The 64,906-nt window shown below is 37.1% G+C and overlaps 1 long non-coding RNA gene across 1 annotated transcript; it reads right to left on the bottom strand.

Annotated features, from left to right (window-relative positions):
- Positions 1-6,929: 6,929 nt before the first annotated feature.
- Positions 6,930-18,544, bottom strand: LOC106037303 (uncharacterized). Its single transcript, XR_001207934.3, has 3 exons — positions 17,649-18,544; positions 16,272-16,383; positions 6,930-8,413 (listed from the first exon to the last, which is right to left on the bottom strand). It is a non-coding gene; the product is annotated as an uncharacterized lncRNA (long non-coding RNA).
- Between the last annotated feature and the right edge of the window lie 46,362 nt (positions 18,545-64,906).

Raw genomic sequence — 64,906 nt, 5'->3', positions numbered from 1 at the left:
ATATATAGCAAATAATAATAATAATAATAATAAAATAATCAGATGAGCTGTGAGTTTTGTAAAAGCTTAGATTTCCTCTGCATACCATGTTCTGTACTAGGAGCCTCCACAACACCAAATGTACAGATATGCAAAGAGGATGGGAGGCTTCCTCAGCATGTTTAACATGTCCTAACTTTTGGGAAGTTCTAATTCTTATCTGTTGGTCTAGCAGACTACAAAAAAAGCTTCTTTTGTGACTCTGTATGAGTCATTTGTTTGCACTTTGACTCAGTTTCCCAGCTTTAAAATGCCTGGGATTATCTCAAGTAGAGTTGGGCATTTAACTGCATTGCAAATTTTAGAAATTCAGTCATTTGATTTTCTTTATACTGAAAGGAGAGAGGGAGTCATCTTCTACGGAAAATTCAGTTCTTTGGCCACCCTACTTGCCAAATGTTCTTCAGTAACCTATTGAAGTTTTGTGAACTGTGTCTATTTGCACTGTCTTTAGCTAAGCCCAGCAAATTCAGGCACAATGTCCCTAATTTCTACAATATTAAAGATCCCCTTCTCCACTCTCCCTTCTCTTCCTTTACACAAATGAAACAGAACACTTGTACCTTCCCATCCTTCTCAGTAGCCAAAATGTTTCAAGTTTAACTCTTCACTTCTCTCAGCAAACCTGTCCTGCCAATTCTTATCATGGCTGTGTCTCTCTATTATATTCCTTGGCATGAGAAAAATTAGAAATTAGAAAAAAACTAGAAGACAAAACGTTGCATAGTGCCTTAGTTGCTCTAAGCCTTGCAATGCTGAGGACACTCCACCTGTAACCTGCCTTTCACCTGCAACCCAATAACCGTGGGTTGCAACTCATATGCAACTCATTGACCCACCCTGAAACTGCTGCAGCAGTGTCCTCATCATGGCATCCCAAGTGCTATTATCCTCACCAGCTTGCATTGGTAGATCTGGCCTTTACTCTGGTTTCTTCTGCAAAGTCATCACCTTTGAGGTTTAAATGATCAAGTTCTTCATCTGCCTCCTCACCCTCTTGCCTTGTAGCTATTAGTCTATACTTACATGTGTAAATCCATTCACCCTTCACCCAGTAGGTTTTAGTTTAAAGCTTCATATTAAAACAAACATAGCTTAGTAGGAAATGGATAATACTAATTTTAAATAAATATTAACAATAAGATGCATTCCAAAACTTAATGGTCAATTACTGTGCAACACCTGCACTCAGTAAGGCATGTTCCAACCAGCACCAATATTGTCACAAACAGCAGCTGCCAATGGAGAGAAAAAAGAATAACTGTCCTAAGGAGAAAGCAAGAAAAAAAGACTTTTTCATCATTGTCAGCTTGCTCATTTTCACCACCTGCTGCCTTTGAGAGGGTGCCCAGAGGAGGAGGCTAATTTGAGTAGCCCATCACTTTTCTTCCAACCTGGAGGAGTGGGGTTTCCTTTTTCTCTCTTCTCCTCCTTTTTTCATCTACAAGGTAGTTGCCTCCCCTAAGGCAAGTTTGAAATTTATGTATGTCATCAGCTATGGACTATAGAAATGAACCATATTGTCCATGCAAATCTGTCTGAACTTCCACTATGCAACAGAAGATGGGGTATTACAAGTAGGGGCTGGGTAGAGAGCAGCTAGGAGAGCTCGAGTGAAGATGGATCTCTCTGCAGACCATTTCATGTTCTCGGTTTGACTTGGATCATTACACTTGTGCCACAGTCAAATATCTGCTGGGGAAATATGAGTCATAAAATAAATACTTTATTCAAAAATGAGAAACTTCCCTTCTGCCTTCTAACCCACAATCTGAATCAATAATGTGAACATCAGGGGTCATCATATCTCCAGTCTGACTGTTTTGCTGATGATACCTACTCAGCCTGTTGTGTTCTTAAACTCTTAGTCGCCTCTTGGAGGAAAATACTAGGCAATTGAGGAGCATATATGCGGAAGTCCATGTGTAAGTGTATCTCTGGAAGGTATAAGAAGTGCTGCTACAAGTAATTTAAAATTACACCACAAAATTAAACTTGTGAAGGAATCTTTACTGTGGGGTTTATTTGAGGAAAGGAGTAGGGTAGGTATTATCCTATAGGACTCACTACAACAAGAAGATCTATTTTTTTTTTTTTTCCCCCTACTACAAATGCTGATTTCTGGAAATCATTTTAATGAGTATTTGTCAATTATGATAAAATTTCACTTTGATTAAAAAAAAAAAGAAAAAACAGCAAACAAGTAAAATCAAATGGAGACTTTACATCTTGGAGGATTTTTAAATAAATAAATTTGCTGTATTTAATCAGAGTGTTAAAAACTGAATATAGATAGAAACTAAGTGAATTGTTTCACTGGTTGCTGCAAACAATACTCCCCAGTCTGCAATAAATAAGTAAGTAAGTAAATAAATAATAATATTTAATAACAATAATAATAATAATAATAACTAAAAAATTCAGGCTATATTTCAGAACAAAATCTGATTTCAGTATATTTCTTATTGCAACATCTGTTCTTGTGAGGACTTACTCCAGCTATTGTTCAAGTACCACAGAATAACTGCACCAGAGGTAAACACATTTGTGGCTCTTTAATCCAAGGAAAATAAAAGAATGTGATTTGCACAAGGATAACCCACCTTGTTTTCACCTTGGATCACCGTTTACAGTTACAAACTGAAGCCTTCTTCATGTTCACTGCACGATGCTATGGATGTAAATACTAGCTATTTCAGGAGTTTACAAGCTTACCGCATCTTTGCCAGCTGTTGCCTTCGCTTCCTATGTAATATGGTAACTAGTAACAGGAGCTCTTTTGTCTGATACAGAACAAAATTAACAGCTAATGTAAAACACCGTCATTCTTGGTAGTCTTAAACCACTCAGCAAAGCAGCACTTGGATAACACTTCTTCAGTCATATCTCATAGTGACATTGGAAAACAGTGCCTAAAACAAGGACAGTCCCTATGATGGCAAGACCACAGTTTATATTTTCTGCTTTTCTCTTAGGGACATTGTGAAGAATGAGAAATTGATGGATGCAAACAATATTCAGTTAATCATATTTTATATTTAGAGTTCAAGAAAAGCTTTTGAAAGGGAAAGGAAAATATAGTTTACAGGAACTCAATGTTATTCAGTGCAGTTTACTCAGAGGAATATGCTGAGCTGAAAAAAAAATAGTAATTCTGAAGTTGTACAGCAAGGTACATACCTGTGTTTTAAAACCCTTTACAAATATGTATGAGACCTTTTTTTACTTTCAAAGGAGACTGAAGCCTGATGTCATTTTAGGATCAAAAATTATTTCAGCTCCATGGTTAGAAAGGTAGAAGACGAATACCAGAGAAGAAAACACTGATCCCTGGGTTTTCCATGGATCAGATGAATGCTCAGACTGTTAGGTTACTGGGAAAAAAAAAAAAAAAAAAAAAAAGACATTCAGGAAAAAGGTTTCATCTTCTCTTGGGGCTTTTCTGTGAGAAAGAACAAACCTATCTCTGTTTCTTCTCTGAAGGAGCTGAGTACTGTTCCACAAGTGTGCCTCCATGGTAGACAGAAATACTCCAAGTACCCCATTCCTCTCTAGGAATGTGTGTCTATGTTCCACTCTTTCCCTATCAAATCTATTATATTACACAGCATGCATAACTAACTCCCTCTTGTATCAGAGGGCTTTGCTTATGGATTGTCACCTCAAATCTATGTCTAGCTTATGATCTTGCTGATGTGCTGAGCATTACACATGCTTGTCTACTTCTACACAGATATCAGGAAGTAAAAATTCTTGAGGGGAGAAGGGGGCTGTGCAAGCAGTGGTAGAGCCAGCATTGGTTGCTGCTCAGCTCATCCACAGAACAAATTAACTGAAGAATCAGAATTCTTGAACGCTCATCTGTAGTACTTAATGTACTGCTGATACCAAACAGCATTTCAGGAAGGTTATTCTGTTCTTTTATTTTGTTCTCATGTGTTTTTGTCAAATCCATGCACTCTGAAGCCTGCCAATGAAAGGTATAATTCACAATGAATATATATAATTATATGATGCTTAAGGGTTGGGCTGGTTTAGATGCAGCTCATGAGGAGTTAAAATGCTGTTTGTATGACAGGGCTATATAACACCAGAAGTCATGGGGCAAGTAAGTTGTGCTGGTCAGTCTGAACCCATAGCTAGAAGTGAGTCCAAATTGCTCGGTTTCAGATGCTGGAATCTCACTGGATTCCCAGCAGTTGATGGGGAAAGAAACTTCGGATTGAAGAAGACAAAACTATTACTTTCTGGGACACCACAAGATAAACTTTCTGTGAATTAGCTTTAGTAATGAATTCTCTTAAGAACAGGCTGTCTCAGGAGATTTCTGGTAAGTTTTGTTCCTAGCTGTGACTAAAATACTGCAAGGAAAAAAATACCATCTTTCCACACAGCTGTTTTTACACTTTCTCTTCAAACCCCAGCCAATGCCAGGGATTGCAGATGAGAGTAAAATGGGGAATGTGTGTCAGAATTACATTACAGAACTGTAATGAGGTTTTATCAGCATGAATTTGGAGGAGTTGTAGTGCTTAGATGCAGCAGAGCTATGGGGATAGGACAACATGTTGCTGTTCCAGTGACATTAAAACAAGGATCTCTGAGCAGAGCCCATGCGGTGGATTGAACTCTGTATACAAATAATTTTCATTACACCAAAGAATGCTGAAGTCACTAGTTTGGCTTTCAGAAAAATTGGGTTTCAATACTTCCTTGTGACTTCAGGCTAGATGACAAGACCAGAAAAAAAAATAAAAATAAAAAATAAAAAAAATCTGGACAGTGGAACTTACTTAATCACGTACGGCACTAAACAGTTAGAAAAGTCTCTGGCCTGCTTTAGATGCAAGAGGTCAATTTCACCCCATGTACATCCAGCAGCCAGCAGCCAACAAAGTGATTCCAGTGCCAGACTTCTGAGGCTGTATTAAATTATCTTGTGCCTTTTTTCATGTTGTAGTCATCGTCATTTTTTTTCCTGTCATTTATGACTTTGCCCCTGAAAGCTCCAGTTTCGCTCTTTCCCATGATGTATTTATATGACCCTATTTTAGTCTTGCTCCTGGATTATTGTGGACCCCATCTGCTTCCATGATTTCTTTGGCTTCTTGATTTTTGCCCTGAACTCTGTCTTGGTCCTGAAGAGGTTACATGTGGGCATTTTAGGACCTTTATCCATAACTTTGTAGAGATGCTGGGAACTAAATTTCTCTTTTTATTCAATAGTCTTCATCTTTACTCTTCCCCATTTTCAGGAAAAAGAAAAAAAAAAAAAAGTGACCCTGGGCTTAACAATTCAAGATTTATTTGTAATTTTAACCCACTTACTGCTAATTAAACTTCACTAGTTACTGAACATAACAAATCCTATTCTTTTTTCATTTCTTACTCTACAGTTCCTGCAGCATCCCTCCATTTTTCTTACAGGTACCTAGGTCTAAATTCCCTTGGCATTTAATGCTTATCAATGCCTAATCAGGATCTGTGGCACTGCTCTATGTGACTTAAAGAACCTCATCTGGCTAGTCATCACATGTAACAAAGTGAGTGGTTGGTGTTTTTCTGAAGAAATGGATCACTGCACAAAAACATTGGTATGGTGACTTCCCTTTCACAATCACTGCTGCTAGGACAGAGATGGATGTTCACGACCGACTGTCCCTCAAAAACTGGTCTAGTGATGAGAAGATTCATCTTGGATGTAGAAGACATTCAGGGTCTATGTCAAGCAAAGGCTTCCGCCCTCCAGCTCCCACCATCCAGGATCATGCCATGCCCGCCATATTCATGAGGGGTGAGGGGGAGATGTCCTCTCTGCTGCTGGAGATGGGTATGGAATATTAATGAGGCAAGAAAACGAGAGTGCCAAAGGTAGCTCAGTGATTAAAAGTAGCCTGTGGATGAGAGAAGCACTTCACTGAGGGCCTCTTATCTCCTCTTCCTCAGCTAACCTTGGTTGAAGAGGAGGAAGTTAGCCCTATGGGAGAATTTTGGGACAATGATCTCCAGAAGACAAAGAGTGACCCCTCCTATAGGATCTTGAAGTCCCCATCTCCCAGGCCCAGATCTTCAATAGACAGAAAAGACTGAAATGGCTCCCGTGCCTGGAAGAGCTCATATACGATGTACGCACACAATGCAAGGGAGCAGAAGGAGACTGAAAACTGATGGGGGGGAGGGACACACACTACAATTGCCAGACAATTATGATTAGTGTAGACAATTATGATTATGATTTAGCCGTAGGATCCCCAACAGCCATTAACATGATACTGCATTTTCCTGACAAAAAAAAAAAAAAAATTAAAAGGGAAAATTCAGTAGCTAAGCAGCAGTGCTGAAACCCAGGGGTAAATGTTTGCCTTGAACACGTCTGTAAGCCACACAAGAGAGACTAATTAAATGAGTCTCTGGCCCTTAGTTATGTCAGAAATGAGAGAGAAGTTTTTTTTTTTTTTTTTTTTTTTAACTCCCCTGCTGATGAAGAGCAGTGTGGGAGAGGCATGGGGGAGGGAATAAAGACATTCCTGGGTGAAATAAGATTTCTGAGGTTTCTTTTGTTTGAAAAGCCAGCTAGAGGAAAGCACATTTCCCCTTCTCTCTCCCAAAGATGGAGCTGTTGCAAAGGAAGAGAGGCAGTTTGAACGCACACTCACGGACACACACACACAAAGTTCTGCATTCTGCAGCAGGACTTTGAGGCTTCTCTGAAAACAGGAGTGCTTTCTTTCTGTAAGGAGAAATAAAAATCTGTATTATTATAGCAGCTGCGTTATTGCAAAATTCTACCAAAACACAACGACTGATATTAAGTATCTAACCCCTCTTAATTGTCTATTTCATGGGCTTTAGATTTCTACATTGCTAAAATAACCATCTGAAGACAAGACTTCGATTCATTTTGTTTTATTAGTATTATTATTTCCTTACAATGATAATAACACTTTACACTTATACAGCACCGTTCATCCACAGATCCAGACAATAAGGACTGGATTGCTGCTATTATCCTATCACACCCCACAAATGAGAAGGGATAGAAAATTCACAAGTGAGCTGAGATTTGGGGAGAAATTTGCTGAAACCTTGAAGACCAGGAATGATGCAAAAAGAAGGGTAACTAAATTCATGACAGCAAAGTCAGCTGTTTCAGTGAATTTCTTTGTTGATAAAACTTTCCAAAAAAATATTGGCATTCCAGTTTTCAACAGAACATTAATTAATGATAGGAACTCCTTAACAATGTTTTCTGAACAGTTTTGAATCTAAGAAGTTGGGGGTCTATTTTGATTTCTTCTGAAATATGTATTCTAGTTGAAGGACAGCTAAACAAATGTACAAGGGAAATGTGTTATACAGAACAACAAACTTGATGGTCAAAAGGTTCCCCCTTTGCTTTTAAAATCTGTGAATAAATGAAAGATCTGGTGTTCCTCAAACCACTCACTCATGGGTCTGGCAGGGGCTTTCTAGAAGGTAATGCCTTTTGAAACAAAGTTAGTCTTCAATTGCATTTCAGTTGAGAAATACACGTGTGACTGGGAGCAATGTCAAGGAGTGCAGGTAGGTCTGCTCCATTTGCTCCTTGCCTTGCAGCCTAGATGGAGATAAGAAATGCACTGACTTCAGTAAAGAAATCCTGCAGGAAAGTGGCAGCATACAACAGAGATGACATTTTCCCTTTGCTGTGTGTGGGGTTTATTCTGCCCAAGCAGGCTACAACACACTCACATAAAGAAGAGGGTGTTGACACACTGATTAGATGTGGTATTATTTATTGTTCCATTATCATTGTTTAAACATGGGGAAATTGAGATACAGTTTAACAGTATCTAACTCCAAATTGCTATAAAATGAATTATCTGATCTCATCATCTCTGACTTTTTTAATATAAGGAGGAAAAATCAGACATTTTTAGGTTACAACTTATTTGCAGTCTTAGCCAAGAAGTTCCTATTCCTCTTCACTGGCATATAAAGAAAACTAGATGACTCAGATGAACCTCACACAAGGTATTTTTGGGCTCTGAGAGGCAGAGGGACCATGCTTGTAAACTCTGCCACCCGTGGGACAGTCAACCTCAAGTTCAGCCACTGTCCTTCAGAAGTCAAATAACATGAAAGCTAAGTCAGTCTGTGTGTGCAAGTACAGTCAACAAGAAATTACTCTTCAGAGGACATGAGCATCAGTGTGGAAGGTGCAAGACCTCCATCTTCTCAGCTCCAAGAAAGCTGAGCAGTGTCACACAGCCCATCCATGGAGAAGTCAGAAAGGGAAGCCAGGACTTGACTCCCAGTCTCCTCATCTAATCTTCAGTCACGTTTTCTTTCTTCATTGGCTTGGCTCAGTAGCTTCACATGCTGTCTCCTGCCCCTGACACAAAGGGAAAAAAAACTGATCACAGGGATGGAAGCAGATAATAAAAACCACACTGCTTATTTTTAAAAACAAAAACAAAGGAAAACGTTCATTTGACCTAGCACATGGCTCTACCCTTCTGTGCTGCTATTATTCCTATCTTAGAGTCTTTCCACTTTTTCTCTCACCAGCAGGAAAGAAGTAACACAGTGATGTTTTATGCCACAGAGACAAAGAGGTATTGATCCCTTTTGCCTCTGGAAAAGGTTTCTAATAATTTCCAGATATATCGTAGATTGCAGTCGTGCTATCTTTAATTAAAACATGACACAGGATGAAAAGCAACTATTTTGGTGTATCTGTGGTTTTTTTTGTTGTTTTTTTGTTTGTTTTAATATGCTGTGGTACCAGATCAGATCAGATGGCTTGCAAGTTGAATACACAGAAAGTAGAAAAAGAGAGGAGGAATATTTGCTTTTGTGTTTGTTATTCATGATAGTTAAATGTGATGTTTTGCACTTCATATTCAAAAGACTTTGTCATCTGAAGCTTCTTAACCCCTTTACTCAGGGACAGCTGCAGAGAAAAAAAAAAAAAAAAAGTAAAATCCTCTGTCCAAAGGATATGTATGCTTGCATCAACAAAACACATTTCTCCGTCAGCAGTACCCCTTTGTAATGACTGTAGTGACACCCAGGCCTTGGCCCTGTGAATTTGGGAAATAGCTGTTGGCACAATACAAGGGATGATATGAACTCAGAGTGACCCTCTTTCTACACAAAGTTATTTAGGCAGAAAGAGAAATGAAGAATTGACTTCCCTGTTGCTGCAGTGTGATCAGAGCTTCATTCCAGTCAAAGCGGTGTGTCATATCCCCAGCCTAGCCACTCAACTGGAAACAGTTACATACTGGTTAATTTTTGGAAAGAGACATTGACTTCTTCATTTTCATTCTTTCTTATGATGGTGGAAATACTATCACTTTTGATTTACCAATGAATTGTTAAGGATTTGCCAAGTTCTCCATGGAGGGATAGCTATATCTCAGAGTAAAATAACTTTCCTACAAACTCACCCAGCTACAATTTTGCTGTTCTATATGCTGGATTCAGTTGGTTTTAGGTCTTCAGTATGAGAAAAAAACAGGGTGGGTGGCATGAGTTCACGGTACTTTTGCCACATGTAGAATTTTATGTTCTCTCTACTTTATAGATAAATACCCACTGTTTAATGCATCAACCCTGAGTTTTGCTTTGTCCAACACATTAATTATACTCCTTTCTAGAACTCTAGCCTCACAGGCATTTAAATGTATGATTGTGGGTTTTTTTCTTTCCTTTTTTTTCTTTTTTTTTTTTTTTCCAGGAACACGCAGAAATTGAATCAAAGAAGCACTTTGCAGAACAAGTCTATACAAAACGAGTGGTTTTCTCATTAGCAGTACAAAAGAATTGTGATGTATGGTTAGAAAGGAGCACATCTCCATGCAGCCTGTGAGCCTGTGCATGTCCATACAGTAGTTATAACCCACTGCAGATTCAACCAGACCCATAGTGACCCCTGCCTCCTCACCCCCACTTGCACAAATACAGTGGTAACCTACCTGGGGCAAAAAAGACCCTTCTAGCTTTTCACATGAACCGTTGTCTAAGTTCTTGCAGTCCGGAGACCTTCACTCCCTACTACATGATCTTTGAGATGACCGTAAGCCTAGGTAACAGATTCATTTTTTTTTGGTTGAAGCTCTCCTATTTGTGCAGAAAATAGAGGAATTTATTGTCACAGTCCCTCCCATCACAGTGGCTACAGAAATGCTGCGCAGAAGTAAAAATAAAGGTAAATAATTCTTTTTATTTTTTTTTTCTTAAATTGTCCCAAAGCATAAAAACAAAACGGTTAGATTTTTTTTTTTTTTTTTCCTAAGATCAGTGGGGACCTGCTTACCTTAAAAACTGAGATAAGAAGGTAGGAGTTATTCTTTTTTAGCTTGAGATTAGTTTGTTATAACATGTTTGTTGACATGCTATTAAACTAACAGTTCTTGTGGTATCTGAATAAGATTTTTATTTTATTATGGTCATAATAGGAAAAAAGGCAGTGATTGTTGCTTGTATTTACTTATACAAATAACATTAGCTTGGATATTCTCCTAGAAATCTCTCTGTATATACTTCCCTCTTACATGGACATGTCCTTTCTTTCTTGCAATATAACCTTGTATATTTTATTCAATAGTAAAATTAAATACAGCAAAGGTTTCAAGTTATATCTTTCTCCAGTCTTTGAAAAGGATACTGATTTCATATGCCACAATGATAAGTCAAGTGATAAGAGAACTTTCATATACTTTTGGTTCAGATAAATGTTGACAAACACTGAAAGGATGTTTATTTAGAATTTACCTGAGCTAATAGTATCTCTTCAATTTGAAAATTTGGTCTGAAAATACCTTAGGAACAGACCTGTCTCTTGAGAACCCCAGTACTACATCCTGCTTCCCAAACCTACAGGAATTCAAAAATGTGGGTAGCAAAGAGTGCAAGTTTTGTGAACTTCCATGAATGATCATTTTGTGTTGAGGTCACAAACTTGGAAACACATTAGAGAGGAATAGGCTCTTATTTTACCTGAATCCATTCTGCTTAAACTTGTCTCAAGCAAAACAGTAAGAGACACACAAAGATATCCTACCAATATCCCAAACAATCTGAAAAAATACACAAGCAAATAAATAAAACATTTACCTAACACAAATGGGAAATTCTGAGCAAAAGGAAACACACAAACTACCCTTGTTGTTCTGAGATTTACAGATCCGTATTTCACAGATGCCCTACTGCTTTATTCATACTGTTAAGGGAGAGAGAAGCAGCCTCTAACCATCAACACCCATCATTAAATCATTACAAAATCTCTCTTCTTAAAGAGACACAGTATATACATAAATATAAATATATACATACACATGCAGCTGTGTTCATATTTATATTTATCAAATGTTGTGTATAGGTGTGTGGAAATATGAAAAGTTTCTTGAGACTGCTTAACTTTAGAGTGTATCCTGTGCTGCCACTTGAAAGAAAGGTTTTTTGTTTGCGACATGAAAAGCAACCACAGCATAGTAGAAAAGACTAAACAGAAAAGGAAAGAAATCTGAAGCATTTTCCTGAGCAGGGGTAAAAAAGAAAGGAAAGCAAAGTGACAAACATTGGCTGCTAAACTAAAATGCCATGGAATGAACTACAGGAACCAGTGTGAACTACACCATGGAATTTCTGTGAAAAAGAAACATATTTTACTTGATTAGCAAATAATTATTTATTTTTGAGTTTTAGAAGAGATCTCAGGAATGCCCCATATACCTGGTATGTATACAGAGGAGCAGATCTCATGCAGAAGAAAGAATAAGCAGAAACAAATGACAACAACAACAACAAAAAAATGCTGAAAAGTGGAAATAAGCACAGTGATAAAGATGGATAGTGTAGATATAAAAGCTTGCCTAAGGATCTTAATCCTGAAAGCTCCACTGTGACAAACCCCATTAGCTTGTGTGTGCCTATGGATCTGGCCCAGATGACCTTTGGGGGACATTTAACTCTCTCCCCTGCTAGTAAAAAAAACAAACCCTTCTTCTCCTTCATACCAGTGAAGAGCTTGCTTGCAGTCTTGAGAAATTAGGGAAGGAAAGTATTGCCACACTTCCTTCAAAAGCATTATTAGCTGCACCAAAATTCCTGTTTTTAGCCATAACATTTAGAAAAAGAACAAAGACTCTCAGAGATGAGTAGACATAAAATACAATCTACTTCCCATGTAAGTTTTCTTTTGGTCTGTATTCTTAAAAGTAAGCTAAATTCCTAAAACTCTAAAACTCTTGCCTGCCTTTACCTGCTACTCTTTCAAAACACACCTGGACTTATTAGGGGAAAAAAAAAAAAAAAAAAAGTCTTCAAACTTTCATGATATTATTTGTGAACCCTCAAAAGCAATAAATCTTCTGTGCATTTGCACAGTATAGGGAGGCTGGTTGGGATACTCGGCACCAGCCTGTAAGGGTAAATTTAGCCTGAGTGATAGCGGTGCGTCAGAGCTGTTGATGTGCCCGATGTGACTCTAGGCATACATTCAGGGAATAAAGGGAGGTTCAAACATTCAGGGATGAAACAGCAACTGTCATGAAAGAAAAGTGAAAGGGAAAGAAGAAGAAAATAATAATAATAATAATTCAATCGTTATACACTCTGAAACTTCTGATTTTAAAGGGATTCTTAAGAAACTTCTCAAGTGGGTAGCCAGAAGTCTAATGACTCCTAAAAAAAAGATTCATACAAAGGCACTGAAAAGAAAGGAATGAATTACCCGTAAAAGAATTCATAACATATCTTACCGATGCAGCTTCAGATGGGAGTGTAATTTATGGGTAGTAGATAAAATGTAGGAGTTTGGTAAGATTAGGGACTATTTTTCAAGTTTTATAAAGAAACATCCTTAAGAATATTAGGAAATTTTTGTGAATCACTGACTTGAATTGAATATATATTTCTCGGAAAGCAAACCAAATACTGATAATGCACATCAGGCAGTAATGTAGGGAAGAAAGTTAAATTTATCACTTACTACAAAGGAAAATTATTATATGTATATATACATATATTACATTATTGTTTTACAGCCCATCTGAGATTTATCTCGTTATGATGTTATGATGAGGAGGATGTAAGTCTATAGCATCTTACAATGTATGTGTTTACACACTCACACAATACAAAGGATAGCTTCTATCTGGTATTTGCCATCCTATGTTGTTGGTAGTCAGAATATTTGCCACAATACAATCTGTTAAAAAAATCATCTAAAGGAGATACTCCCTGTCCCTAACATTTCTGTGAATAAGTAAAGTACACTCTAAATCCTGTAAGAGGATGAAGATGCACCTCTGAGCGTCTGCTCTAATCTCACCTTTTAACTATTTTGGTTGTCCAATATTCCAGACTCTGAAAAAACAGATCTGAGGTTGAGATAACATTTGCTTATTGAAAATAAGATGTTCTTCACTGAATCTGATGATCTTTTTTACACCAAATAACGAGTCATTCCAAGAATTCTGGCCCCAGACTATCTGACTTCTGTACATATCACTTGAAATTTTCTTCATACATTTTTTTGAAAAGTATTTGTATACTTTTCTATACTGTTTGTATAGCACCTTTGTGCTAAAATATTTGTATTCATCTGAAGTAAGTTTAGGATATTAGTCAGTATCATTGTCATAATATTGATCATGGCATAAAATCAATAGACAGTGTTGAAGGGTGGGGAAGGGGAGGGGAAAAAAGGAAAATTAACAAGTCTGTGCCAGATAGGAGAAGGCTTTTCTCAGTAAAATACATTGTACTGAAGAAAGCATAACAATTCCCAAATGCTAAAATGGGAGGTACCATGCACTGGGAAGTGCCCTCATTGTGTCTCAGGAGCTGCTGCATTTTGTTGAAGGGCAAGATGATGTATGAGTTTTCAACTTCTTTATGTTTGTCTTGCTGGAGGTGAAATAGTTAAGCCGGTGGATCCAAAAAGAAAGAAGAAGTGCTCAAGAGAGGAAATAAAGCACTCCCTATTGCTGATGATAAGCTGTACAGAAAATTCTTTCATCAACTATTTATCTTGCACCTAAAGCCTTGAAAAAATTCTTATAGCTATAAAGAGTTTTAAGTCGATGGACAAGGCTTAGCTTGGTTTATGAATCCAGTGCGTAATTCACCACCTCTCCATTGATCATGAAGTACAAATGTCACCACCTGGCTTAATAGTGACCTGTGCTCTTTTTCCATCAAAATCTGCTGAGTGCAGACAGCAGAATCAAGGTTGATCCTCCCACAACAGATGAAATCAGAAGCTGATATCATTATCCTTTATATAAGTTCAGTTTTCTATAGCTGGTAATACAGTTGTCCTCTAGCACTCACCCAAATTTATCAAAAAGACTGGCATGACGATATTTTCATGGAAGTTATTTGGCTTTGGAGATCTGTCTGAACCCTATCTGGTTCTAATTAATCTATGAGTGCTCAAAATCACTGATAGACTGTAAATAAAACAGCAGCTCATTGACTGACATAATTATAGGAAAGTTTCCATCACACTAATTGAACGACATACCTTATTGACAAAACTGAGAATTCTGCTGATTTGGACACCATGGACTTTGGCTCTTGGGAACACAGTAGGGTCTTTGCATTGTGCAGAAGAGTAGTAGTTTTGTAGCTTTTTTTTTTTTTGGGGGGGGGGGGAGGGAAGGGAAGGAGTGGGGGAAGTGGTCAAAAAATGGATCACAGGAAGTTCCACACCAACATGCAAAATAACTTCTTCATGATGAGGGTAACGAACACTGGAACAGGCTGCCCAGGGAGACTGTTGAGCCTCTCTGGAGATATTCAAGGCTCGATTGGATGCCTACCTAGGCAACCTGCCCTAGGGAACCTGCTTTGGCAAGGGGTTAGACCCGATGATCTCTTGAGGTCCCTTCCAACCTCTACAATTCTGTGATTCTGTAGTGATCACACAGAAGCAAGTGAAAAAGATGTGACAGACCAAAAAAGTCACACCAAGGAGGAAAATGCCATGAGTGCTTGGACCAACCACACTGAAAAAGGAAAATATTTTCTGCTATTTTAATATCTCTGGAACAAAGCAAGTGAAACACCTACAGTGTATAACAGATGCACAAATTTACCTTGGGTGATTAATGTATTTTGAACACAGAACTGTCATCTCAGGTCCTATATGTTTTTATCTGCTTTGGTGCTGCATGCCTGTGGTTTGTTGATAAAGTATTTGCTCTGCAGTGAAGACAGCTGCTGGGTTTGGTGCTTTTGGTTTTTAATTATCATCTTACTTTACACACGTGCACACATCTACACACCCTAAATATGCACAGATGCACACACCTCACTGGGATATACTTTAAACTTCAGAGCAAACCGAATAGTAACAAATCATCAAAGTACATTAGCAGTTTAGATATGCACAGGAACACTTGTCTTAGGCCAGCTAGAGTGTCAGCTTTTTTTTTTTTTTTTTTTTTAATCACCTGAGTGGTGATATACATTTGGACCCTAGAAATTGTCCCATCTAACTTAAGAAATCAATTTTTACTTTAAGTATGAAACTCTCATTGATTTTCACTTCAGAAGACTACATATTTCTGCTTTAACTAATGTCACTGAATAATAATTAAAAAAAAAAAAGAAAGAAAAGAAAAGAAAAATGCATCTTTTTGTGAATGTATTAAACCCGAAGAATTGGGCATTTAAGCTCGGTATGTAGTTTGCATCAGCCTAGAAAACAACATTTCTCACTGACAAATGACTATGCAGTTCTTGTGTGTTTATCTCAGTGAAAACAAAATTCTGCTATAGATCACAGTCATAAGGTTGAAAATACTGGCCACTGCATTTATATGACATGACATTTCATGACCTATGAAGCCAAATCACTGTCACGATCATATATACGTATATATGCCTGCAGTCTCTGGAAATTTTTTTAGTAGATTTATCAATCTAAATGCTTGCTATTAAGATACTGACATCATAGTTGATATTTATTAAAAACATATACAAATGTGTATTTCATATGTACTTGCATGCATATTATCATCACAGCAGGGGAGGTATACAAGCTTAATTTGATCATATTTGACTATACTATATCTTCTTTGGCTAGAGGTAATTCACATTACAGTCTGAAATCAGTCGCTGAGGTTTTAGTCGCCCCAGCTGCACACGAAGCTACACAGCAACAGAAAGAAGAAAATTAAGAAAAAAAAGTCCTCTCAGAACAGGGCATTATATACCAGGGAAAATTCACTCACCTCTGTCTTGGAAAACTTAGGTCTTTTATGAGTATGTTCATTCTCCAATTTTCATGAAACTAGCTTCCTGCCCAGGTTTTTGAAGAGGCAAGAGATGGCAGTATTGACACATCTATGAAAGGGAGCAGTTCATTGACCAAACTAGAATATTAGGATTTTTCTTCTTCACATTTCATTTTTACAGATCCTTTTTTTTTTTTTCTTTTTCTTTTTTTATTTCTCACCCTCCACATATAATGTATTAAAAACAAAAACAAAACAAAAAAACACTGCTCTCCCTATAACCCCCCTTTAAAAATAAATAAATAAATAAATAAAATCTCTCAATCTCCCCCTCTGCCCCTGTGAAACCAAGGAAAATAAATAGATAAGATTATCTGTAAAAATTCTGTGCTATGTTGAAATCAAAAACAAACAAAAGCACAGGGAAAAATGAAGAGGGGTGGGGGGAGGAAGCAAGCATGATAAATTACTGATTACTAAATGGAATTGTTTCAATCAGGAGCTTTAAGAAAATGAAGGGGAAAAAAATGAACTTGCTTCTTTCCTTGATTCTAGCTTTTTGCAAAGATCAAAGAGATTTATGACCTGTGTCTCTTCAAGTCTGATGCCAGAAAAGAACATGTTCTCATTAATAGTCATTTTCTCATCAAAATAGGGCTTTTATTCAGACAATGTGCAAAGCTTTTATAAAGCTGATTGTTGACAAAATTTTCAATAAGTTTCAGCGCAATGAATGGCACACAGAGAACAAAACTAAAAGGGTGGTTGATACCTTTTATACATTCTGCAGGTAAAATCAAGCCTGTTTTCAGACCATGACCCACCACTGAAATCTTGTGAGAATGACAACTGCATGAGTTTTTAAAGTGAGAACTTCAGTTTATCAGATGGTGTTTGAAGTAAAAGTCAATCAACTAAACAAAAACATCAACAACAGTCAAAATTTATCTTTCTCTGAACTTTAGTAAAACTTCTTAGAACTGAAAATCTTGAGAAAATCAAGTTTTCTCTTGAGATTTACTGTGCATTCAGGTTTCAGATGAATTAGTAATACAGGCAGCTGGGGACAATCTCCCAGGGTATATTACTGCATAATTAGTTACAATATGGGGATTTTATGCCTCCCACCGCAGACTCGGGAGACCAGATATTGGGTGAAATGGGCCATTTATTTGTTCTGGTATGCTGGTCCTTGTTACCAGAATAGCCATTCTCATTCTGGTTAGATAGCATCTTATAATCTTAAATAATAAGGTTTTCTGTAAATACAAAATCAGTACATATAACAATATTTTCAGTCACAGAATGATATTAAAGAGGGGGACAATGTATTCTGGGTTTGAGGTTAGGGTGAGGACCTGGTCAGAGTCTTACCTTCACTGTGATCCATGTCACAACAGCAAGTCTGGATGAGAAGATTCCTGCTCCTGCCTTCCCTTAGAAACTTGTTCCATGGTTGTATTTATTGACCTGTTCTTCTTTTACACACTAATCTTTCTCTGATGAGGTCTGATTTAAAAAAGGTGTCAATCTCCTGTAGAGTAAGTTTTTGCTCTTCCTGTTTAGAAAATTTTCACTAAGAAATGTTCAGTGAGGTAGTTTGGAGGTCTGTAACAAGGAGGTGGTAACTTCCTCGCTTCCCCTCCTCAGGAAGTTGCAGAGAGCAACGAGGTCACCTCTGACCCTTGTTTTCTCCAGACTGGACAACCCAAGTGGCCTCAGCCTCTCCTCATAGAACATGCCTTCCAGCCCTTTTACCAGCTTTGTTTCTCTCCTCTGAACACTTTCAAGTACCTTAACATCCTTTTATATTGTGGAGCCCAGAACTGCACAGACTATTCAAGGTGAGGCTGCCCCAACACTAAATAAATACAGTGGGGGAAACAACTCTTTTGACTAGCTGGCTATGCTGTGTGCAATGCATTAAAGGACTACAGTGTTACAAATGTATCTGTACTGGGTCTGGCTGGGATGTTAACTTTCCCTGCAGCAGCCCAAACAGTGCTGTGCTCTGCAGTTGTAGCTAGAACAGCAGTGGTATCACACCAGTGTTGTCTGCTCCTGAGCACTGCTGGCACAGCATCACGACTCTCTCTAACCCTCCTAGGGGGTGGGCAAAAAAGTGAGAAAGAAACATCACCAGGGCAGCTGACCTAAACCAACCAAAGGGATATTCCATACCATATGATGTCACACTCAGCAATAAAAGGTGGAAAAGGGAAGAAGAGGGGAGGGGTGGGCTCCCATTGCGAAAACATCTGTCCTCCCGAACACCAGCTATGTGCGTTGAGGCCCTGCTTCAAGGACATGGTCAAGCATCACTCTTTTGTGGGAAGCAGAGAGCAATTTCTTTCCCCTGCACTTCCACACAGCCTTTACTTGTGTGGTTTTTTGTTTGTTTGTTTGTTTCCTTTTTTTTTTTTTTCCCTTTCTCCCTCCCTTTTCCCTTTTCCCTTTTTTCCCTTTAGTTAAATTGTTTAATTAATAATAATCATTCTTTAATAATTATTTTTTCCCTTTAATTAAATTATCCTTATCTCAATCTGTGAGTCCTTAGATGAGGAGGGGAACTGAGAGAGCGGTTGTGGTGTTCAGCTTGTGGTGTTCAGCTGCCTAGCATGGTAAACCACCACAGTAGCCCATTTAGGTAAAAGGTAGTTTTACGGTATTGCTCTATAGTGCAGGTGCTCTTGGAAGGGTAGAAACAGATTCCTGGTTTGTGGTTACAGAAGCAATAGAAGCCTCTGGGTTTCTGAGTTCTTTGCCTGGCAGAAAAGTAGTTTTAATATACTCCCGCTCTCTGCAGAGCACATGCAGGGTTTGCTATGTAAACACACCTATCTGCATGCAAGTATGTATATAAATATATATAGAGAGACATGTTTTTAGGGCTTAGCTGTAGACCAGACCAGTACAAAAGAAGGAAAATCATTTTTGAAGGCCCTGTTTTCTCTAATTCTGTCTCTCCCTTGTTTGCCTCACAGTTCTTTGTACTGTCTCATCTTGACCTTTCATACGAAGGCAGGAACAAACAAGCAATCATGAAAAAGAACAGAAAAGCTGTCTATTAACAGGCTTTGCCACTGGAAGAAATGTAACATCTAATTACACCCTCAGGAAACACCAGTGGCTCAGTACTCCTGCAGCACTCAGCAATATGCACAAAGCCCTTTCTCCTTCTGCATTTACTGTGCCGTAATTTGCCATATTTTTGTTCTGAGGCAATGTAGGTCTGCATATATCAGCTCTTCACTTGTCTAGGGAAACTCTTCCTGCCATATGAGGAGCTCCTGTCTCCCACCACAGCAGCTGGTAGGGAACCACAGCTACCCTGTTTGCAATACTGGCTTAGAGTCCTGGTAGAAGAGCAAGGAAAGAGACACATGCTTGTTTCACCAGCTGTGAAACACTGAAATTAGAAAAAGCTATCATACAAAGTATATAACCACAGGAGCTTTCACCTGGATAGCTAGGTTGCTTAGAGTTATTTTAGGTTTTCCTCTATCAACCAGCAGTAGAGACTGGGTTGCCAGAGAAGAACAAGTTTAGATGGAGGTAGACTATAGAAGACTATGATGAGCTTTATCTCCAAAGCGTGCTTCCTTCAGCTGGAAAAATCTATGTAGTAAGATACAGCAGAGCATCCAGTAATGAACCGAGGAAAAAATAATGTTATCATTCCCAGCCCTTAAGGAACTTTCTAGCACAAGACTACAAGGAAATACTTCCCTGTAAGTCTGAATAAAGAGAATCTGACAGGTATTTCAACGAAATGCCTTTTTTTTTTTTTTTTTGTTAGCATGTTGTTGAGCACATCTTTAGCATACTCATTTCAGTACCACAAAGAATTTGGCTGACAAGAACTTGAAGGGCAGTAAAAGATTTGGCCTGTGCTAGTGTCCTAATTTAGAAATCATTGCAAGTATAATACGTTAGTCATAATAATTCCTAGTGTTCAACGTTTTTGTACACCATCAAAAAACTCCCGGCTTCATCACATTCTAATTTCATCACACTCATCAACTGGTACAAGTGACATCACTAAATAGCAGCCACAAAGGATGTAGAATAACAAGCAAGGACAGTTCTTGGTATGGAATTAATGGCTGAAGCAACCAACCAAGCCCCGTGCAGATACAGAAAGAGCAAGTGGAATGTTTTGTGAGTGCTGAAAAACACTTAATGCCAATTATCTCCTTTTCCTTTCTTTAGTGCTGCCTTCCTTCCTTCCTTCCTTCCTTCCTTCCTTCCTTCCTTCCTTCCTTCCTTCCTTCCTTCCTTCCTTCCTTCCTTCCTTCCTTCCTTCCTTCCTTCCTTCCTTCCATTTTCTTTCTTTGTTTCCTTTCCTTCTTTCTTTCAGTGTACTTCAGCAGAATTCTTTCTGCACAAACTTAATGCATCAGGGTCCACCAGGAGATGAGTTTTCTCTAAGAACAATGCATCTCAGTTGAGTGAGAGGTGACTGAGTATGAGGATTCTAGGTTTTAAGAGATGCTGTAAAAACTATACAGAGCCGGAATATGTCTTAATTAAGGTAAAATTATTTATCATTTTCAGAATCTTAAGGAAAATGTTTTTTCATCTGCTCTGGATTATAACATTATAGCTGTGAACATATTGGCAGTAAAAGTACCCCTATTTTAGCTTCATAGAGAAAAGTCATTGTCCCAAACAAACAAAGTAAAAGATATGGTATTTTTATCCCTTTTCTTTTTCATAAATAGGTGCTGATTTTCATTTTCAAGTCACAATGATTGTTGTAACACTACAGTTCTGAAAAAAATTCACTGTGCCTTAGACTTCCAACTATCTTTTTCAAGAACAAGACATAGAAAGATTACTCTTTTACACTCTTAATACTTATTTTTAGAAGGTAGAGATGTATTATATACATAATTAAATACTATTAAAAGTTTTTAGATTCTGTAGTTAAAAGCTCTGACTGAAGTCTAACGAAGATGAACTCTTACTGAAGTATGTGTTAATGTATTCATATAGAGATATACCTTCCAAACAGTGTGTGTAGCTTACAGTACCTCCAACTGTAGTCATAAACATACAGCTGTACAGTTTTATCAAACAGAAACAGGGTTAAGAGAGTTAATATTATGCTCCTTCATTTCAGAACTTGCATAATAGAAGCAGGTAGTTGACTGGTATCCGTTTTGATTTAGGAACGGAAGACACTGAAGAGATTGCACATATATTAATTTGTAAGGTGAAATAGTGAGATGCAGAATCCTCTCTAACATTTCTGATATAGCAGTGGGATCAATCCAGCAATTCAGACATATTTTATAACAGGAATGAATAGATGGGTGTTCCTATAATATTCGAAAGCCTTCGTAAAGCACTTTTTATGCATAGAGTTAAAGTATTTTAAAATAAAAATATAGGCCATCATCTCAATATTATAGCTGGGCAAACCAAGGCTCAGGGAACTAGTATGTGTATAAAAGAAGTGAACTAGCCAGTATCACATAGGACTTCCCTGTATGAGTCACAGCTGGAAATCAGCTTTCCTACCTGATTTCTATCAAGTTTATATTCACTCACCAGTATACAGGGGTGGTGGTGGGACGAATAAGTGTTTTATCATTATTATTATTATTTTTAATTTGTGTCACAGTTTCTGGGACTTATTCCATAATAGATCAATTTATTTGGTGCCTTTTTTTTTTTAATTTTTATATTCTTTTATTTTAAGTTTTACTGTTTGTTTGTTTGTTTGTTTGTTTTAAACTGGTGACTTCTTTTTGCAAAGGTAGCATAAAACTGCACAGATATTGCTTTGTCCATCCATCTGTCTAAGCCTCAGGGCCTGATTGTCGTTTTCACTAAGACTACTTTATACTGCTCTAACCATGTCAATGAACCTTACAGTCATGGCCATAAATTTAATTTACACCTACTTGAGAGCTTCTATGCCTTGCCAGAAAGATGTATTTTAGGAAGAAAAAGGCCCTAATATCATTTGAAATCTAAATGTTGATCTCTTTTTTAGGAGCATTATTTGCATATTCAACTGTACAACCTAGCAAATGTAGGGAACCTGTTGTCTTTCTGGTGTTCCTGACAGGAAAATTCCAAAGTATTTCCTACTCTTAATCCAAAAATTATAATGGTCATTCAGGTTAGTTTATGACAGTAACAGAAAGAGAAGAGCAGGGAAGGAAAAATAAATAGCAACATCCATCTGGAATGCCGAAGAACACTTCTTTCCTACCTACATGATCATGACTGTGATAACAAAGCAAGAATATACCATGGCAAAATGTGGTAGGCAGCAAGTTCTAATTAGTAGATGGACCTCTTAGAACTGGAGTTTTAATTCTCTATAGTCTAACTTTCCAGTATATTTGACTCCAATAGGAAACCTAACATAGACCAGCACCAAGGAATGGTGCAACTTCCTATCACTCTGGGAAGGTCGTTGGACCAATACATATTGTTTGACTAAAGGATTGAGTTGGAGACTATTCCCATTTATTAAGAGTGGTCATTCAGATTATTTATCAGTTTCTATTATAACTGCCGTACATTTTTCTGTCTAATCCAGTAACCTATATCCAGCTGTGGTCAGTAGAAACAGATGCAGAATACTCTCTCCTAAAAAAAAAAAAAAAAAGTTACTTGCAAATCAGTACCAGCAATCAAACTGTGAAGTTAAACATTTCTTTCAACATATTTCACTGAAACTTTCTCTTTCTGTCCATAGATTTTTGTTAATCCTTCTTGATATTTGTTATCTGTTTGGCTCAGCAATGTTCCGTGTCAAAGGGTTCCACAATCCAGTCATGAATAATGCTTTCATGTTCATTAGTCAAGAATGAGTTGTCTTTCAGATTCAATGAATATCTACTTCTTTTTTAAGGGGTTTATTCTTTATGCCAACCAGCATCTGATGTATTTTTATTTTGTCTTCTTTAATGTACCTCAGCATTCTTTCAAATTACAAAGCAGAATCAAATAGACCGCTGAAATGGATACTGGTCTGTTCTCCTTTCTCAATTTTTGCTATTCCTGATGCAAACCCATATCTCGGTGAAGTTATGTGGTAAACACCCTCAATTTTTACTGAATCTGATGAAACAAAAGACCAATGACTGTGAAGCTAGTCAGGCACTTCACAGTCTTCACACTGGGAATTTACCGGCAGGCAGATTAAAAAGTCGAAATGATCCTCTTGTAAAATTGAGAAGTAAGGGACCTCCTACAGAAATACTAGAGCCCAAGTGGGTATGCATGAGACCAGAGCAAAATTCTCCCAGAACAATTAAATATTTTTTACTCTGTCCTGAAGCTGCATTTCATCTGTTATCAAACTTTTCCTTTTACTACAGAACATGGTGTATCTCTTTCTTAGGTATGTCAGTTGGAAGAGAGAGATTTTAGCAAGGATCTTGAAGTATCTTCCCAAACTAAGTCCTCTCTTAAAGCCATGGCTTTAAGCAAGAATATCAAATGAGCATCCAAGTTAGGTGCAGGTCTTACCACCCGTCTTCAGTCTCATAAAGCAGCAAAAAACAGAAATCTGTCTACTGCTTGGATCCTGCAAACTGTGCCCATAACTTGATTTTCTGGCCAGTTAATGTTAGTTCTTCCACCTTTTCACAACTGCCAGTCACAGCTGAGTTCCTTGTCTGCCACCCAAATTGGGATATCATCAGCTCTCTGTGGAAATCATCCCAATGGGGACACTGTTGCAATGCAAGCAGCAGCCTGGACTCGAAGTTAGCCTGAATTCCGCGCTTTTCATTAGCAGTATCATATATTGCGTAACCCTGGGCAAGGCACTTAATTTTTCTGTCTGAAACTGTAAAATGTGGTAATAATGTTTCCTTCCTCACACCTTTCCTCTGGCTCATCTGTTTGAAACCTCAGTCAAGTAATGGACTTAGTGTTGGAAATGACCTACTGTGAGTTAATTGCAAGATCAGGGTTACAGGTGGTAAAATCTTCTCAGAAAGGACTTTTTTTTTTTTTTTTATAACATCTACCAGACTGGGGCTCTGATCTTGATTGAGGCCTCTAGACCCCAACCTAGGTTTAAGTTAGTAAAAAGAATATTACATCTAGTATCCTTTTCATGGGAGCAGATAAACTGTCAGCTTCTCACTTTCCCTAACTGTGTCTCTTGCAGATCACAGTATTTTTTGATCAAGGTTTTGTCTGTTAGTTTTTAAATCTCTCTCTGTTTCTTTTTAAGGCTCAACAGGTTAAATTCTTAGCAGAGGTTGGCCAAATTATCTTTTATATCTTATATATATATATATATAATTAGTTATTATGTATTAGTTATTTTTATTATTAGTTATTATTAATGTTGTTTATAGCATTCAGAATAGAGAAATGGATTAAGATCAGATATGGTTTTGAACCTCAGACTTTTCTAATTATTCTCTCTTTTTCCCTCTCTTTCTCTCCCCCTCTCTCTTCTGGTTTCTTTCTGTTGTTTCCTTCCACAGCCTGCTTGCATGCCGATAAATCACTTCCCTGTCAGCAGGACTACCCAACAATTTGCAGCAAATTTCCTATCTAACAATTTGCAGCAAATAAGTCTGTGAACAAATGAAGGAAAAACTTCATTCTTGCTGTAGCATTCTGTCTCTTTCTGATATAAGAGTAAAACAGAAGACAATGAAGAAAGAAGGGAAAAACAAACAAACAAACAAACAAACAAACAAACAAAAAACCTTGAATCATAAGCTCTCCATGCATGTAAACTCAGTACTTAGCACACAGCCTCGTCACCTTGACATTTATTTAGCTTGCTGGAGACTCATGTGCCCTCAGTCAAAGCTAATTAACACTTAATTGACTTCATGAGAATTTTGTTCAGCAGTTCTGATTTGCCACTCATTGTGAAACATGTAGCTGTAACTTTTGAGAGCTCAGCAATTGTGGGAGGTTTGGCAGGTGTCAGGGGAGTAGGAGAGGGAAGGGGAAAAGGCGAATGTAGGAGTTTCTGTCTCACTCTTTTTTTTTTCTTTCTCTGTCTCTCATTGAAACTGATACAAGGGCACAAGAGTAACAAAAGAAGGCATTCAATAAATTGTCATTGTGGATACATTTTATTTAGCTAAAAGCACAATTTACAGTAGTTGAAGTTTGATTGATCTGTTGATAAACACTAATGTTTTGCAGTTGACAATTTTTCCATGTTAATTTCCTTAACTTTGGCAGTCCTGGCTGGCAGGACCCTATAAATAGTATCGGTGTCATCATCCTTTTTAAGTTATTAATGAGCCATCGTGTTTATAGAGGTAGGGATTTGGGGACAGGCTGTGCTTGACTGCAGTTTCTGACATTGATGCGTTAGCAGTTGGAACTGGGTCTAGATTAGAACAAGTAGGGGAAAAATGGAAAAGCCAAAAGCAAAAAGCTCAGTGCTAGCCAAATGCATTTGGAGTGGACAAAAACTGTTAATAATTAAAAGATAATTAAAGTATATAGAAAATTACAGGACACCATGCACAATCTGCTCTGCTGCTACTGCCATTTGAAATATATGTCTGGCTAATTATCTTTTCACCTGTGATGGAAGATTTATTTTTTTTTCCCCCCTCCTTCACACTGAGCTGTGCATTAGCCTATGTCCAGACTTTCATGATTGCCAAGGACTGACAAGACACTAGCGAAGACATTACTAATTAACTAGGCCAAGCTATCTACTGCCTGGATTCACAGCAACTTCAGTCAAAGCTGCCAAACATGTAAGTACATGTTTGGATAGCAATGTCCTTCTCCAATTGTGATGTTCTAATGAGATGTTAAATATTTGTCCAGTATTAAGTAGAAGACATTTTGTGCTAGCAAGTATTGCTATTTTGAACCCCTTGGCAAGTCACTGAATCTGTTTTATGTGTAGGCTCAGATGGGCACATCTCAACCTTCTTCCTCCACTGAGTAAACAACAAACTCATGATGTTGTAGTGGCCTCCAGACTCTCTAAGAAATGTTGAGTGCATCCTGTATGCTCCAGTAGGATGACACATGCCAAGAGAGCAGTTTCTTGTCTTTTCACAGGATATCAACAATCCTGGGTACAAATCATTCTGCTAGACTCTGCTAAACTATGATTCTTCCACTGCTTGAATATACAAAATGTCACCTGCCTGAACCATTTTGTACTCTTCAGAGATTTCCCTTTTTCCTCTTTCATACATTATTTTTATATATAAACCTATATTATTCACAATTTACAGGACTTTTTCCCTAAATATAAATATATACATATATATGTGTACCCCTACACACTAGTACGCTTACGTGTATGTATATACAGAAACCCAGATTTGTTAAAACAAGCCAAGACTTTGTAGAATGCTCTCCTGGAGCTCCCAACTGTACTTGAACCAGAAGTGAACCTTCAGTCTGTTGTGCTGTAGTAGAGCTGATCTGAGTTGAAAAAAAAGCCCAGACCTCACATGCTATGAACACCAGCTTCTCAGCAGCTAGAAAGATCCACTCCTTTTGATCTTCACTACTTGCTAAAGTAGGTATTTTCTAACAGATACTTGATATAATGGTTGTCTAGGCTTCCTTTCTAGTCAATGAGCAGAGACAGACACCTTCAAAGTTGTTTCATCCCACTCACTCTGCATATTTACCTACAAAACAGATAAATTTCATGGAAAGAAGCTGTGCTTCAGAGGAAGCATGCATTTTGAGAAATATTCATTGTTGAACTGAAGACAGACTTCTGCTAAACATCTAGGTTTTCCTGGATCACCTTTCTGAGATATCTAGTTATCTGTCTGCATGTTGCAAAACCCAGAATGAGATATCAAGCCTGAATTTCATTTTGAGAATTAAGGGTATAAAGCTAGTCATTCAAGCATAAAATTTTATAAGAACTGATATTCTTTATTGGATTTAGATATAAGTTCTCAGAGAAGGAGACTATGTTTTAGTATGTGTTTGTATAACACCTCTCACAATATCTTCATTACTGAAACAGACTAGTACTAACACAAATATACCTAGTTAAAGGGTGAATAATCTTTTCTGGACTGGGAGAAGAAAACCTGTAACTGAAATACGAAAGCACATCTTCCATATTTTCCTTCGTATCAGATTATTAATTCGGTAATGCAGTATATGGTGGAAGGCTCAAAGAGAATCTCTGTGAGGAATGAGAATATGCCAGTTTAGAATCCAATATGAATTGAACTCGATTGTTCAAGGCTGTCAAGAATACACCAAAGAGCAGTTGTGAACTATTACCCATGACTTTTATCTTATTAAACTTATTTATTTTTCACATAACCAAGCACTAAAACATACATCAGATACCTCAGGCAACTTACTTCACCTTACTGCAGTAAAAGATTCATAGAGAGTTCAATTATAGAAAGATTGGCTAATTTCAATAGCTTGTTTTAGCTATTAAGCCCTCCACAAAGACTTTATGGATGTTCTAATGAATACCCTGCAAGACTTTCAGTGTAATGAAATTTGTATTAAAACACTATAAGGAGTGTCCCGCAATGTAAGGTCACTTCCATTTGTTCTCATTACAGCCCTAGAAGGACAAAGGAAGAAAAGCAGAATATCTAGAAAATCTAGCTTGCTCTCTCGCTCTCTCGCTCTCCCTTTCATTTTTTTCTTTTTTTTTTTTTCCACTGCAGAGAAGTTGGTAACTTTGAGCATGTAACTTGCAATGTTAACTTGCAAGTTACAATATTATCACTGGCTCATAGTGACCTAGGGAACTACACAATAATATTGCCAAATCGAGCTATAGTGGGCAAAACCACCCTTTACTTTCCCTATGATTCTGTAATTCTTTATGGTTGTATGAGTCTATGACTCTTCAGGTAGTAGTGCAAATGCAATTCCAGAGCTTGAGATTTATTTACAGGAGTTGAGGCAACGAGGTGTAGTGATCCTTAACAGCTCATAGAAATCAAGGATAAACGAGGAAGGTCATGATGAAAATCAAAAGAATCATGAGAATTTCAAGATCATTTGCACCATTTGACTAACAGACTACAAAAGGATCCCGACTTGTGAGGAATGTCGTAAGAGTCATCCACAAATAAGCTCAGTAATCTGCCCTCAAAATGTGGATCTACACAAGATATCGGTAAGACAAAAGAGATATGAGATATTAGTTATCCAAAAATACATATTTGGGGCACTTTGATTCATATTAAATAGCAGACCTTGGTATTAATGCAGCTGATATATTAATTTATCACTTATTGTTGTTACCGATGAAGAACAGAACTCCAGTACAATGCATTCTTCTCAGATACATGGTCAGACTCAGTTGATGTTTGAACAAATTTCTACACGACTTCATATAGATTCAGGCTGTGGCTTTCCTTATGTGAGTTGTGGTATTGCAGAAGTATTAAAGGTTTGTCTACACAGAGGTGAGATGCTTGCAAAATTATCCTGAATTAGTTTTTAAAGTGGATTATTTAAATGTCATTAAACTGTCCTGTGAATACTCTGAGAATTAAACTTATGTTGAATTTACTTAATTCATTTCCAAAGTCACATTGAATTAAGACCAGTTCAAGTTTGAGTAGGTGTCCAAACAGAGACTTCAGGTCATTCCACAGTAAATTCCATGTTAAATGTAGACTAAATTACTGAACGGATCTATGTGGATAAAACAAAATATGGAAAAATCTCAGGTTCACTGTATTTAGACAAATATTCATAAATAATTAGAATTATTTGGTAAATGCTGTCCCCCTTTGACTGTGAAAGGGTGACAACACAATTATATGTATATGGCCAGTTATATTAGTTCTGCTCTTAACATTTTTGTCATGGATCGTGTTGTCTCATAATCTAGCAACTGTGAAAATCACAAGAGGATGTATTACAATGAGGTTAGTTTTACAAAACTTTAGAATGAGAGACAGATTTATGAAATCCTTTCTCCTCTCCTCTCCTCTCCTTGCCTCGCCTCGCCTCGCCTCTCCTCTCCTCGCCACTCCTCTCCTTGCCACTCCTCTCACTCATGGGCTACTTAAATCCTCACATCTTTGTAGTGTTGAGGGTCCCTCTTCCCTCCTTTCATTTGCATTGTTCTGCCATGCACATACTGCTGTACACGTGCTTCCTCCACATGAATTATCTGCAAAATCTTAATCTGACTCCATGTCCAGGGGACTGAAGCTGTGAAAGTGATTGGCACTGAAGATGATTTAAGGAACTATATGATTTTGCTCTGAAATAGACGAGGAGTGCAAAAATGGTTCCATTTTATATCTTTACTGAGGAACAACCATAAACACCTGAAAGCAATAAATGAAAGGTGAAGAGCAATGGCTTCATATGCAGCTCAGACTAGATAGCAAGTACTTGCCAGACATCTACTTCGGGGTTCATGTAAGTAAATGTAACTATTACAGCATTGACATCTGTTTCCAAGCTAGTCAGTGTAGGTTGCCTTTATGTTTAGAGGAGAGAAATAGGCATTTCAGTGTGAGAATCATCCCACTATAAAATAGATATCTAAAGGAGAGATAAATCTGTGCCCCTAAAATGGTTGTTTCTGTCTGCTGATTATACAAGAGTACAAGATGATTCTCTTACATGGATTCATACATGGAGCTAGTGAAGAGGAAATGAATCTTACCCTTTTAGTCTGATTGTCTTGCTGCTATGACACACTACTGTGTTGTTTTTTCACTTATGATATATTACAACCTTTTTTGTCACAAGTGAGAAATGATTAACGCATGACAGTCTCCTGTAAAGTTAATTTTTAAGATGAAAAAATTCCTGAAGTTTCATTTCCTTGTGATGCATTGTGCTATTTGTTAGGCTGTTACTTCTCCATTTACATAAATAACAGTATATCCTGTCAATTATATCCTTCCTGAACGGTATTTCCGGAAAGAATGAGTAAGTTACAGTATTGTGGAAGAAGTGATTTTAGACAGGTTATCATTACCTGAATAAAAAATAATATTTATTCTTACTGCTGGTATTAGAATAAGGTGATCATGAGACTTATGTTGACATTCAATCCATTTTAGTTTTGTTCAGCAATTACTCAAAATCTAAATGTTTGACTGAAGTCTGCTTTGCTTACTAGGAAGATGAGCCACAGCCCCAGATCATATGCAGTCCAACAGGCTTCTGTGAGAGCGTCTCAAACTTACAGCTCCTAGAAAGAAAGGTTATTCTGAAAAGCGTACTTTCCTTTTAAATTATATTTTTTTTCTACGCAGTTTGATAAAAGCGTGACAAATCTGAAGGGAAAAATATTTTTTGCATCTGACTCAAAGGAAATAAAATAATAATAATAATAAAAACACATCTCTACTTCCTTCTGGAACACATCACCATATGCAGGCCTTATTCCATTTTTATTATTTTATCAGTGAGTCATGGGGACTCAAAGCCAATACAATACGCTCAATAATTAACAATAACATTTACAATTTTGTAAACTGTTCTATCTTCAAAGTTTTTGCAAACATTTTCTCAGTGTTGTGACTGAAGCTTCTGGAGAGGTCAAAATAGTAAGATTGCCTTAAAAAAAAAAAAAAAGTTTAGTTGCTACACATTTTTTGTTTGTTTGTTTTTGTTTTGTTTTGTTTTCTGACTGGAACATCCATTGTTACAGAGACATCATTAACCTATCTGACTAAAATAATTTTCTACCTTTTAATACAAATTCTAGACAATTGAACAAAAATGTCCCTTTTGGTTTTTAAAAAGATCCTCTAACACTGCAAAATATCTTCTGACTTGTCTTTTGATATTAGAAGGAGCTGCTGTGCATCTCCAAACATCTCTAACATTTCTCAGAAGAGGGCAGAGGAGAAAATTTATCTTTAAATAGGGGGCGGGGGTTCTGAGCATCTGAGCAAACAGCTTTGTGATGCTTAGCTGCCTGCTGGGTTAAACCACAAAAATGTTTGTGTTAATATCAACGTTCCCACATAAGACCCCACTTGTCATTGACTAAATCCATCTACGACCTCTTGAACTGATACAAAAATGTGTGGTAAATGCCAATAAAACAATAGTAAATGCCAATTATTCTCTTGCTACTGTAATTAAGGGCATTTCCTCTGAATGCTGACACTTTCATGGACCACCATACCCACATGTATATGACTACTTACTCCTTATGGCATGGTCTAAATCAGAATCTGAAGACAACATTGGAAGGTTGTTTTATTTTACATTGTTCTCAAAACTGAGTCACCTTGAGAAAGGTTATACTGGGTCACAGGCTTTCTATTGACTTGTTTTCTCACAAAAGAGACTTTTGCATCACCTGGGACATTAGAGAAAATAGTTGCCTGTTCACTGAACTACATCCTTTTTATGGGATGCAGTTTCTCGTAAACCTTAGCATTTCAAATAAACATGGGCAATTATCCTTAACCTAGTGATGTTAATTCTAGCCACAAAGTAAGCCGATTTGGCTAGAAAAAAAGGAGCATGACTAAAGGTATCTTCCAGTGCAGGAACACTGATGATGTTCAGAGTAATCCATGACCCTGAGATGAATCCTGTAATTTAAAAAGATTAAAAGACCAGAAAAGTCAGGTCTTCTTGAAACACTGTTAATAGACAATCCCAACTCACCAGCTTTCAGGCTTACAAAGAAACACAAATCTGAAATACGTGCTGTAAATCACAGCCCTATACTCTCAGAGGGCTTGAAAATACTGTGAACATGGGTGTTCAGGAAGGCTTTATCATACCAAACCCCTAATGTAGCACAACCAGCAAGACTTCTGTACAAAGACTACCTCTGCCTGAGTAGTGTCTCTTGAATATCCCTAGTGTATGCTGTTTCTGTGTGTGAGGGTGAAATAGAAGAGGGAGAGGAATAGAGAAAGAATTCAATGTGAAAATGTTGGTGCTCTGCAGTTCTTAAGTTTTAGTGAAAAAGTGCACCAGGGATATAACACTAAAGTCTTTATTTCTTCAAGAAACACAACTGGAATCAAATTAGATATGCACATTTCACTGGGAACCATGCACAAATAATTCTCCATGGCCATATGCACTTCATTCAGTCTGAAGTTAATTTTGCATTTTGTTAGCCTCAAAGGATAGCTTAACTTTAGTTCTCTTTTAAGAATGTAATGAATAGCTAAGAGGGTGGTTGTGTGCATGTGGACATGAAAGAGAAAATATTTGTTTCCTTTTAAAAAGGAGAGAAAAACTGGGAATGAGATTGTTTTTCTCCTAGTTTCTCCTGAGGAAACTGCAGGCAAAAATTTTCTTGATTTAAGACAATTTACTGTAAAGTCTAGATTAAACATATTTGTATGTCTGAACAACACTGTATGCTCAAAAAGCAAATTTTCCAACATGTGCAAATCACCATGTCCCTTTCAAAACTAATTTCTTTCCACCAGCTGAAATGTTTCCACAGTTCAGTGCTACTAAAGATATCACAGTAAAACCTGGATTTGCCACAAATAAGAAAATGACAGAAAGTTTTGTAAACCCAGGCTGTATATTTTAGATGAAATGTGCTAGTTTAACTTGTTATGGGAGGCACTATCATTACAGAGAAAGATGAGAATATCATACAGGAATAACTGCATGATCTTGAGGACAAGAGGAATTGAAATCAAATTAATTTAACAGAGTGAATTGCCAGGCCATTTGCTTCAAGAAAGATAGTAAGAATTTTTGCTTTTAGAATCAGGACTGTTAAGGATGAAGATAATAATCTCAGGTGCATCAATCTTTCACCAATTATTGTAAGCTATCGGTTTAATGTGGATAGTTCTAAGATCCAGGTGATACAGGAAAGAATGGAAATCGTTTGTACAGTGTACTACTCCAACTCAATCTGAAATACTGGTCATGATTATGAGAACAAAATTGAATAGGAGAAAGCACAAAGAAGGACTGATTCAGAGGCCAGAGAATGGAGAATCTATTGAACTACAGGAGGTGAAAGCATATGGATATATTTAGCCTAGCAAAATGAAAGGTGGCAGGATATGGCTGCAGAAAATAAACATTTTGAGAGGGTAAACATGAGGAAGTAAGACAGGCTACTTAAACTAAAGAGCAAGGTTGGCAGAAGAGATAATAGGTATGTAATGGCTGGGAGGTAAATAAACTAAAGATTAAAAAGACATTTTATATACACAGAAGAGTGAAGATCTGGAACTAACTTGTTAGTATAGTCACAGAACAAAACAAAGCTAAAACAGCTGAATTTTCAGTGATGTCCATACACCACATTTGCCTGCAACAGACTGTCTGGACTCTATGTCTCAGGATGTATCTGCCTGCTAAGATCCTGAAGCATAGCCTGAAGCTTTTAAAACTTTGAAGTTTTGATAATTTAATTGCAGAAGCAGGGATTTGAGCAGTATATCCAGCTCCAAAAAAAGTAAATAGAAATGACATGGAACATCAAGAATACAAGTGAGCAAATGACCTCAGTATGTGTGCAGTCCTGGAATAAACTAGCTAGCTGGAGCTAGCTGAAATAACACATCAGAAAAAAGAGGAATACTTCCAAAAACTTGGACCACCAATATAAACTAGGAAGGCAAACAAAAAGTGGTGCCATCTATAGGTAAGCTTTGGATGAGAGCAATACAGATATCATTAAGAGCTGAAAATAACTTTGAAGGTTTTTTTTTTGTTTGTTTGTTTGTGTTTAAGGACTAAAACCTTTATTATTTTCAATACTTACTTACGTTTTGCCTTTTTATACTGAAATAAAAATGTGTGGACATAGACAGATCAAGTGACTCTGTTTTCATTCTAATCACTAACACAGATATTGAAAACTCTGGGACATTTTTTATATGTGAATACAATTTTTCTACGTGGCTTTTAAAACAAAACAAAACAAACCCTAAAATGAATGTGAAAAGAGTTTCCTGAAAGTTTGTGAAGTTTTCCACAAAAGAAAAAATAAACAAATGAACAATCAAACAAATCTGAATAAATAGGTAGGACTCACTTCAGTTTTGTTAGTTTTTAGAAAAAAAATATTCTTTGGTTTCTGTGTAATGTTTCATGCACAAAAGTTTTAAGTTTAGCACCTTTTTGCTTTTCTATTTTTATCCTGATGACAAAAACTTTTCTTTGGTTGCTTGTTTTGGGGGGGGTTGTTTATTTGCTTGCTTGCTTTTGTTTATTTGTTTGTTTTTGCATATGGTAACTACTAACACACGGGATTTGGGGATAAAAAAAAAAGAAAAGAAAACATTCTAAATGACTCATGCTGAGGGAGGGACATTTCTCTGACTAAGAAGAAGATGTAGTTGAAATTAAGTGCCCTGCTAGACCTTCTGTTCACAAACAGAGAAAGACTGGTGGGAGATGTGGTGGTCGGGAGCTGTCTTGGGCAGAGTGACCATGAAATGGTAGAGTTCGCTATTCTTGGTGAAGTCAGGAACGGGACCAGTAAAACCGCTGTCTTGGACTTCCGGAGGACTGACTTTGAGCTGTTCAGGACACTGGTTGGCAGAGTCCCTTGGGAGGAGGTTCTGAAGGGCAGAGGAGTCCAGGAAGTCTGGGCACTCTTCCAGAAGGAACTCTTAATGGCTCAGGAGCAGTCTGTCCCCACGTGCCCAAAGACGAGCCGACGCGGAACTAGACTGGCCTGGCTGAACAGAGAGTTGTGGCTCGTGCTTAGAAGAAACAAGAGGGTTTATAATCTTTGGAGAAGAGGGCGGGCCACTCACGAGGACTATAAGGCTGTTGTGAGGCTATGCAGGAACAAAATTAGGAAGGCTAAAGCTCATCTGGAGCTCAATCTGGCTACTGCCGTTAAAGATAACAAAAAATGTTTTTACGAATACATCAACACAAAAAGGAGAACTAAGGAGAATCTCCATCCTTTACTGGATGCGGGGGGAAACTTAGTGACAAGAGATGAGGAAAAGGCTGAGGTGCTCAATGCTTTCTTTGCCTCAGTCTTTAGCAGCAAGACCGGTTGTTCTCTGGATACCTGGTACCCTGAGCTGGTGGAAGGGGATGGGGAGCAGGATGTGGCCCTCACTATCCATGAGGAAATGGTTGGCGACCTGCTACAGCACTTAGATGTACGCAAGTCGATGGGGCCGGATGGGATCCACCCGAGGGTACTGAGAGAACTGGCAGAGGAGCTGGCCAAGCCGCTTTCCATCATTTATTGGCAGTCCTGGTTATCAGGGGAGGTCCCAGTCGACTGGTGGCTAGCAAATGTGATGCCCATCTACAACAAGGGCCGGAGGGTAGACCCAGGGAACTATAGGCCTGTTAGTTTGACATCAGTGCCAGGGAAGCTCATGGAGCAGATTATCTTGAGTGTCATCACGCGACACTTACAGGGCAAGCAGGCGATCAGGCCCAGTCAGCATGGGTTTATGAAAGGCAGGTCCTGCTTGACGAACCTGATCTCCTTCTATGACAAAGTGACACGCTTAGTGGATGAGGGAAAGGTTGTGGATGTGGTCTACCTTGACTTCAGTAAGGCTTTTGATACTGTTTCACACAGCGTTCTCCTCAAGAAACTGGCTGCTTGTGGCTTGGACTGACATACGCTTCATTGGGTTAAAAACTGGCTGGATAGCCAGGCCCGAAGAGTTGTGGTGAATGGAGTCAAATCCAGTTGGAGGCCGGTTACTAGCGGAGTCCCCCAGGGCTCAGTACTGGGGCCAGTCCTCTTTAATATCTTTATCGATGACCTGGATGAGGGGATCGAGTGGACCCTCAGTAAGTTTGCAGATGACACCAAGTTAGGTGTGTGTGTCAATCTGCTCGAGGGAAGGAAGGTTCTGCAGGAGGATCTGGATAGGCTGGACGGATGGGCTGAGGTCAACTGTATGAAGTTCAACAAGGCCAAGTACTGGGTCCTGCACCTGGGGCGTAGCAACCCCAAGCAGCGCTACAGACTGGGAGATGAGTGGTTGGAAAGCTGCCTGGCAGAGAAGGACCTGGGAGTATTGGTTGATAGTTGGCTGAATATGAGCCAGCAGTGTGCTCAGGTGGCCAAGAAGGCCAACAGCATCCTGGCTTGTATAAGAAGCAGTGTGGCCAGCAGGTCTAGGGAAATGATTGTCCCCCTGTACTCGGCTCTGGTGAGGCCGCACCTCGAGTACTGTGTTCAGTTTTGGGCCCCTGGCTACAAGAAGGACATGGAGGTGCTTGAGAGAGTCCAGAGAAGGGCAGCGAAGCTGGTGAGGGGTCTGGAGAACAAGTCTTATGAGGAGCGGCTGAGGGAGCTGGGGTTGTTTAGCCTGGAGAAGAGGAGGCTCAGGGGAGACCTCATCGCTCTCTATAGGTACCTTAAAGGAGGCTATAGCGAGGTGGGGGTTGGTCTATCCTCCTACGTGCCTGGTGACAGGACAAGGGGGAATGGGCTAAAGTTGTGCCAGGGTAGGTTTAGGTTGGGTATTAGAAAGATTAGAAAGAACTTCTTTACTGAAAGGCTTGTTAGGCATTGGAATGGACTGCCCAGGGAAGTGGTTGAGTCACCATCCCTGGAGATCTTCAAGAGAAGTTTAGATGTTGAACTTAGTGATATGGTTTAGTGGAGGACTTGTTAATGTTAGGTCAGAGGTTGGACTAGGTGATCTTGGAGGTCTCTTCCAACCTAGACAATTCTGTGATTCTGTGATTTGGTTTCTAAATTTTTGGCTCTTTAAGATAACCATGAAACAGTGCTCATCCGCTAAGTTTTTTATTTTTTATACATTAAGATTCATTTTATAAGCAAAACATTTTGTAGGGTTACAGTCACAGCTCAGTAGATGTTATTCTGAGGAGCATTTTTCTCCACCAATGTCTGAAAAAAACTGCATACTCTATAGACTTAAGAAACATTCGAGTTTTAACACCAAGAGTGTACCTTAGCTCATCAGATGGGGTGTTTGGGAAAAAGAACTTAATAATCTTCCATCCCACTTTTCCTTTCTTTAGAAACAGATCCTCCAAGAACATTATCTTTTATCACACATTACAGGAGATTTGTTTGCTGTTTGAACCAGATCTGAATATTAATATTGCAATATTGCAGTGGTACTTTCCTAGCAACTTCTGCTTACAGCTCTGTTAAAAGGCCATAGATGTGTAGCATCAGAGGACAAATTTCCCTCATGTAGCAGTTTCTGAAATCAAACTGTTGTCTGTCGTGTGGCTGTGCTGTTTGTACTACTCATTCTGTTTTCAACATATTTCCAAAGCAAAGAATTTTTCTGTCCTTCAAGCAAGTAATGCTGTTCCAGATGTGCTGATATAGTTTCATATGGAGACAGAAAGTGACTTAATGAATGAGTGCACCATGCAGAAATATTGACTTCCAGCTGTGACAAGTTCAGCATGCATCCTGCTAGCTCTGCTGCTAGCCCCACTTCAACAGTGTCTATTATGTCCATACCAGGTAGAGTGAACTCCTAGTGACTAAGCAGGTTCTGGTTTGAGGTATAGCCTTGGCAGCAGTCTCTCACATGGGCTTCTCAGCTAATGGATAAAAATGTCCGCATGGGAGATTGACAATTCAGTAACTACAGTGTGACTTCCCATATTTTATGATGAATTAAATAACAAGTGATGGGTGTCGACAACTCTTGACAAACTTCTCTCTTTAAAACTGCACAGTGTCCTGCATTGCCTCCTATCTTAAAACTTCAGCAGGCAGTGAAACCTTTGAATGAGATACATGTCCACAACAGACCTATCATTTAGTATTCTAAATAAATGGCATGATGTTCAAAAAGGCTGATCCCCTAGAAAAATATAACTCTGCCATCTTCATATATGTTAAGGAACCGTACATTAGTCTCTAGCTTCAGAAAATCTTAGCTCAAGAGGGTTTACTAGAATAGGAAAGGTTAAGTCTGCTTTAATTTATGGTAACAAATGTGATGAATTAAGCTATTTTTCCACATCTCTTAGTAAAGGAGAAAAAAATAATAATAATAAAAAAAACTTTCATAAAATGTATTTTACTTCTGGAAACACTTATTTCAGTTTAGCTTATCTATGGTATATTGTGTTTTTCAAATGTGTCTGCAAGCTTTACACTGAATTCTCTTTTTGGAAAAAAAAATCATCATATTATGTATTATTACTGTTATTGTGACTTTTCTCATTGAAACTCTAGTTTCAAGATCCATGATGCCATATAGCTTATGCTTTCTTTCTGTGGCACACATTTTCACACTTTCAAGATCGTTTCCACTTAGAGCCAAAAAGACAGGAGTCAATCATTTGCTGACAGAAAGGATTTTTCTATTTTAATAACCAGTAAAATAATCCATCCACACACACACACACCCTAGCATCATAATCTGAACTGTAAAGGTCAGTTAATACAGTCTCTCATTGGACTGTTTTGCTGTATGAATGAGCATGATGGGGAAGAACATCATCACAAATAATGAGTTATAAATGTGGAAGGGACATATTTTGATGAGTATCAGAAATGAGAAATCTTAGAAATGTTTCTTCACAGTGAAGTTTACCGGGCTGTGCAATATCTCTGTAAAGTAGAACATTCTTATCTTTAGACATTTCATAGTACAACTGGCACAAGCCCTGCTGTTTGTATCTGATTTTGGAATTACCATTGTTCAGTGTCAGTATACAGATTTATCATCACAGAGAGGTAATATTTATGAACTGAAAAGCCAGGCCCAAACTTTTCCAGCTGTCCCTGGATATCCCATGAATTATGTAATTCAGGCTGGTTAGAAAGTTGTGTGAAAGCTTTCAGTCAGTGTGAAAATAAATCTTTCCATTTGTATTAGGTATTTTACAGAAATGTTAACCTTTTCATTGATAAAAAGCTTCATATTTGTTTTTCTTCCTACCCTCCTCATTTTATTCCTTAAATGTGAAACAAGGAAAAGGAAAAGAAAAAATAAAGGCACATAAGGGATTTAATTTATTTATTTTAGAAAAGAGAAATAAAGTATTAAAGATGCTTTTGTTAATGGTAAAAATCTTTAGAAATATTTAATGTAAAATGTTCACTAATTGTTGCTACTTTCCAGCAAAGAAGCTAGCAGTAGCGCTCTATTTCTATCTCTACGGCATCTTAAATATGCATGGTAGTGAGATATTGGAGGTGTGATTCCTCCTGAAGAGACAAAGTTAGTGCAAATGACTCCTGCAGCAATCACCAGCTCTTTAGTTCTTCAGACATGTCATCACCCTAAAATCCTATTTAGCCAGGTAAAATCATTCCTACAGCTGGGCTGCAGAAACAGCAGTATTGATGGCATAAGCAGGTCATTTTTTGTGCACCCTTCATATATCTAACTGCTTCTTAAGGTGTTCATTGTCTTTTTGTGTACATGGCACTCACTAGCTTCTCAATGGAGAAATGTGTCTGCTGAAGTTATGTGCAACCTGAGAGTAAGCAGATGCCATAAAAGACTTAATCTCATCATTGTTAGCAATGTGCTGTCTTTTTCAATGTCTTTTTTTTTTTTTTTCTTCAGAGAAGTTTGCTATGCACTGACTGTCACAGTCAATACCTAAGCAATACATCTCTACATACAGTCATGCATCTTGCTTATTTGAAATGAGACTTCTTTGGTTAGGTCATCCAGAAGCATAAAGACTGAATCTAGAGCAAAAGTCACTGATCATTGGAACCAGAAGTCCAGTTGAAGTCCACTTATATCCAGAATACATTTTTGGAACGTGTTGAGGTGCTGCATTCATGAACTTTCTAAGAACTCTGGATTGAAGTGAATTTTGCCTTGGGTACTTGGAGGGAAACCCATTTCAGTAGCTTGAAATGCAGCTTTCTGCCAGTATCACAGCTGCATCTCGAGGCTATCTATCAAGACTTCTAGACTTGATTTCCTCCCTCACTGTTGGTTTTAGGTTACTGTACTGTAAGTGTATCCTTTTTTCAGGCCTGTCCAACAATTCACTGTGACTCTGAATTGACTGCTTAGCATCCGTGTGGTCTGGAATGAAAGGAAGTATTTATAAGATAGAACTATTTGTAGGGGATTTCTACTTTAACAGTTCTGATGAGAAGAGTTCAAAATGCATAAGGCTGCTTAATTTATATTATATTTAAATTTTTCTTTCTCAGGCTATTCTGTTTCAGTGCAATATTCATCAACAGGAGAAACTGTCTACTCTGAGAAGCATAGCCCTTTGTAATCTTAAGAGTTAGTACAAAGTCCCTCGTGGTTAACAGGAATATTTCCACCCCTTCAGTGTGTTTAGTGTCAGATCTTTATATTTTAAATATTACACAACACACTCATTAGGAAATGCTGTATCATACATAAGGAGAAGGTAGCGTGGGTGCAACTGATGAAATTTTATTAACTGATGTTCACTTACCTTTAAGAATATAAACAGCTCTTTTTCCCTTCCAGCCCTATTACTGTAGTGCCTCTGCCTCCATGTCATAGTGCAGTCTCTGTAGAATCCAAAGTCTCAGGCTGTCTTACTGAGAGAAAGAATCCCCACATCTCCTAAAAAGACTATAAATGCAGTAGGTGAATACATCACTTACTATTCCTCATGCTTAATTATCCAGAAATCTGTAATAATACTGCATGTCTTAGGCTCTGAAGCCAATTGTTCTTACAGATTCCCAAATTCAAAAGCAGAATATATAGTAACTTCTCTAGCTGCTTTCTTCTCAGGTTGTTTTATTTCTCCTTAATTTCATACACACACACACGTACACACACATATGTATGTGCATCATATTCTGCCCTTCACATGCATATGTATATACATATTCTGTCCTTCACTATTTGATCCCCTTTCCCTTTCCCTTTCCCTTTCCCTTTCCCTTTCCCTTTCCCTTTCCCTTTCCCTTTCCCTTTCCCTTTCCCTTTCCCTTTCCCTTTCCCTTTCCCTTTCCCTTTCCCTTTCCCTTTCCCTTTCCCTTTCCCTTTCCCTTTCCCTTTCCCTTTCCCTTTCCCTTTCCCTTTCCCTTCTCTCTTTCCCTTCTCTCTTTTCCTTTTTTTAAATGAAGTCCTCTTTATTATTATTATTATTTTTATTTCCCCTTTTTGGGGGGGGGTGGGGGGGGGTGGGGTGGGGTGGGAAGAAGGTACCTGGATCACAGCTATTCAGCAATTCAGCTCTTTTTGGCCTAAAGTTTATTCTGAAGAAGCAAACAAACAAACAAACAAACAAACAAAGAAAACAGTTCTTATAAGAATACGTAAAATACTTAAGTGTATCAGTAAATCTGTATGAATTGATGCTATCACATGTATATAGAAGCAGAGCAAAAAGAAAAAAATGTAGAAATTATAAACATTCGTCCAATACCTTCTGTTTTCTCTGAGAATCATAGAATCATAGAACTTTGCAGACTGTATTAAAAAACAAAACAAAACAAAACAAAAAGATCTTCAGACCAGATATTCCAGAATTCAGTTCTCTTTGATTCTGGAGACCGAGTTTAAAGTCCCTCTTTACCACACAGAGGGAAAGATCTTTCCAGTCTTTAGCTTCTTGCAGAAAGTGCACATCAGCCATTTGGACAGCACACTGAGGAAGTAGTGTACAGTAATCTGGAACTGCAAAATGGAAGGAACAGTGCAGTTTATTGGCTGTTCTGATTTGCTTGGGTAATGCCAAAGTGCTAACAAATCCAGCTGCTATATTAGTGCAGTGATCTGGAAATGCCTGATGTCTCCATTGCCTACTGAGCCATTGTATCACCGTAGAGGACTTCAGCTTACATTACAAAATTCAGTGTTTGCAGGAAAATGGAGTCAAAATGAATCCCATCTTAGATATGAGTGTTTGCACTCTGCTTCATATGAGATTATATTCTCAAATATTCCGATATGGAAAACTAAACCAAAACAAAACAATAGGCTAAGGGGACTTTGCCAATGATTTCACAGGAATTGAGAAATTAATATCTTCCCTTTGATGGCAGAAGACTGGACTTAGTGACAGAGAACAGTCCTGTAGTCATGTTGCTATGCTTAATTGCTCCAAGTCAGTAATTTATTCCTGCAGTTGGTTAAAAAAGGAGCAGGCGATTAAATTTTCTATTTGAATATTTTCCTGCTTTTGTCTTTTTTTTAATTTATTTGTTGTTTAATTAATCAAAATAAGTCATGAAAAATACTTAAATACTTTCCCTTAGTATTTTCTCAAGTCTGAAAATGTCAGATTCCCATTGTGTCAACATATTGAAATATGAAAGAAAAAATAACAGTCAAACTTTGTCCCTTTTTTTATTGTTGTTAAAATGGCCAAAAGGAGAATTAGTGTCAGTTCTGAGAATCTACTGAACTGAGATTTATGAGACTATGCAACTTTTTCTTTAGGGAAATAGCAGAATCTTCTCAGGCCAAGGACAGACAACTTAAAGAAAATAATTCAGAGAGGACTCATCATAGAGATGAGTGTTGCATAAAGTCACAGGAATAGTGAGAATTTTTTTCTAGAAGAAAAAAATAGAAGAAAAATAAATTAAACTCTTATAAAATAAAATATTATATATATATATTTACAGTTTCACTTTCCTGTTTTTCAGACTAGGAAATGGTTAAACAAACAGGCAGATAGAATGATTACAAATGTAATAGTGAATATACAGAACAATTAGGTAAGATGAACTGATAGACTTCCTTGTTTCTCTCAGATCTCCAGCTGGGCTTTCCAGAAGTTATTGGCATCAGTTTGAACTTTGTTCTCATCCAGGGTCATGTTAAAACTCCCAGGAATTTCCATCAGATTCACATTAATGAGCAGACTTTTAAGAAGTATATTTGTGTGAGTTATCTTCAGAAGTCAGCCCAATAATGCCATGGACTTTAAGAGAGATTTACTAATTTATTACGAATACCTTCATAAAGTTCTTGCTTATTACTTAGTTTTTAGTTTGTGGATCAGATGACTTCCTGGAGCTGACCCCAGTTCCTCTTTCATCTCTTTTCTATTATTTGTTATTTTTAATCCTGAAAAAAACAATAACAAAAAACACACCCTGTGAGTATTGAATTTCTTCATTTCTTCTCTGTAGTTCTTGTTTCTTCTAATCACATGTATTTTAAATTTACATTTTTCTCTATTCTTTCAAAGCGCTTTCTCTCCAAAGCTTTAATACTGCCAAACAGTTTGAAGTAATTGTTTTGGGGCATGGCAGGCATTTCACATGACTTGTTGAGAAATAAACAAAGAAAAAATAGAATGTTAAAGAAGTAGCCATTTCACAGGTTCTTTCTTCAGGTTTTATTTTTATTTTTATTTTTATTTTTATTTTTATTTTTATTTTTATTTTTATTTTTATTTATTTTTATTTTTATTTTTATTTTTATTTTTATTTTTATTTTTATTTTTATTTTTATTTTTATTTTTATTTTTATTTTTATTTATATTTATATTTTATCTTATTTTTATTTTATTTTTTATTTTTATTTTCATTTTCATTTTCATTTTATTGTTTTGTTTTGTTTTGCTTCATTTTATTTTATTTATTTTATTTTATGTTATTATTTTATTTTATTTTATTTTATTTCATTTTATTTTATTTTATTTTATTTTATTTTATTTTATTTTTTTTTTTTTTTTTATTAACATGGAGCTGTACTGTATATTTTAGAGGATAAAGAACATGATAGCCTACTTCTGTGACTCTAGAAGCCAGTGAAAGAATCCTTTTGTAGGTCAGTGAACTCTTTGTGATAACTTACATATTTGTTGAATTACAATTATACCTGCATAGATGTCTGGGATTGGGCTGGAAACTTTTTTTAGCATCCTACTTGTGTCCTAAATATAGACACCATTCTCAGGCATCATGTGGCTCTTAGGTATTTCAGGATCTGTACAAATTGCATCCTGATGTCTGCCATCTTCCAAGTATTTGTTGAAAATTACTCCTCCAGCTCTGAGCTTTGACCTCTCAAGGTCCTGTCTGACCTGAATATTTCTGCAAGCCTGTGAACACCTTTTTTCACCTCCTGTTCCCTCTTCACAGTTTCTCTTCACATCGCCTCCAAATAGTTTTTTGGAAGTTTTTTGTCATGAGCTCAGCTACTCCTTAATAAACCAATTTTACAGACTGTGGTCCCAGTCCCAAGAAGCACAAAAATGTATTCTGAACATCACTGAACTATTCTTGTAATTAAACCATGAAATTTGCTAGATAAATGTCTTTGTGTTTCATTAGCAGGTGAATGGACAGGTCTTAGATTTTTGAATCGTCTTTTCTATATCTTTGTTTCATATCAAATATTTCACTTCTCAGATTTCAGATAAACTTGAGTTATATTTATCTATTACTCTCTGTGTTCTCTCTTTTCTCTACTGTTATTCAGTATTTAACTTCTGTAGCTATGCTGTACAAGAGAGGTTCTATAAAACTAAATTTTATTGTGCTGGAGTAAATGAGTGGACTCAGTGGACTCTTTCTGTCAATGCCAAACACTATACACAATCCTGATAACATGTAAAGTATCTTAATCCCAAGCTAGTCTGTATAACTCCCATGAAGAAAGAAAGCCTTATCTTGAAAAGAGCACCATGTACACCCATTTATTAAGTGACTATGTTTGGAAAGCTAAAAAGTGATGTATCCCGTGCATCATGGTGTATTGTGTTCAGTCACGTATGGTTGTTTATCCAGGCTATAAGGCTTTGTTAGAGCCTTTATCACTCTGTTTTGTGTTAATTATAGCTGGCAAACTTTCTTCCTTTTTATTTGATTGTCCATGATGTTATCCAGGAAATGCACAAATATATACTGCTTTTGTAATTTGTTTGAGATTTTCTCAATAGTAGTACATTGCTCAGTGTAAGACAATTTATTTTTGTGAGATGTTTTTCTGCCATTATTCTATTTTTAATTGGTGATCTCAACATAAACCTCACATATTTCAGTAAAAAGCCCACAAATATTTTATTTCAGCTGATTAAATAAATAAGTCATTTGGAAAACAGAAAGCCAGTAAAAAATAAATATTATTTATTTATTTTCTGGCAATTCAGTCAACGAGTTTGGCTATATATTTATTTGTTATTTAAATATTTAATATTTTCCCCATTTATTCTTAATTATAGTCAAAATCCTGAAATAAATAAAGCATTTCTCTTACCACAAAGACATATACAAAAATGGAGTAATATTAATGATTTCCATCACTTCAGCCATTTTGAGATTGGATCTACATAATTTAATTTACCCCTTTTTCACTGAGGACTTCCCTAAGATTAAATTCTAGAACTGTAGGATAAAGCTTCTAACCTTTGTGTCTTGACACATAGAGTAAAATTAAAAAAAAAAAAAAAAAGAGCTCGCGGAAGTCAGTAAAAAACTTTTCATAGATTGAATGGGCCTGGATTGGTTCCATCTTGAATCACTATAAAATGCCATTTTTCTGTACTTCTGTCAATTACTAACCCTGTGGCAAACTTTTCATTATTCCTATGGTCATAATTCACTAATTCTCTCCCTCATTTTGAGGGCAGTGTCAGGACGATACTTTGCATGACATGGCACTACAGAAACATTAGCATTTACTTAGGCAAACACTCAGTATGAACAGCCATAAAACTATTATTTTCTGGTAGGAATACCCAGGACCTATGTTTCTTCTTAGACCAAAATTTTACATTGGTGCCACTCTAGTGACAACGACAATTATTTATTATTTCTACAGTTTGAACTAAGAGAAGAAACAAAGCCCACATATATGGTAGGTAAGATCTCACGGTCTCTGTCTTAACCCTGTAGTCACCCTCTCAACTTCTCTCAAACAGATGGATTGGATAGATCATCACACAGAACTTTTAGTTTGTTTTGAGCTTCTACAGCTCTGATTCTCTCTTTATTTAGGATAGAGGTTATGGTAGCCTTCAACCCAGGTACCACAGTGAAACATCTGATGGGAGATGAAATGATACCAGACTCTACAACAAAATCATTATCTGGGAAATTGATTTTCTCTCTCTGTTGACAAGAAAAACTTGTCTTCTAATTTAGGCATGCCTAAATTTAGTGAGGTCAGGCTTCTGTCACAGTGCATGGATACTTGTGTTTTGCATTTTTCTCTCAAGTTCATTGAGTGTTCCTTGTGGGACGCTCCTAAGAATGGTTTGCTGGATCATCCCCCTTTCCTCTTCTAAAAACATATGGAAGTCTCCCTATTTCTTTATTACTATACAAAGAAATGAGCTGTCAATACGCTCTTTCAGCCCAGAAAGCCAACCCTATCCTGGGCTTCATCAAAAGAAGCATAGCCAGCAGCTCAAGGGAGATGGCTCTCCCCTTCTACTCTGCTCTTGTGAGACCTTGCCTGGAGTGCTGTGTTCAGCTCTGGGGTTCCCAGCACAAGAAGGACGTGGACATATTAGAGTGAGCCCAGAGGAGGAAGGGCCATGAGGTTGATCAGAGGGCTGCAGTACATCTCCTCTGAAGAGAGGCTGAGATAGTTGGGGTTGTTCAACCTGTAGAAGAGAAGGCTCCAGAGAGACCTTATCGAAGCATAGAATCATTAAGGAAAAGACCTTCAAGATAATCTGGTTCAACCATCACCCTACCACCAATATTACCCACTAAACCATGTTGCTAAGTACCAGGTCCAACCTTTCCTTAAACACTCCCAGGTACAGTGACTCCACCACTTCCCTGGGCAACCTGTTCCAATGTGTAACTACTCTTTCTGAGAAGAAATGTCTCCTAATTTCCAGACTAAACCTCCCCTGGTGCAACTTGATGTGATTCCTTCTAGTCTATAGCGGCCTTCCAGTACTTACAAGGGGCCTACAGTAAAGATGAGGAGGAACTCTTTGTCAGGGAGTGGAGTGATAGGATTCAGGGGTAATGACTTTAAACTCAAGGAGAGTAGATAAGATGTTAGGAAGAAATTCTTTATGAGTGGTGCTGAGGCAGTGGCACAGGTTGCCCAGAGAAACTGTGAATGCCCTATCCCTGGAAATGTTCAAGATCAGCTTGGATGTGGCTTTGAGCAACCCATTCTGGTGGGAGGTGTCCCTGCCCATGGCAGCGGCTGTGGAACTGGGTCATCTTAAGGTCCCTTCTAACCCAAACCATTCTGTGATTCTACGATTCCATGATTCCTTGCTTTACTTAAACCTAGAAGTCATTTGTTCCTTCTTCTTTCTGATATACTCCCTTCAGCTTCTGCTTTCCTGTTGTGATTTCTGTTTGACATATTTATGCCACTGAAGGCAATACTTGGATAAAATTATCATTGTCAGAGCATTAACTTTCATTCCGATCTCTACCCATTGTTTACACTCTGCGTTGCAAACTACATATCAGCAAAGGAAGTCTGGTTCAATTTACCTACCTCAGAGCTCAGTTATTCTCTGAGATGTAATATGTTAATAAAGAGAAGCAAGTAATTAACAACCAACAAATTATGACTTTTTTTTTTTTTTTTAACCTATATCAGATTACCATACTTTTATTCACAATACACATTTATCAACACTCCATTTTGTATGGTATCCAGCTCATCCTATTTTAGGCATCAGAAAGTTCAGTGTCTAGCACAAGGTACTTTCTTAAGCTCTAGTTTTCTGTATAAGAGCTTACCTTAGACTTGGATACCTAGTTTGGATCAGGTGCCTAAGTTCGATATGTGCAAGGTGGCATAAAATTTATCTATCCCTCATGGACCAACTGTGATCTGTCTTCTGGAAGTATTTATGGCTTGACACCTGTCTATCAGGTTACTGTAGTTATTTTGGAAATTCATACTCTGCTGTGTCTGTTTACTGACTGGATGGGAATGACTAGTGCTTCCTTGTTTTCTGTTCTACTTTTTCTTCTTAAAGTGGAATTTGAGTACAATAATACACATAAACACATATATTCATTTAAGTATATTGAACTCACATATATATTAGCTCATGAGAAAAGCTGTTAAACTACATCACCACTACCTTCCATGAACTGCAAAACCAAAAACCACTTGAGACATTTTTATTAATCTCTTATGTGCCTATTAAAAATGACTATTTTAATTCATAGTTAGTAGAGGCAATCCTGGGATTTATTTAGATTTTCTCCTGCATTTCTTAACCAATTTAGATTACTTTTAATTAAGTCTTTTCTCTCTTCACTAGCCCAGCAACATAGCTGGAGAAGTAGTATATGGAAATATCCATAGATGCATAACAGCTAAGGGCCTCTGTTAAATATTCATGGACCATTATATGAGAAATCCTTCTATTCCTACATTTGGAAAGTATTTCAGTTTATAAAATCCATTTACGTAATAGTTGATTGAGTCTTTTGTTTTTGTAGGTGAATTGAAGTTCAAACTAGGAAAGAGGCGGTCGTAGCAGGTGAAGGAGAAAAAGAAAATTAGAGGTCAGCATTTAAAATCAGAATACTTAAGAGTCAGACATTTAAATCCAGACTATTAAAATCACAGTCCTTTATGTACTTACCTTAACATGCTGACTTACAGGAATGTTTAGGTGGAGACATGCTGCTTTATTAGAAGGTTCCCTTAGATCAGTTTTTATTTCACCACTGTGGGTCTGGTGCATACTCATTGTGTAACAGATACAAGGATGATGCTACAAAACACTTTTTCTTGTGTGAGGTAAACAATTCCCCTTGACATTTCAAAACTGTGTCAGAAAAAAGAAATAAAAAAACATTGTTTAGAGTGGAATCTGGGACATATTACACTGAGAATGCAGGACACATCATTTGATTCTTTATAAATGTCTTTGGAATTAATTACAACTACCACTGTGTGCATAATGTACCACACACTAACCATTCACAGTAATGTTATCTGTTTGTGAAGGTGAAGTTGCAAGAAGTCTGATAGGATCTGGAAAATATCTAGTAATGTTTGAAACTTTTGAACTAGCTGAGTCATATAAAACTGGATTTTAAATTCATTTCTAACCTAATAATGAACTTGAAAAAATAGGTTTTCTGATTTTACTTCAATTCCCATTTTTTAGTTTGTAATCTGCTTTTCATAGATGCAGCCAGGCACAAGAGCTCTAGGCATAATATAGTCTTGCCTTAATAGTGTTTATATCTTAGATTAGGGCTTGGTCTCATGCTTGATGTAGTTGTTTATTTGGCTCCACTGGACATTTGATTTGGCTATAGGGAGTAAATTCAATGACGTACCTATATGTGCTTCCTAACTATAAATTAATGAGAAACTTTGTTACTTTGACACTATTTACATGCTATTAGTTAAATACAAATTTAGAATTTCAGAGATAACACACTGCAATTTAATGTAGATATTGCTTCAAAAGGATAACTACATTTTGATTTCACATACTCAAATTACCTTTTACTTGCATAACAAACCAGGTGCCTTTCATATGCAGTGCAACAACACATACTGCACTTCAAAGGAACTATTTGCACTCTCACAGCAGACAGGTTTACACTGAACCCACTTTCTTATCTATTTTAATTTCCTGAAAAACATCTTAAATTTTTTATCCATAGAAGTTCAACTTCTTTCCTTGCCAGGAGACGTTTTTTACTGTTATACAGAACACCATGTGGAAGAGCTACATATGCTGAGAATGGATCTTGATAATCTGCCAGCGTAATTATTCTATGTCCAAAAGACCAACTGATGTTCAATTTTCCAGACCTGCCTAATACTTAGTGGGCTTGCTTTCTTACAGAAAAAAAAAAAAAAAAAAGTGAATAAAAAGAAATCTTGGTTACTTATGAACTAGTTGCTACATTGCAGTCTTGATACCCATGTGAAAGCTGTTCCCTTCAGGATTTAAAACATCCATCTGATAAGACTGCATCTTCCATTAGTTAAACTCTACCAGACTGTAAAATGCCAAGATGTTTCCTACGGCATTCAGAAAGTAATGCATGTAGAGCTACAAAAATAGGTTGAAACACCAGTTGAAACACCAATTTGGGGACTGTTTCAGGAAGCAAAATTAAAAGAAGAATTGTGATAAAAGAGCTATAAAAAGAGTTACTTTTTCTACAAAGAACTGGTGGTCTTAGGGCACTAAGTCATTCATTTGGTACACAGTACATAAAGATTCCTCCAAGATTTTAAACTACAACATACACTGCAGTTGCATGGATGCATCCTTACCTAGAGGCTTAGTTCCATAGATGCTGTTGAAGGTCCCCCAAAATCTCACTTCCATTACACTGCCATGGGCAGAGACACCTCCCACCAGACCAGGTTGCTCAAAGCCCTATCCAGACGGGCCTTGAACACTGCCAGGGATGTGGCATGCACAGCTTCTCTGGGAAGCCCCTTCTGATGCCTCACCACCTACATAGTAAAAAAAAAAAAAAAAAAAAAAAGCCATCATCCTTATATCTAATCTATACGTACCCTCTTTCAGTTCAAAGCCATTGCAATATATAATATATATATATAAAATATATATAAAAATATAAATATATATATATAAATATATGTAAGTATATAAAATATATATATATATATATATATATATATATAATGTTACATTTCTGCTTTGTAGTGGTAGGATGAACCAGAATAGCTCTTCATCTGCAGGGATTCCTTGGCTCGCATGCTTTAGTACTAGCTGGTGAATACAACAGTGTATCCCCTTGGTTGACTAGACCAGTTGGCAGTGGCAGAGGCCTTCGGCTGGTGTTCATCATTAGTAAGTGGAATAGAAAAATTATACTGACCGCTAGACCTAATTCTCTATCACTAAAACCATGTTTCATATGTAATGATTTGAAGCTTAAAATAAATAAATAAATAAATGTTTCTTCTACTTTTTTTCTTCAGTTTAAGTGTTCTTGTTTATTCTGAGAACAGGAAGCATAGACAAAAAAGCAAAAAAAAAATAAAGGTAGAAAAAATTCAAGGTGTGAATGTTGTAGTTGTGAAACTGGTAAAATTTCTCAAATTTCTATCCAGAATTGTACCATAAATCAATGACACAATAAAAATTTGGTACAATAAAAGTTTCAGATGTCACCTGCTCTGAGTATGAGTTATTATCTCACTTACACAAATATTAGTCTGCTGCTCTTTGTCTACGGTTTTCCAACCTGACCCAAAGGCTCAGGACAGATTTAAAATTATTGTATGGATTCACAAAATGATTTTTTATTTTTATTTTTTATTTTTTTTTAATTTAAATGCAGAAATCAGGGTTAAGCCTTGCTTCTCTTCTGAAACATTAACAATAATTTCATTTCCAGGACTACAACTTCAGGAAAAAGGAAAAAAAAAAAGGAATAAAAATTTTACTAAAATTTGGGAATAAAGAATCCCACTGTTTTATTTTTCTTTCAAGTACATGGGCAATTCATTCATTTTGGAGTTGTCCAGTTGAGGATTGAAACTACTCATCACTTTTATTTGCAGAAATATCTTGCAACTGATTTATCATGCTAAGTGAATTAGCATGTGATATTAAATTGTGAGCACTGTTCTTATTTCTGTCTTTCATTCAGAAATGTTCCTCTATAGGGAAGCATCCCATTCAGACATATTCAATAGTCTAAACACAGTCAATATTTGGGATTGAACAATTTATGACTTCTTAGTTTCAGTATTCCTGTCTATAAAGCGGGGTTGGGGGGTAGGAGTGGAGTTAATGTTCCCAAATTTTGAAAGAAGTGCTCTCGTATCCAGCATTTTTTTTTTCCTGTAAATCTGACTGTGCAAATCCGTAATGGCATATCCAATCCCTTGCCTCGTTGTTAGTTAGTGTTTCTAAATGATCTGTCTTGCCAGACTAAAAGAATATATGGAACAAGGACTCTCATCTTAGGTAATTAGTCCAAGAAACTCTAGTGAAACTAGCTGCAGAAGTAGTGCTAATATGCATTATCCCTCTAGGTGAAATTTTCCCAGCTGCATATTGCCTATGAGCCAAATATGCCTATCTTAAATCCTATTTTGAGAGCTTTAATGGGATTTAGGAGGTGCAAAACCCTTGTTCTGGATTCTCACACAAGAAATAATTTTAGTTTTAATTTTTATTTAGGGGTACAGAATGGTAATTTTTTATAAAAAAGCTAAATTTTTAATATTTGCAAATATACATTCACATTTTACACACTGAAATACATATTTTACTTTCAAAATTATATGGCAGAATTCACATATTTTTCATGCACCTATTTTTGAAAACTTAGTCCAAACTCTTTTTACATCTTCCCCACTTCTTTCTCTCCCTCTCTCTTCTTTTCCATTTTTTTTTTTAGCAACCTAAGTTTTGCTTCAATTTACATATTTAAATATGCAGTATTTCTGCCTGATCTCCAAAATGAAAGACTAACTAAATTCCTAGCAGGATTATTTCCTTACTCTTTCCCTGGTGTTTTTTTTTTTCCTTTTTTTTTTTTTTTTTGTAATCTTGGGTCTGCGATTTGAATAACAACTGCGAGAGAAAGCAAAAGTTCTGCAATGCTTTTCATAAATGAAATTAGCAAGTTTCTACAATTTAAAGGTTCTATTTGTAATTCTGAAAAACCTTTTCCATTCCCCTTGCTTAGCTCGGGGCATGAATATAAGGGAGAGATGTTTGCTTTTCTTCTTGTTAATGGATAAGAGATAACTAAATGCTGAAATTACAAAATGCTTGCCTGTTTTGAGTTTTATGTATAAGCATCATATTAATATCATCTCTGGATCTTAACTGAATAATATATGCAAAGTCAGTTCACCACATATGGGAAAAAAATCTACATTGTTTAACTCAACAGACCTTTTAAATGATATCCACGAGTATTCAGCATTAAAACCTTCACTTGGAATTTGAATTGCAAATGCTGAATTTTCTATCCAATGTTCTAGTCTGTCACACAGTCAGAAAGAGGCTCCAAATGGAAAAACAAAAAGAAGTTTCAAATCTAATTAGAAAGAAACCTTTAGCAATGGTATTGGATGAAGCAAAATCTACCAGTTTTAAGCTGCAAATGATCTAAGTCACACAATGCTGCTAAGCAATGAGAGCCTGACTCATATGCATTTTGATGGCAACGCTACAGTACTTCGTGGAATTTGGAAGATCACCTTGTCTCTCTGTAGCTACTCCTGTATTTCCAGAGGTATCCGTCTAAATGACATTTTAAGACATAATTAATAATATCAATAGTTTCAGCAACAATGTAATTACCTAAATAATACTAGTAATTCTTTTTAGACAGTATAGTTGGCTGTAAATTCCTCGTCCCTAAGATAAGCCAGTTTAAAAAATAAATAAATAATTAAATAAAATCTGTTCTCATTTGCTTAACACAAGAGTACAACTTGTTCTTGAATGTATATCATTAAGCATTGACTTAAATGCCTAAACACAGGTTGAAGACCTGTCTGTCTGGATGTCTTCAAACTCCCCTTCCATTTTCCATTGAAGATTTTATTTAGGCAATTATTTTAAAAGATTGCTTTTTTGTTGCCTAAAATTTAATTGTAAGCTAAGCACCAAAGTTTGGCAGCCTTGGAAGATATTTTGGCTCCATCAAGGTCATCAGATAATAATTTCAAAAGGCAGATGCTACTACTCCATCTGAGGGGATGGGCAGAGCGAATATCGTCACATTACTAATAGGCTTTCTCTGGTCTAGAAAAGCCCAAGTATGGTAAAAGCTGTCTCTCTTCGGCACATCCCAGAGAAAACTGCTATACCTCTTAAGAAACACAGTTGTGAGAATTATTCAGTCTTTCTACATTTCTTACTTTACTTTAAATTCTATGATTTATATTTACTTTATATTACACTGATATCAGGAATTCCATTAGTGACACGGGAAGATGTTTAATGACAAACATCAAGTAGTCCTTGTATATCTTGGCTGGTTGGTTGATTTTCCTTTTTTTTTTTTTTTTTTCCTGCACTATGTTTTGTATTAAGTTCATTAACTGATTTGGAATTCATGTATTCATTTTTACCTCTATCTACCTCAATATCTGTTGCCAGGGCTAACGTAGTTATCAAGAGTCCCTTTATAGTCAAGTAGAAGAGATAGGAATGTCTACAGAAAGACTTCTATCAGTTTAATACAGGGCCTGATCATATGGGCTAAATCTTTTTATAGTGGTTCCTAACTTTTTCTATTGCACATCTAATGCATATCTAATTTGAATGAGATTATAAATTATGAGAGATCAGTGCCACTCCAGAAGGGAGAATTGAAGAGAATTATTCTGCAGTATCGAGCTGTTATGTGAGAACATCGTGCTTCTTTAACATCTGCAACTTTTCTTTCCTCTAAAGGCAACCTGGACACATATGTCCCCATCTGTACTCATGTTTATGTGGAAGAATAATTCTTTCACAAAGCTTGCATACAACCTGATGCAATAGATACTTAAACAGCTTTAGCTTGAAAGACACCCTTCCTCGAAACAAAACAAAAGCAAGCAAACAAACGAACAAACAAAAAAAGCACAACAAAACAAAACAAGCTCTCTCCCACCCCACAAAAGTATTTTACTGGAAGTTACAGTTTATCTGAGGCTCCCTGGTAATGCCATCTGAAAGAGTGTTCTCAGTCTCTGTAGGTCAGGAGCTGTCTCCTCCTCCCACAGAATTCTCTGTATTCTTAGAAAGATAGAGACTGTTTTTCTCTCTCAGTAATCCTAGTCTGTATGCAAATACTGCACTTTAAATTTGGCATAAATTAGGAAATATCAGACAGACAACCTAATGTGTTAATACTGCATCACACATTTATAATCCAAAAGGCTTGGTGAAATGCATCGCCATCATGGAAAATCCAAAGGAATTTCCATGTCATCAGTCCATGAGATTACATTGACATTTCCATTTCAACAAATAATAAACTCCATAATCTTTATGCAGCCAGCGCCACGCTCCATATGTTACCTCTTATTTTATTAGCTCTTTATTTTTTTTTTAATTTGATACACAGAAAAGAAAGTTTAATTCCTATCGCAAACCAAACAAACAACAGCAGTGATAACAAAAAGTCTTCACTTTTGATCAAGAATCACAATCCAGTTATTATAGTCCTCCCTGTTTGCTAATGACCTTTCATTTCTATTCCCTTTTATTTGTCTACTTTTGAAACAGCAATATTGACTGAACACTTTCCCTCTTTCTGAGCTTCCTTCTCCTTGTGTCTGGGCAGAACCCAAGGCACTTTGATGATGCTGTTATTTCTTGGAATTCAGTTGATTTGTGTATGTAGTTGTTTGGTTTTGATAATTTAGATTTTTGTATGAATATTCCAATTTTCACATCTCTGCTCCCAGCATCACCAAGACTCTTGCTTAGCTTGTGTTGCACTCCAGCCTGGGTATTTAAGATTCAATGAGAAATGCTGAACAACCATCACTAAAACTTACTTCATTTCAGCTATATCTGGTAGGGATGCAAACATCTAAGATGGGAAACCAAGTAAGATAGGACAAAGTGATCAACCACATACCCATGCAGAGGAAGGTGATAGGAAATGGAAACAAAGTACTGAAGAAGTATAATTCCGTTTCACTGTTTCCAAAAAGGTGATGAGTTTTAGCACTTGACCTTTTGATCCAACAGTTATACCCAGATTTATTCTTCCCAACATCCTATTAACTTCCCAGAAGCATTAAATTTAGGCTTCTGTTCAGCTCTGTTCATTTTCCTATGGATGGGAGGAAGAAATAAACACCTCTAAAAGACAATTCAGCTTATTTTAGATTTAACACAGCATATGCAGGTACTTTTTTTCTCTGTGGTAAACGGAATGGGAAAGTAGAGTGTCTATGCTTCAATTCAACATAGTCTGTTAAGTGACAAATTCATAATACATGCATCTAGACTTTGATAAATAGTTTGTGAAAAATTCAGCAGACATAGCTACGAAAAGAGACTGTGAAAAGTGAAAATGACTTTCCTTCAGAAGAGCTTCACATGGAGCAAAAGATGGGGAGGAGGGGTGTTCAAATCTGAACCATGACCTAGAAGTGCTTATTTCTCTGTATCGGTAACAGTGCTCCCAAGACAACTAGGCAGTTTATTTAGAAATTGCAGTTAGGGGCCTAAGATTATGGAGGTTAAACTGGATGTAATCATTTAGAGACAAAAGCATCTTTTTCCTATGCTAATCCATCTCATAGGGAACCAAGAGTACTTCGTGACTGTGGTTATGTACAATAATAATAAAAATTACTCAGATTAATAGTAACCATAAATTCAGTGGAATTGTCCTGTTCAAGTGTCTTCAGTAATATTACTTGGTTGTTAGAAGTAGGGAAAGAGTTGGAAAGATTTCAGAATAGTTACTGTGTGTATTTTCCCAGTAAAACAAAAGAAATTCTCTGAGTTAATCAAAAGATGATTTTTAATTGCCAACTCTACAGTCTTACCCAGGGACCTGAAAAAAGATTTCATCATTATACCTGACAGTTTTGCCCTTGCACCAGGTGGAGGAAGAACACAGGAACATAGGAACTGCCACACCAGATCAGACCTGCAGTCCATCTAGTCCAGTCTTCTGTTGCTAATACTGGCCAGCACCAGATGTTTCAGAGAAAGGTACAATAACCCTTCCATAGACATAGTCAGACTTTTTCCTGTGAAAATCTTGTCCCAGTCCTCTATATTTAACAATCTGGGACCACAAGAGATGCATTTTGAAGTATGAAGGATATATTCTAGTTAGGTAGAGCATATCTATCCCCAAAGTACACTGACTGCACAACTGATTGTATAAAACGATGACTTTCCTCTCTCTACAAGCTTCAACTTGCCTTAGACAACTTTAGGAACTTAACAGTGGCACCTAAATTAGAAATCAAATCACACTATCCTTAAAATTAATAATGCAAGAAAAAGTACTGTAAGTATTTAAATAGTTCAAGTCTAAAGTGGTCTGAATTATTGCAAGAGTTACTTGTCTTTCTCCTGATGAGTATAGAATAATATTTACTTCTCAGTTAGATACCTCAGGTAAGTGCACGAAGTCAGGTGAGATGAAGTCCTGTAAGGCACTTGAATAAATTATTTAGTGGAATTATTCTTTGCAATATACAATACATTTTGAACCAAATCCATTAGTGCAACCAGACTGATTTGCACCTTTATAGAAAGTGAACTTCCATAATACTAGATGTTGACTAGGTCTTGAACTTCCTCTGGATGAGTAATGAAATATAAATCAGTAAAAGCAACAATTTAAGATTAATATTACACAAACATTTGGATGAGTTAGGCATAGAAATCATTGTGCTAACTTCTGTACAGAAGGGAAAGTAATTATCTGTATTGCATGCATATTATAGAATACTTCAGGTAAAGATAATTTAAACAGTTGAGCTTCCAACCAGGCGAAGAACTTGAACAGGTATTCCGAATACTGTCTTCACTTGAAATATAATGACAATAAAGGAAGGCAATGAGAAATTGTGTTGGAAGCAAAAGGATTCATTTAATGTTGTGTTTCAGTTTAATGAGTTACTCAAGGACCAGTCTGTGCCTAATACTAATAATATTTATATTTATGATTTTTACCTCATAAGTGCGAGTTTGATAATGAAGGTTAATGTTCAGTTCATCTAACTTTGAACATTCGGAAGTTATTCGAAAATTTAGTGTAATTAGCCAAGCAGCTCTCTCTGTAGTCAGTAGAGAGTTAAGGAGCAGAGTTATTTACATTCATGTTGTTTATCTTCATTACCAGGCTTTAAACTACCTGCTGTGTATGCTCTACATATGTTCTCTAATATAACTTAAAGCCCTTGTTGGACAGGAAGAGTAGTTTAGGTTACATGCTTGATTTTTGGATGACTCAAGTTAGATGGGATGAATGTCTCCTTGCTTTCCTAATGAATCAAAATTTGAGGCACAACCAACATGAAGAAAGGACTATAAGAATGAAAATTATTTTCATTCACCTAAAATAAAAATACTGTGAAATTCAGCTCTGTGAAACACACTTGTCGATTAGAACTGATAATTCTTCTATAAACTGTGAGTCTATCAATTAGAAATGATAGAAAGAGAAAAAGACAGTATATGAAAAGAACATAAAATATATATGAATAACCAGTGACACGCATCTGTGAAAGACACTAATGTAGTCTTAGACTTCTATTTGTCAAGCAAAAGATTTTAAGTACTATGCACTTAAGTAGTTTTATTTGAATGTTTGCATACAATCCTGGTCCCTCTTTTTCAAGATAAGATTGAAATATCACAAAAAAAATATGTTGACAGAAAATAGAGAGAGGCAGTTTGCCGTAAAGGATTTAGCTTAACCATATGAACACTGAGGGGGGAATATGATCTAATTCCATAAAACCAATGACAAATGATTGTAAATGTGAGAAAAGGATTTAAAGAAAATAAACTAATACATAGCACAAATTGATTTAATAACATTCAATTTTTACTGAAAATTAAAATAAAGATGACGTTGCCTGAGTTTTGAGATTGCAGAACAACCTCTTGATAAGAACAAAGCAGGAAAAAATGGTTTCAAGGTGGAAAATGGTAGATTTATAAGCAGGCCTGCATGACATGGCTGTATTAAAGGAAACTTGATTGATAATTTCAGATATTCTTTGCAGCCTTTTGTTTTTACAGTTGAGATACCTTTATTTATTGCATCTGTGAACTTCCACAACATGTCTAGAAAGTCTGTACATTGTTAACATTTTGCGCATGAGAAAGTAAGAACTGAAACAATTCACCAGAGTTGTAGAGAAATACTTGTGCAAAGCAGGTTACTGATCAGTTTTTGAAAGCTCCAGATTAGCACCATACTGCTGGGGTATCATTCTTAAATTTTAAGAGAAAAAGAGGGGTCGGAATGGAGATGGGAAGGAATGGAAAAAAAGGAGGTGGAAGGGAAACAGTGAGGAGGGGGGAGGAGGCAGAGAGGGTTGCTTTCAGCCATTATAGATTCAAATAGATGTGAAAGGCCAATTCTCACATCTCAAACACAAGCTAGCATAAATAAATAAATAAATAAGCCCCAGAACTTTATTTTCAGTTAACATGATCTTTTTAATTCTGTCTTGTTGAAGGCTTTGTATTTGTGAAATGTTTGTATTGGTAAACATGAAATTCTCTGTATTGGTAAATTGTTTGTATTGCTAAATTCATCCTTGTAATTTTCAACTCCTGAATACAAAATTAGAGGCAGCCACACTCCATTTTCTTGTATCTTCTTCTAGATCATCTTCAGGTGAGATGAAAGTGCAAACACATTGGATATGCCTAGGCACTCAGGATTCTGTTCAAAAGAATGAAAATAAATCTATGGTACTATGAAATCTGGAATGTCTGCTTTTATACATTTAGTTAAGACTTGGTATAAGACCCTGAGGTGACACTCCACACCACTTCAGAATAATAAGACAAGAAAGTTTTTTCTGACTTTTTATTTTCTGGTCCGTTTAGGGTTGGGGTAAGGTCTGACCTTCCAATAGCAACTCATTCAGGGTAGCAGCTGTATGGTCTCACCGGGATCTTACGGCTGTGAACTAGAGCAGCTTCAGCCATCCAGCTGCCTAAAATATCCTGTCGGACGTCTCTTGGTCCCCTTTGGCATCTGCCAGTTTCAGAAGAAAAAGAAAAGGAGACAGGATGTTGTGCCGAACCAGCCAGAAGTTTTTTATTAAGAAAGAACAGGGACACATCAAGAGAGATGAGGCAGCTGTGAGGATGCCAGCAGCTGCATCTGCTCTCTAAATGGATGATAACATGAAAATGACAGGGCCCTCCAAAGAAGCAGAAAATTTGGGAATGTCTGATTATTAATGCCTTGGCTATTTCCTTCTTAGATGGGTCAGGGACTTCAAAGCAAAAGAACAGATTTATTTTACCCCTAAAAGATCTTTATTTTTAACCAACATTTTTATGCTACGGATTTGTATTAGAAATTAAAAAAAAAATAATAATGCAATTTTTTATTGGGTACTGGGAACTTTTTTGTTGGCCAAGGCCTTTTAATGCTTCCATATTTCAACAATAAATAGTCTATTGAGCTATTTCACTGTATTACGTACAGACAGATGGATACATTGCATGCATACCTTTATTTTCTTTGGTGTTTTAGTAGATGTCCATCTCTTTTTCTTTTTAAATTCCAAAATATCATTAACATTCAACAACTCCATTAGAAAGTCACAAGCAGTAAGAGCCCATCTGTGTCATGTTAACGTTTAAGGAAGAAATAAAAGAGTAAAGTGGACAGGTGGAGTAGACAGCAGGAAGCAACACCAGGCACACAGCAGGAAGGGAGTTCAGCAGAGGAAAATGCCAGACATTTAACAGGAAAATGGAGGGGCAGATGAATTTCTATGCCAGTCCACAGAGAGTGTGCTGAGGGAGTAGTTTCTGTCCGAAATAGGAAGGTGTCATGTTGTCAAGAAAGAGTGCTTGCTTTCAATGAGATTATTAACCCTATTAACCCAATTTCTGAATAATCATGACTGCTAAAAAACTTGGCACTTTTCTTTCCTATAACCTCTTAGTCTCATGAGCCATATTCTTTCATGCCTATGCTCTGATCTCAGGGAGCTTGGGGAGAGATATACATGAAGGACAAGATAAGGAGACATGACTAGGCAGAATGATGTCCCATAATCAAAATGAGGAAGCGGTGGCCTGGCTGGGCAAGTAACAGGTACAGGCTAATATGGACAAGAGACCTTCTAATAAATGAAACAGGACTGTGTGGATCACAGAGACATGGTGGGATAGCTCTCATGCCTGGAGTGCTGCCATGGATGGACTTGTTCTTTAGAAAGGACAGGTTGGAATAGATGAGAGGTGGAGCTGCCTTCCATGTAAGAAAGCAGTGGGAACTTACAGAGAACATGTTCACTTTAGTGGACATGCCACAGGACCTCTGGATAACTTTGGACAAGCCTTTTGAAGTCAGTGCATTTAACTACACAAATACTATTGAGAATTAAAGGTCTAAGGTAATAAATATGTCAAGTGAATGGCAACGAACAACTTGTTACAACTGGATGTGTCATCAATAAAGTAATATTAGCATGTGGTTTTCTGACAGAAAAGCAACTGGAACCAGCACCATCCAACTTTACATGAACAAAGAAACATGGGAAAAATATGATTCAAGTGGTCCAAAACACGTTTCTGATGTGTTTATCTGTCTTAATTGTAAAGGGGTCTTCAGATGTCTTAATTCCTTTAATTAGTGCTAAAATTAGTGGGAGAAATCCAAACCTGAGTTTCTTTTGCTTTAATTGAGGTCAGTCATCTCTATTATACTAAAAGTGTATATATATATATATATATACATACATATACATATACATATATATATAGTATAGTATAGTATATATAGTGTATATATGTATATATACACTTTTAGTATAATAGAGATGACTGACCTCAATAAAATAAAATATATAATAAATAAATATAAATATATAAATATATATATAATATAATACATATATAATATATATATATAATATAAATAAAGTATATATATATATATGTATGCATGTATGTATTTAAATACAGTTTTTTCCTAGGTTTTGCATCCTTCCCTGTGCTTGTACAGTACTAGACTATGACTCAAGCCTGGTCTTTATTTCTGTGCCACTCTTAACATCTAGGAAATGGCAGACATGATGACTCTAAAACTTGGCAGTGCTGCAGACGTGTTCCTGTTGATAGATACATGCCAAGTTTGCTGTCACTTGGCTTCACCCCTGGAAATTGGCAGAAACATAAGAATAAGACACTGCTAATTTATCCTTTTCAGTGGGGGCAACATTATTTGTCACCTTGCCACTTGGCTGTTCTTGTGCTCTGGCATGCAATCTCCAACTCAGTGTTTGAAATGCATCATGATGGTTGTGTGGTCTAGAGTTCTGCTAGCAGCTGCTGATCGCTGGCTACTGAAGCAGGGTACCAAGGAGGAGGACAAGAGTTGGAAGGCTGTCATCTGACAAATTATTGCAAGGGAAAAAGCATAGCCACATACTAAGTTCAACTTCAGAGACTCTACAGATAATCCTAGAAAGGGAATCAGAAATGTATGAGTAACCCAAACAGTGTATTTCTTGCATGTGCTCACCATCTGCGGTTATATTAAAAAAAATAATAAAATAAAATAAAATAAAAAATTATAATAATAATAAAACTGGTTGTGCACTCAAGTTTTTACATTTTTAGCATCCTTACAAGAAAATCTCAGTATTGCATCTGCCTGAGAAAGCAGCAGAGCACTTCCTGAAACTGCACTTTCTTCCCTTTTAATGTGTTTTTTTGACTGTGGAACATAGCAATGTCTGTATATTATTTTCTGTTTTTCCTAATATTACTATAAATGTATGGACCTAAATAGTTCAAAATTTATTATAGCAAATCTCATCATATTTGATTTTTTTTTTCTTCTTCAGAAACAACTTTTGGATTTGTCTGTTATATGGCAATATTGTCATTTTTGAAAATAAACTAATCATCCATGGTTGTCCAGAGAAATAAATGTAAAGAAAATAATCTGCAACTGGAATTCACTTAAATGATATAAAGCAAGATTAATAGATTCAAAGTAAGTAGTATATTATTGCTAGCTTTATTTTTATATAAATTTAGAAATATCAGAAAACATCTATTTTTTTCAAGCCAAGGGGTTGAAGTATGAGACCAATTTTACGGATTTTGGTGGTGTCAGGTGGGCTGTCCTGAATGTCAGAAATGTAACCTCTCACATAATTTATGGGTAAGTGTTAAAGTTATCCAAAATATTTTTCTGAGATATTATCTATAGAAGTTATTTTAACCCTAATTTGGAGGCGAGGAAAGGGGAAGATGCCTCAGCCTCACTGGGAAAGTTCTACTTTGTATCAGTGTATTTTTGTCAGTGTTGGTTTCAACTTGTTAAGTAAGATTCATCCCACTTTATTGTATGTTCTTAATTGCAGTGCCTACATTAGGAAACTACTAAACTTATGGGAAAATGTAGACCACAACAGAGGTTTCAAATGTATTTTTTCTCCACAGGATATGTATAAATAGCACAGGGTGATTAGCTGTGATTTAAGAAGTTCCATTTGGTATCTAAACTAATAAGTGTGAATCTGTGCCTAGAAGAGTGCACATCTCGTATAGTATTCATACCTCATGGTGACTGATTCAGAGAACACTGATATCCACCTTTTCCCTAGTTAGATTCCAAACTTACATTGAATTTATTGGAAGACTATTACTTAATATCATTCTCAAACTCTCAATTTCAACCTGAAAATAATGAATTCAACTGAGCAATTTGTGTGCCTAAAGTGGCATGGATTTACATACTTCTTTAAACAGTATTTACTGTTTGGAGAAAGAAGTTACACAAGTGTAAGTTCTTCCCTTTTCTGTAGGCTTTGCAAAAAAAAATCAATAAAGATAATAAGAAACATGAGAAAAAAATCCCAGAGTTTCTTTGATAATGTAGTCAGCTGTTGAGGAACTTGAGGCTGGGAATGATAAGGTTGAGTCTCTATGGGTTAGGATCAGAGGGAAGGCCAACAAGGCAAGCATCCTGGTGGGGGTCTGTTATAGACCACCGAACCAGGATGAGGAGACTGATGAGGAGTTCTACAGGCAGCTGGCAGAAGCTGCAAAATCATCAGCGCTTGTTCTCGTGGGGGACTTCAACTTCCCAGATATATCCTGGAAGCACAACACAGCCCAGAGAAAGCAGTCTAGGAGGTTTCTGGAGAGCGTGGAAGATAGCTTCCTGACGCAGCTGGTTAGTGAGCCTACCAGGGGAGGCGCCCCGCTAGACCTTCTGTTTACAAACAGAGAAGGACTGGTGGGAGATGTGGTGGTCGAGAGCTGTCTTGGGCAGAGTGACCATGAAATGGTAGAGTTCTCTATTCTTGGTGAAGTCAGGAACGGGACCAGTAAAACCACTGTCTTGGACTTCTGGAGGGCTGACTTTGAGCTGTTCAGGACACTGGTTGGCAGAGTCCCTTGGGAGGAGGTTCTGAAGGGCAAAGGATTCCAGGAAGGCTGGGCACTCTTCAAGAAGGAAATCTTAATGGCTCAGGAGCAGTCTGTCCCCACGTGCCCAAAGACGAGCCGACGCGGAACTAGACTGGCCTGGCTGAACAGAGAGTTGTGGCTCGAGCTTAGAAGAAACAAGAGGGTTTATAATCTTTGGAGAAGAGGGCGGGCTACTCAAGAGGACTATAAGGACGTTGCGAGGCTATGCAGGAACAAAATTAGGAAGGCCAAAGCTCATCTGGAGCTCAATCTGGCTACTGCCGTTAAAGATAACAAAAAATGTTTTTACGAATACATCAACACAAAAAGGAGAACTAAGGAGAATCTCCATCCTTTACTGGATGCGGGGGGAAACTTAGTGACAAGAGATGAGGAAAAGGCTGAGGTGCTCAATGCCTTCTTTGCCTCAGTCTTTAGCAGCAAGACCGGTTGTTCTCTGGATACCTGGTACCCTGAGCTGGTGGAAGGGGATGGGGAGCAGGATGTGGCCCTCACTATCCATGAGGAAATGGTTGGCGACCTGCTACAGCACTTAGATGTACGCAAGTCGATGGGGCCGGATGGGATCCACCCGAGGGTACTGAGAGAACTGGCAGAGGAGCTGGCCAAGCCGCTTTCCATCATTTATCAGCAGTCCTGGCTATCAGAGGAGGTCCCAGTCGACTGGTGGCTAGCAAATGTGACGCCCATCTACAAGAAGGCCGGAGGGTAGACCCGGGGAACTATAGGCCTGTTAGTTTGACATCAGTGCCAGGGAAGCTCATGGAGCAGATTATCTTGAATATCATCACATGGCACTTGCA

This window comes from Anser cygnoides, chromosome Z (assembly GCF_040182565.1).
Source record: "Anser cygnoides isolate HZ-2024a breed goose chromosome Z, Taihu_goose_T2T_genome, whole genome shotgun sequence".
NCBI classification, from domain to species: Eukaryota; Metazoa; Chordata; class Aves; order Anseriformes; family Anatidae; genus Anser; species Anser cygnoides.
The sequence above is the reverse complement of the archived record's forward strand: the minus strand, read 5'-3'. Positions and strand labels throughout refer to the sequence as shown.